Source organism: Mytilus galloprovincialis, chromosome 7 (assembly GCF_965363235.1).
Source record: "Mytilus galloprovincialis chromosome 7, xbMytGall1.hap1.1, whole genome shotgun sequence".
Lineage (NCBI taxonomy): Eukaryota > Metazoa > Mollusca > Bivalvia > Mytilida > Mytilidae > Mytilus > Mytilus galloprovincialis.
Genome location: NC_134844.1, coordinates 77,756,027 through 77,828,115, shown reverse-complemented (window position 1 = coordinate 77,828,115; position 72,089 = coordinate 77,756,027). Strand labels below are relative to the sequence as shown.

The 72,089-nt window shown below is 32.3% G+C and overlaps 1 protein-coding gene, 2 long non-coding RNA genes and 1 pseudogene across 3 annotated transcripts; 2 read left to right on the top strand and 2 right to left on the bottom strand.

Moving 5' to 3' along the window:
- The first annotated feature begins 5,507 nt into the window (after positions 1 to 5,507).
- LOC143084277 (uncharacterized) lies at positions 5,508 to 18,513 on the top strand. Its single transcript, XM_076260686.1, has 6 exons — positions 5,508 to 5,580; positions 9,673 to 9,899; positions 10,578 to 10,889; positions 11,147 to 11,446; positions 12,415 to 12,635; positions 18,352 to 18,513. Exons 2-6 carry the CDS (start codon positions 9,698 to 9,700, stop codon positions 18,511 to 18,513), a joined length of 1,197 nt encoding a protein of 398 aa, XP_076116801.1. The 5' UTR covers positions 5,508 to 5,580; positions 9,673 to 9,697.
- A 17,322-nt stretch (positions 18,514 to 35,835) lies between these two features.
- Positions 35,836 to 57,507, bottom strand: LOC143083718 (uncharacterized). The gene is made up of 3 exons (XR_012980854.1): positions 57,405 to 57,507; positions 39,004 to 39,136; positions 35,836 to 36,144 (listed from the first exon to the last, which is right to left on the bottom strand). It is a non-coding gene; the product is annotated as an uncharacterized LOC143083718 (long non-coding RNA).
- A 4,629-nt stretch (positions 57,508 to 62,136) lies between these two features.
- On the top strand, positions 62,137 to 63,556 carry LOC143084276 (uncharacterized; annotated as a pseudogene).
- Positions 63,557 to 67,032: 3,476 nt separating this feature from the next.
- On the bottom strand, positions 67,033 to 71,096 carry LOC143081976 (uncharacterized). Its single transcript, XR_012980189.1, has 3 exons — positions 70,853 to 71,096; positions 68,528 to 68,732; positions 67,033 to 67,118 (listed from the first exon to the last, which is right to left on the bottom strand). It is a non-coding gene; the product is annotated as an uncharacterized LOC143081976 (long non-coding RNA).
- Positions 71,097 to 72,089: the final 993 nt, after the last annotated feature.

Sequence of the window (72,089 nt, the reverse complement as noted above, 5' to 3'; positions counted from 1 at the left end):
GGATCCAGCCATTTTAAAAAGAGGGGAGGGGGTCCCAACCCAGGACAAAGGAAGGGGGGTTCCAACTATATGTCCCCATTCAAATGCATTGATGGGCCAAAAGAAAAGGGGGTCCAATCTCCGGACCCCCCCCCCTGGATCCGCCACTGTCATCTTGTACTCACACCTGAAATCGTGTTCACCACAATGGTGTATTTTTTGTTGTTGTATACGACTAACAGCCTCAAAACTATTGCATAACTCTAGTGAAATTATAAGAATTGAAGTTGCTATGATATCCTGAAATTTGCATGTTTTTCTATTACTCTTTGTATATAAAAAATTTCTTTTGTAACTTGTAAATCATGTAATAATGCTTAAAAATATTTTGTCTGAAACGAATATATCTTTATATTAAGATCCATTTTGTTACATCTTGTGATCAATTTTATTTGGCAATCGGCAATGGCAGTCAGCAGGGTTAAAGAACATCAGTTTTTCGACCTGCTAGTCAAATGCGTTTTGTTTAAATATACTTCTTTCTTTTTTCGGCCCTTTTGAAAATGTTGTTTGTGCTGTATTTAGACTATCTTCAACGAAATTTGTTTTACATGCACACGTATAAAAATTGAGGTTTTTATCCAACGCAGTCATAGGTTTGAACGTGGTTTTCAATTTAGACTCGTTTATATTTTTTCGTTTGGGCTTGTACAAAATGTAACATATTTTCCCTCCGGTTTATATGATCCGTTCATCTTATATTGACTTTATATTAAAATTCAAAAGTCTATCTAAAAATGAGGGTACATTTTATTTGGCCTTCCAAATAGCGTTTCAATCCCTAACATCACTGAAGAGACTTTTATTGTCGAAATCCGGATCTGGTGTACAAAAAAATATTAACACCTTATGTTTGTGGCATAACATCGTGGCCACAAGTTAATTGTTTTCTGTTTAGTATTAAATTCATATTAAGATCCATTTTGTTACATCTTGTGATCAATTTTATTTGGCAATCGCCAATGGCAGTCAGCAGGGTTAAAGAACATCAATTGTTCTACCTGTTAGTCAAATATATATATATATACTTTTTCACTTTTTTGGTCTTTATGAAAATGTTGTTTGTCCTGTATTTAGACCCTTCTACAACGAAATTTGTTTTACATGCACACGCATAAAAATTGCGGTTTTTATCCAACGCAATCATAGGTTTGCACATAGTTTTCAATTTAGACTTGTAAATTTAATATATATATACAACTCGTCTAAACATCAATCCAACAATGTTAGATCTGTAAATTTGGTTTCGTAAATTTTTTTGTTCCCTCGCCGGGATTCGAACCCATGCTACTGAGATATTGTGACACATAATCGCATGGACTGTAGCCGACTGCACACGACCACCTGGTTTTCATAAAAATAAAGGTTTCGGTGGCCTGGTGTTACCTTTCCACGTCAGTTTTAATCTAGCGTCGTACTACAGTACATAATAACAAAGGCAGGTAGATGATACATATATGTGTTTGTCAATTACTGATTTTCTTGTTTGTAATTGATATGCCCTAATGGACTTTTAATTAGGAAAACGATTAATTTCATTTGATTGCATTTAAAAAAAGAAGAATTCCAATTGGAGATGACAGTGTGTTCCTTGGAGGACTTCAATTTGAACAGGTGCGTTGTTGAACTTGCATTAACAAAAATGTGGACGCACTTTACTACTGGACAGATTTAAATGTTACATATTCAATTAAACTAAACATATAGACAAGGACTAAATTTAGTATATACGCCAGACGCGCGTTTTGTCTACAAAAGACTCATCAGTGACGCTCGAATCCAAAAAAGTTATGAAGGCCAAATAAAGTACGAAGTTGAAGAGCATTGAGAACCAAAATTCCTAAATGTTTGGCCAAATACAGCTAAGGTGATATATGCCTCAGGTCGATAAGCCTTAGTATTTCAAAAAATTTAAAAATAAACAGTAAATTTATAACCATATCAATGACAATTCATGTCAGCACAAAAAGTGCTGACTACTGGGCTTGTGATACACTCGGGGAAATAAATCTCTACCAGCAGTGGCATCAGTGGTTGTAAATAAACTCATCATAGATACCAGGATTAAATTTAGTATATACGCCAGACGCGCGTTTCGTCTACAAAAGACTCATCAGTGACGCTCGAATCCCCAAAAAATTAAAATAGGTTACAGAAAGTACGAAGTTGAAGAGCATTGAGAACCAAATTCCTAAAAGTTTTGCAAAATACAGCTAAGATGATCTATGCCTGACGTAGAAAAGCCTTAGTATTTCAAAAAATTTAAAAATTTGTAAACTGTAAATTTATAAATATAACCATATCAATGACAATTCATGTCAGCACAAAAAGTGCTGACTACTAGGCTAAATGAAGCTCAAATACATTTTATGCTTTTGTTTTTTTTTTTCTATCTGCTTTAGGGAGAGCAGGGGTTTCAAATATGATTGTTATAAGTAAGGTTACCTGTAATAGTGTTCCTCGGTTACAGATGAATCCAATATACACTGATAAAGATTGAAGTAAGAAAGGTGTTAAAGGTTGTATTGAAGAGGTAGATTGACTTTCAGGAACCGAGGGCCCATTAGTGAATATTATTGTCAACATTTAATGTGGTAAGCCAATTTATACGAAAAAGTTTGAAAATGGCATGACTCATAATTTTAAAAATACTGTGACAATAGCTATAACAATTGAAATGAAGCTCTTTCATAAAAAAGGACTGAGCTATACAAACAACATTTTCCAAATCAATACGCCAAAAAGTAATATTATGAAATTTGAAATTTTACTTTTAACCATTATGGTCCAATATCCTCAATCTCAGAATCAAATGAACTAAATGTTTAATGAAATAAACCATAGTTTTTTTTTTTGGACCTCGATGAGGAACAACTTCAACTTATGAAAAAACGTAATTATATGTAACTAGACTTATCTCTAAACTACTGGTATAGTAAAATTTAACGACAGGTTAAGATATCCTTCATGTTACACTCTCGTTAGATAACGCTACTGTTAAACAAGGTTGAACAACATCATTTTAACCTTACATAAATAACGTCAAGTTATTTTTTTTAACCACACATTAAGAATATCGCAACTGATAAGTTAACGACACATGGTTAGTTTCTTATAATTTCAAAATAGGCAAACAATTTTTTGAAAATTTTTCGATAAATCATGTCAGTACCGATATACTGATTACTTAGCTAATGATGCCCTCTGGAACTGAATATCATATTAGTGCTGTTAAACATTTAATACGTCCGAAGTAGTTTTTCTGGATTTATCTTCATTAGGAGTGATAGAAGCTTACTTTTATGAAAGCAAAGGATGTATTATAACAAAACCACTTGAGAAAATATGTGACAAAAAAGGGCATAACGATATTGTCGAATTTTGTAAGGTAATTTTTTCCTTAGGGAGTGAAAACCTTAGTTTTTTATCATTTTTATTTTTTAAACGGACTTTATTTTGAAATGTTTGTTATAAATCATGTCATTACCAAATAAGAGCTCTCAGACAGTAAAAAAAAACCAAAAACTAATATGTATAGATGTCATATAATAGACAATAGATAATTAAAACAGGGACTGTTTTATACAGACAACAAACTGAACTAATAGCCTATGAAGACCAGTAGATCTTCAAGACATTAAAAAAATACCGCGCACGGATCTGGTTTTAGCTGACCCCAAACAATGTATCAATTTCTTAGCATCTGTTTCTCTCTTTTGCAATTGTTTTTTTTTTTTTTTTGTATACCTGTGGGTTTTTTAAACTTTGTATTTAATTTTGTTTAATCATAAATGTTTATTCTCTTATATATTTAAAAGAAGTTGATTATTAACCTTATTATCAAAACATTATGACATACTTTTAATGAGCAAAATGGGTTATGTTATCACCAAGGTCATACTTCGTTTAGGTTTTCTTAAACAGAACCAAAAAAAAATTTCCAACTAGTATGTTTTACATCTTGAACCTATTGTGTAAATCTTATCATTCCCTCGACAGTGTTTATATGAATTTCTTTTCAATGTTCATAGGTTGATATCATTCAATACTTATGATTCACTTATTAATAGACATGTTACGAAAAGGTATATTTTCGACGTTGAGGTTGACAAATTATATTTTAAATGTGGGGACTGTGTCAAAACATTGATTATCGAGTAAAACAGGTAACATTCAATTTGAGTGATGTTAACCAGGTATCCTACGCACTTCTTGTTGACAAGAAAATACAGAATAATCATTTTCTGATTATAGGATTGGAAAGGTGAACGGGGAAAGCGGATGATGTTTTTTACAGTATGCAATTCTGAACAAAATCAAATAATAAAACAGTTTGATTTTTACTTTTTTAATTACGATATCAATCTGTGAATCCACTACTGACCCTCGTCCTGAAATTGCATGAAATATTTGTCACTGGGCGTAATACAATCAACATTCAATCAATCTCTGCATATCCGCACAAAGTTCTACAGTCTGGTTAATTATTTTTGAATGTCTCCATAGGCTTACACTGACTTAAGCGTCTTATAGCGTGTTACACGACCGAATTGCAAGTTTATTGTTTACATTATATTCTTTCTGCTCTTGTCCTTTACACGTAGCTCCAATTTCATGACATAAATAGAGGATAATGAACGGGGAACAAAACGCGATATTTTTCTTGGATTTTATATCCTTTCTGCTATACCCTCTGATCTTGTTACTGTTCCAAAATATGAAAACGCTGAAATATTAGGAGCAATCATTTAACTACTTTTTACTTCAAATATGCATTAAGATATTTTCCACTTGACGTTAAGCATCCAACAATCAATTAATGAATGAAAAAGAAAGGGGGGGGCGGTTCCGAGTCAGAAAGTCTTAATTTAGTTTTCGACGCTAATCAAATTATTTTCCAAAATTTAACACTATAAGGTGTATTACTTCTAGAAAATTTTGGAAAAGCATATACCCACTTTAATTTTGAAGTTCAACTGTCGTTCCTTTAATAGGTTATATCATTTTCATTTTTCACGAAATCATTGAACAAATTCTTGTTCCATAAGATGTATTCATAATGAGATTATATAAGATAAAGTTTTCAAAGGGACGTTTGTAAGAAGAAATAAATATACGCGGACATCATTAACTGTGCTTTTAACTGTGCTTTTAAACACGAGATGTAAATGTGAATTTGGCAGGTTATTTAATGTGTTTTGATACGATACCCACATTGAAAGTCTAATTTGTCAACCTCAGCGTCGAGTATATACCTTTTCGTAGCATGTCTATTATTCAACAAACGGACATTTAATATTATATGTTAGATTTGTCTTTCAATGAATTATTTAGATTTTTTTCCCTTTTAAATCACCGTGATAACAAAAAGATTTGTGACCTTGTGGTTTCCGTTTTTTTAACTAAATTTATATACGTGTATACACAGGAATTTAAATCAAATACGTGTGTAGTGTGTACTTATCATGCTTATCACGAATACTTCGTTTAGCAGGTTATTTACTGTTTACATGTACACTAGGCTGGTTAACAGAAAAACAGGTTAGCTTAATGTATCGTTGTAACTACTCAGTATTTTAATACTTTATATAAAATGTTTTAACTAATTTTTGTGAAATGATTTTCAAACTAAAATAGCCATTTAAATCTTTTGCACTTATCGACACATGCTAAACCAGATATAACTGTTCTTGTGTTCAGTCTTTTATACTGAACCACAGGGACTCGGTTAGCAGATTAAAATTTTGTAAATCAATGTTTTTAATTTATTTTTTATTATTTCCTGTCTATTTGCATTACTATATTAACGTATTTAACGTTGCCATCACTATTTCTTTGTTTTCTGGCAATGTGCAGTTTACTATCCATATCCATATACTGAAAAAACCTAAAGGGATCTAAGTCGCCATCTTGAATTGCCTTCCCTACTTTAGATAAAAAATAATTAAAAATATTAATAAATTACTATATACCTTAAAACAGCCCTCATTTTCTTCCGAAATTATTCTTCTATCACATGCATATTTTGATTTGTGGATTAACAGAACCCTTACGCAGTTTCAGTTGCATTCGTGTCAGAATATTCAAATTTCCCGGCGAAAGCAACGTATCATTCGGAAACTTCCAGGTTGATGGGTTTACTACAACGATAAATCCTTAAAAACAGACGAGTGCTGTCCCCTGATTTATTATTACATATCGAGCGCAAAATTATTAACCATGTTAACGAATAGAACCTTTCTTCAAACGGGGTAACATAAATCATTGACTTTTTCATAGACACATCAATAAAATGAAGAAGTTACTTAAAATATTGACACGTTCAATGGGATTTATAAGATTTACTATAAACAGTACCAGGATATAAAAAAAAGGGGGAGGGCCGGTTGGTAGGTCAACTTGGAGTAATACTTTGAAAAAGTATATTAACTTATCATACATGCATGTATGAAGTTCAATCAGTATGCCCCTTTTCCATATACATACATACTCCTCTGATTATATAAATGTTGTACTGCATAAATCCATGATTTGAAAAATATCAGGACGATGTCAGAAGATCTCAGAAATACAACCCGATAGTTTGGGACAATCATTTGATATTTTCAATGGGCGGAAGGATAGGAGGATAATCTGATATTGAAACAATACATGCACTAACTGTTCAAAGACATTTTTGTTTGATATTTAATTTATATGAAGGATATCTTGGTGTGGCGTAGGTATGAAGTTAGGGGACAGCACTCGTCTGTTTATAAGGATTTATCGTTGTAGTAAACGCATCAACCCGGAAGTTTCCGAATGATACGTTGCTTTCGCCGGGAAATTTGAATATTCTGACACGAATGCAACTGAAACTGCGTAAGGGTTCTGTTAATCCACAAATCAAAATATGCATGTGATAGAAGAATAATTTCGGAAGAAAATGAGGGCTGTTTTAAGGTATATAGTAATTTATCAATATCTTTAATTATTTTTTATCTAAAGTAGGGAAGGCAATTCAAGATGGCGACTTAGATCCCTTTAGGTTTTTTCAGTATATGGATATGGATAGTAAACTGCACATTGCCAGAAAACAAAGAAATAGTGATGGCAACGTTAAATACGTTAATATAGTAATGCAAATAGACAGGAAATAATAAAAAATAAATTAAAAACATTGATTTACAAAATTTTAATCTGCTAACCGAGTCCCTGTGTACTGAACATATTTGTTTATAGTAGAGTGGACAACAGGTTGTTGCAACTTATAAAAATCCCTTTCCACTCTGCGCGTGCGTGTGCTTATTTGTAGCGGCATTAGCCAGCTTTTTTACAAAATCTACAGGGTGTCTTTTACGTGCAAGAGATATAGCTCTCTCTTAACACGGGTCATTCATTTATCGTCCCCTTCCGACGGACTGTCATCGTTTCTCCAGAGCATACTCGCAAAATGTGTCAAGGGAGAGTCAAACATTCAGTTCCTGAAATTTTCTCTCACTAGAACCTTTGTGTTAGTAGTCCGATGCGCTAATCACTACACCATGTGTTCAGTCTTTTGATGTAATATATAATATTATTATCATACTCATAAAATTAATGTTGTAATCCCAATTAGGCCTGGAATTTCCTCTTCCGGTCACTTGCAAAGTAATCTGCATACACACATTTTTTATCTGGTATCTTAGACACATAACGAATGAGGTTGGGTTTAGCATGTTTGTGAATGCCGATATTTAAAAAGCCTTGAGAACGATTTAAAATAATATACGACACTAAAAATGCTTTATAGCCATACTAGTCAAATTTTTTTTATTTATTTTTGTAATTTTGGGTCCTCAATGCTCTTCAACTTTGTATTTGTTTGGCTTTTTTAACTATTTTGATCTGAGCGTCACTGATGAGTCTTATGTAGACGAAACGCGCGTCTGGCGTATAAAATTATAATCCTGGTATTTTTGATAACTATTTACACCACTGGGTCGATGCCACTGCTGGTGGACGTTTCGTCCCCGAGGGTATCACCAGCCCAGTAGTCAGCACTTCGGTGTTGACATGAATATCAATTTTGTGGTCATTTTTATAAATTTTCTGTATACAAAACTTTGAATTTTTCGAAAAACTAAGGATTTTCTTACCCCAGGAGTAGATTACCTTAGCCGTATTTGGCACAACTTTTTGTAATTTTGGGTCCTCAATGCTCTTCAACTTTGTATTTGTTTGGCTTTTTTAACTATTTTGATCTGAGCGTCACTGATGAGTCTTATGTAGACGAAACGCGCGTCTGGCGTATAAAATTATAATCCTGGTATTTTTGATAACTATTTACACCACTGGGTCGATGCCACTGCTGGTGGACGTTTCGTCCCCGAGGGTATCACCAGCCCAGTAGTCAGCACTTCGGTGTTGACATGAATATCAATTTTGTGGTCATTTTTATAAATTTTCTGTATACAAAACTTTGAATTTTTCGAAAAACTAAGGATTTTCTTACCCCAGGAGTAGATTACCTTAGCCGTATTTGGCACAACTTTTTGTAATTTTGGGTCCTCAATGCTCTTCAACTTTGTATTTGTTTGGCTTTTTTAACTATTTTGATCTGAGCGTCACTGATGAGTCTTATGTAGACGAAACGCGCGTCTGGCGTATAAAATTATAATCCTGGTATTTTTGATAACTATTTGCTATAAATTTGAGACACCGGGACAAGAAATCAATTATATCCATCATATATTGATGTTCTATCAAAACAGCGTAGAAAGGCAGCAGTAGTATACCGCTCTTATAAATCGATTGGGAGAAAACAAATCCGTGTTACAAACTAAAACAAAGAGAAACACATTAACTATAAGAGGTAAACAACGAAATAACAGAACACAGAAATGCAACAAAAAAATAAACTACAATGCTACAAACTAAAATCAAGGGAAACACATCAACTATATGAGCAAAACTATAAAATAGTGTAAATAAAATAAAACGTATAAAAAGAGAGGTGTGATATACCAAGAAAACAGATCCACGAAACCATGAAAACAAAAAAACGACCAAGAGCTTGGGACGATACGTGAAATTTTCCAAAATTATACAAAAAAAAATAAATAAAAAAAATTCTAAACTCATCGAACAATTCAAAACGTAAAATCTCTCATTAAAAAGGCAAACTCTCAAGCAAAAACACATCATACGATTGGATAACAACATTATTGTCATGTTCCTGAATTGAAAGAGTTTATTAAGTAATGGTGAGTTTCGAAAATAATTCAATAGTTTGAAAAATTGCGTGAAAGTTTGAGAATTTACAAATTTTAAGATACTTATGACGGTCATATGTTGTTATACAACAACCGGATAATGCAGTTTGTTTGCACAGTTTGTAAATGAATGCAAATTAAAGCTCATAGTTTGTTAAATAGTTTAAAATTTTCTAAAAACCTTTGCAAATAACAAAAAAATGTTGATAAAATAATGCTAAAGTTCTCGAAGTTAATAAAAAAATAATAACAAGTGCATGTTTTCCTACCATGTTTCCATGTAATCGATTGATTTTCAATATTAATGATTTCTCGCGATATAGTAATCTGTATCATTTTCAAACATTGTTGCTAGTTTCAGGATTAAAATTTTACAATATAATTGGTTTGTTTTTTGCAGAAAATTAGTTTTATATGTTACAAGTATGGCTTTCAGAAAAGATAAAAAACAAAGACAACACTACTTGAACATTGTATATATTTTGTTTCAAAAAGTCCCGCAAGTTCTCGAGAAATATATCAAGAAAAAATATAACATCGAACTTCTTGAAGCTATTGAGAAAACGGAGGACGACCTAAAGAAAGTTTTAACAGTAGACGAATGGAGTCACATTTTTCATATTAGAAGTAAGATTGCCAATGTCATTTTAAAGATGTATACCTTGTTGAATGGAAAAAACAAACAATTCAAAACAGCAGTGCATTTTAAAAATAAAGTTTTGTAAGAGCTTTTTTTCTTTTGAAATATGGTTTAGTTATTTTGAGTTTTTAAAACTTGAAATGTAGTAATAAAAGGTCCTTACACTTTCAAATGAATTTGCCTTTCCTAAATTATTACCGTAATTTCTTTCACAGCATCACTTTACAAACAATACTTTTTCATTAGATAATGGTAACACGAATGAAAATATCAAAATTTACATAAAAAGTATGAACATTGGAGTTCTATTGGTGACCTTCTGCTGTTGTCTGTTCTATGGTCGGGTTGTCTCTTTGACAAATTCCCCATTTCCTTTCTTAATTTTATTTACAATTTGAGCCTAACTGCCTAATATATAAATAGTCAATTCATACTTGTGTGAGCAAATTCCGAATCATTTGTTTCTATCAATTAAGATAAAGGAAAAACCAAAACAAGGTGTAATTGAAAGCACTGATTTTAACATAGTTATCATTAAAACTTTACGGAATTATAACGTACCATGGATAGTTGTTTCATTGGCTTTTATACAACAAAATCTTTCTTGTATATAACATTTTGTATAGTGTGCTAGTTTGTCATTGTAACGCTAATTGTCTTTTCAGGACTTAGCAAGCATCAGTTATATCCTTATTATGACATTATTTTGTCAAACACAAAACTTGATACAGGTGTCGTAGATTATTTAATAACACAGGGTGTATTGACCCCAGAAGACAGTGATGAAGTATCCAAATGCGCAAATCAGACAAAGAAGAACAAATTTATATTAGATAGAATAATGCACCAATCAGAAAATGCATGCGACCATTTTCTGAAGGCTGTACAAAGAGAACATGAACATTTTGCTGAGATTTTCAAGACAACCAACACACAGGAAGTTTATCTTGTCAAACGGGAGGAAAGCAAAGAAATTGGTAAGGACTTAATTATCTAAGTTGTGTTTTTTAATCTTTTTCTCATATTAATTGATTAATATAAAAATAAAAATAGAACTATACGACTATGATGTGTTGACGTAGCTTCTGGAGCAACTACTTCCATTTTACCATATCAATAAATTCAACTGTCATTGTTTGCCTAAAAGATCTTGACAAACACGTTTCAATATTTCATTATAATAGTGTGCTACATATATTGTGTTATTATGGTGATAATTAATGTATATTCATAGGTTACAACATGATTCGTATAAAGAAGAACTATAAGATGTTAGTACGGGAAATGTCCAATGTTCCTAGTATTATTGACCATTTAATAACGGTGGAGGTTTTAAATACAGATGATATGGAAGAAATCTCGTCTATAGCTGTACAATCTGATAGGAATAGGAAGTTAGTATCCAAGATTAGAACTGCTAAAGGATATTCCGAGTTTATCGTCGCTTTGCATGCCGACTCTGTGGGTACACATCTGGCTGATATCATAGAGAGCACACCTATTACAGAAGCGGATATTGCACTTTTTAAACCATGTAAGGACATTCTACTAGTATATGGTATAAAAAGAATTGCACAGAAATAGCTAAAGTGTTGTAAAGGACTGATTCAGGGTTGATTATGGTTAAATACTTCGATATAACATTTTACGTTCTTTGATTTGGTGTTTGAATTATACTTGATATACATATAACAGAACATACCTAATTGCGTTTCTAGATAGTTTCAAATAGTTATCAAAGCTACCAGACTTATAATTTAATACAAACAGTAAAATCACAAAAAAATACTGAACTCAGAAGAAAATCTACTCGGAAAGACCATAATAACATGGCAAAATCAAATGACAAAACACATCAAAAACGAATGGACAAGAACTGTCATATTCCTGACTTGGTCCAGGCATTTTTAAAAGGAAATAAATAGTGGCTTAAACCTGGTTTTATAGCGCTAAACCTCTCACTTTGATTAAAGTCTCATCATATGCTATTAAATTTACAATGATGAGTGAACTAAACAGACATAATAAATAGAATAGTCAAAATATGGGTACAACAGTCATCAGACGCCAGACGCACGTTTCGTCCACATTAGACTGATCAGTGACGCTCAGATCAAAATAGTTATAAAACCAAACAAGTAGAACGTTAAACAGAAAAGGTTTTGCCAAATACGGTTAAGGTATCAATATTTACCAATATTCAACCATTGAAAATATAAAAGTACTAAATGAGTGTTCAAATAAAAATGAACAAAAAAAATCGACTAACGTTAGGGTAAGGGTTAAAATTTATTGTTTAGTTTGATGGTTAAGGTGTATGATTAAGGTAAATTGTAAAGGTTTATGGTTAATGTTATAGTTAGGGCTAGGGTAAGGTAACGTGTTTTTACATGTATTTGTTGATCTTTCAGATCCTCTTTATTTCCTGTTTTTTTTTTAATAAGAAACACGTGTTGTTGTTTACAATTATTTAAAATGATATAGCTTTACTTCTTCGGATAGCTCCACATAATCAGAGACTTGGAACCAATTTAGGATTGTCCATCATGACATCAGTTTGTGCCGCTATTGATCAGGTGAAAATACCAAAATCTGAGCCAATCAAAGAAGATAAGAGAATTCAGGCAGACCTGAAACGTTTGACCGTTTATATGAACATTGTCATCGAGGAAGAAGAAATCAACGAGACAGAGTACAACAAGCTGGCTAGTGAATTGAATAACGTAAGTATAGTAACATATAAGATGATCGATTGTTTTTCGTTTAGAGCACTTCATTTGTTTTGGTGAACATGATCATAAATTGATGATTGACAAATGAAAAGCTCAAATATCAGGTAAAATATACAGTTGTGGCATTTTAAACATTTTTGAGATATAAAATAATTATGTAAGAAAAACAATCAAAAAGAATAACTTAAAAAAGTAGGAGAAAACATCACCTGCTAAAAATGCATCATCCTTGATAGTTCCCTGGGTACGAATTGTGTGCCTCTTCTTGCCGACATCTTCTTATTTTCATATGCGTCGGATTTCCTTCAGACACTTGTTAAAAAAAGCCCAAATGATTTAATGTAATACATGTATTCAGATATATTCATGATATAATTTCCATTAACATTCCAAACTTTTCAGATTGGATATAATTTATTTGTTCCACAGATCAAAACAATTTGAAAAAAAGAACAACATACACGGTTTCCTCTTCCTCATTTTCAGATTTATAATATGACATATGCAGTCATTTGAGAACCAGAATCTATTACAAACGAGACGATTTTAATTTTGAAATTATCAATTTCCTCCTCCTTAGTAGCAATATAACAAGTTCACCTGCATATGGGATATATATTTCTCTAATTTTTGTGCTATTTTCACATTTCCTGACCGGTGTGAGAAAAATGTTTCTCCTCATTAGTGAAAAATCTGTTCTCGGCAATTATTGGTCGAAATTTGATTATGACGTCTAAATGTTTTGTTTTCTTCTGAATTTTCCTATTGTGACGTCATGAAAAAAGGCGACAATGCCTGATGATATCGCATATAAAGAACACAAATTTCTAAAAATCTTTGAAAAAGAAGGATAAAAATTATTAGAGAAACAGATTCCGACACTATAACTCGTGTATTACGATATTTCTCCACTCTCGACAGTTAAATTTTAGTTATTTAAAGAGCTCGGCAAGCCTCGCGGTTTAAATAATAAAATTTAACTGTCTCGAGTGGAGAAATATCGTATTACACTTGTTGCAGTGTAGAAATCTATATTTTCCAACTTAGTCGGTATTCAAGAGCTTGCAGTTGCTACTCATATTTTGAAAAACATCATCAGTGTCTGCGTAAAAAGTTGATAAACCAAGGGTATGTCAAAGAACGTCTCGTAAATTTTTTCTCTAAAAAAACGTTCATCGGAAGGCACGAAGACCTGGTTGATAATTATTCCGTATCAAATTCACAATTAATACACGATGGTCTTCAAGAATAGATTCTGGGTACAGACTTTGTTTATCACTTAATAATGTGTTATAGTATTCTTTTATTTATTGTTACTGATTAGTCTGCTTTTGCTGATATCTATTTGAAGTGGCTCTGTACTTTACATTGTGTTAATGTTCTATGATAATACAAAATGTATTATTGACTAATACATGTAATTTTGCTAGAGTGCTTTGTATATATGCATTTTTGTGTTGTTGTTTTTTTTTTTTTCAATTGACGTGGCTCTGTACTTATACATCCTGGTAAATTTTTGTATTAATGTATTTATTTTTTGCTTATGTGCTTTGTCAAAATGCCTCTTTGTGTTTGTTTGTTATATATTTGTCTCTTTTTATAATGATGAAGATTATAACAAAATGCCGACTGCGGTTCTCTATGTTTGACCTATTATGTCATGGTTTTTATCACACAACTTTGTCATTATAACGGAATTATATACGACTGTAATTGAAGTGAGAGGTTTAGCTACCTTTAAAACTAGGTTTAATCTACCATTTCTATATATATATATATAAGAAAATGCATGTACCATGCCAGGACTATGACAGTTATTATCCAGTCTTTTGATGTGTTTGAGCTTTTGATTTTATCATTTGATTTAGGACTTTCCGTTTTGAACTTTCCATGGAGTTCTGTATTTTTGTAATTTTACTTTTAATAATATCATATTCAGCATGTTCGATATGTTTGTTAATGGAATCAGTTTTGTTATTCGTGAAGTTTTAAACACTGAATTTGTATCTACGATTCCCGAATTTAGTTTTTTGAGAAAGTATCGTCTTCTGAGTGCGGAGAAATTAGTGTCTCAAAAGTTTTTATTTTACTGCAAAATTGTACTGTTTGTGATTGAAAATGTTGGCATTGGTTAAAGGATTGTTTTTTAGAATCCACATCTGGTAGAATATACATCATTACAAAATGACTATAGGCCATCCCTTGTTGTTAACATATTTGAAGTATACATGTGTGCCTAGTTTTTGAAGACACGATCAAAATTTATATACTGACTGTATTTGTATGATAACGATGCAAAAACCAATTGTTAGATTTGGATGCATGTAGAGAGAGAGACACTAAGGTTGTGAATTCGAACCCCGCTCGTTCGGGTGTACCCGATTCCAGTCTTAATTGACTAGGATTGTCAGTTTTCCTATCGAAAGTCGTAGGTTTTTTCCGGGTACTCTGGCTTCCTCCACCAATAAAAACTTGCCGCCACGAAATATCCTAAATGCCATGCTTAAAAGTGGCGTTAAAACACCAAAAATCATTCATCCCAGTAGTCAAATTGTGTAATATAATCTTGCTCAGATGCTTCATAATTTTGGTGTAAACATATAAATGACAGGTGTAGTTTTATTTCATTATGAGTAATTAGTAGTAGGTCTATGTATTTATTGTTGCTGAATAATATTGTTTGTATTGATAACATCTTAACTCTTTTGTAAAGAATTGTACTTAAATACTACGTTTTTCGCCAATCTTTCTTTATACGCTTGACATTGACTGTTTTCGTTTCAAATACAAGTGTTTGATTGCTCCTTTTGTTTTGTTTCCTCCTGTTTTATTTTCTTCAAAGTTCTTTGCAAAGATCTAAAATACGATGATGAAGATTCTAAAATGTGTTGTACGAGTTTTGAAGGTAAAATTTGTATTCTTAATAGTAAATAAATTATGAAAAAACGGTATATATTAACAGCTTACGGACAAAGCTTGCAAGAATCTCAGAAAAAAAGCAATGTGTATTATGATCTGTGAAAATATGATTTATTTAATAAAAAATGTTGCTATTGATCTAAAATTAGGTCTGGGTAACTGTACGTTGCTAAGAGTACTCTAAAGTCGGAATTTATTAATTTTCTATACTTATGTGCTTCTTTCGGATCTAGTTTAGACAGATCTTTCCCACACATTTGTATGGTGCATTCATCTATTATTGAGTAACTTTCGGACATGTTTGTTGCTTTTCTTTTTTGCTCATTGAATAATGATGAATTATTCAGTTTGATATTACGATTAAATAAGTAATTTTTCTCCAGATTATCAGGTCGGAGCATTGTATAGCTAACTAAAAGGGTAGATAATTCTCAAAATTCATTCTTTATGTTTCTTTATTTCATGTTTTATCATCAAATGTTTGAAAATGAGAAAAAAAAAGCTGCTTAATGTCAATGCATGACAAGTCTTTATTTCGATCCAAATAATGTACCAATGTCTGTTTTGTCTATTTATGGGTTTTTTTCCTTCACTTATAACTATTTTATAAATGATGACATGCTCAATACAGTCCTTAAGAATGTTAATTCGGAAACAAAACATTTAAGGTAGAATAACATGAATAACGAACAGAACTTGTAGAAAAGATGAAAACGTGCCAACTGGTCTTTACTAAGATCAAAACTGATTTATCTTGTATTTTCTCAACCATTCAGGAAAGGACCACGTATTGTTGACATCTTATCACTCAAACAAAGATATTTTTTTTTTATTTGAGTATTAATAACAGGTATTATGGCATATATTGAATTGATGACGTAGGTATTTCGTCTTGTCACAATTGAATGTATGGATGTCAGTTAAAATTTCACGCAAGTAGGAGTCAAGGTGAATAAAGAATACACCCTCCTCATATCACGCTTAAAAGGGAAAATAATAGAACTTGTCTTCAAAACAATTCCCTAGGAACACGACGAGTCTCCCCACTTTCCTCTTAATTTCTATCTTATGCTAAAATGGATACCTGATACTAAATATTTAGTTGTACAATGGAACATATGGGAATGCAACCCAAGTTTCAATCCAAATAACCGAAAATTATACCATAGATATCTATAGTAAAGTTTTCACAATTATACCGTTGTTCTGTTGTATATGGTCTTCGAAAACAAAGAAAGTTAGGGAAACCTTGCCGTGGACTCTTGAATTTCTTGACACAGAAACAATAAAGTCAGTGCGGGGCCACTAAGCTAAACTGCCCGCTTTGCACCAGCCGATAGAAATGAATGCAGAGGGTGTGTGGGAATCTAACCTATGAACACGCAAGTAGGAGTCAAGGTGAATAAAGAATACACCATCCTCATAACACCATAACTCTATTGTCCTATATTTTTGAATGAACAAAAATTCGCTATCAACATGATCAAAAACAGACAAACGAATTAAGTTTAAAAACATATAAATTTGATCAGATTATATTTATATTACATATTATATTAAATATACTAGAAAACATTTGTTCATTTTAAGTCATTGAAATATATACTTTTATTGTATCCTCGTAGATTGTATTAATGGTACAGCTGCATGTAAAGGTTTCACTTTGCTAAGGCGTTTTTTGTTTGTTTTTTTTCGTGGAGGGGGAGGGGGGTGGAACAAGGTTTTAATGTACTTTGTGTATTGTAAAATCGTTCAACTTTTTAAAGTATTACTCAAAAAGTTGACTTGTTGAATCCCCCATTCAAAATCCGGGAATTGCACAAGAACACTGCTGACACCTAGACTTAACGAGGTTGCTTAAGTTATAGCTATAATGTTGAACCGTTAAAACTGGATAGGCTAGCTTCTGGTTACTCTGAATAAAGCTAAACTTTTTGTATAAACTCCCTATTGTCAACATGTGATTATATAAGAGATCTTTTTTTGAAATCCCTTTTAACTAATGTACGACTTATGGTACATCCAGAATGTGGAATGATTAATCCAAATTCTCAAAAATTTCCTCGTTATTAGAAATTGATATTCTAAAACATTAACATTTTTGACGTTTAGATACTATTTTAAAAAAAATACCCTAAATATGGGCATCCAGAAAACTTCCAAATATCAGAAAATCTTTGGACTATCTTGCGTCCATGTCCAGGAAATCTAATTCCTGTAACATGTTTTCGTTTGTAACGTTAACCGCCACTAATGTAAATGTGCATCCATCATGTTTAACTGATACTTGCGATTTCAGAACCCCGTGCTGATTCTAGAAAGTAGGCGGAGCTTTTTAGTAAGGCCCGAAAAGGGTTATTTAACTAATTCTTATTAACATTATTGTTAAAGTTAACACACAAAAATATCTGAAATATATAATTTCAAACAGAAAAAGATGCAATAGGTTAGGGCAGATATTTTATATCTTTCGGATACTTTTGCGGTGTTTCGTAAATTGCACGATAATTTTTTGTTGAAACCCCTCAACAACCTCTCTCAACTTCGTTTCGTGAGTTTATTGCCTTGGGTTTCAACAAAGCTATGGTAGAATTGACGAAACACCGCAAAACTATCCAATACAGATGAAATATCTATAACTTAACTTCCCATTTAGTGTGGCTGATGATCAAGATTTAAAATACATTGAATTTGCATGAATTGTATTCCGATTATTTAATATTTAGCAAGTTTTTAACTTTCCTTATGCTTTCATTGTATGGTATCATTTGTTTTTTTTTTACTTTAGATTATTCAAAGACTTGGTGGTGATGACATCACTCATAGTTGCGACGAATATTTAATGTCATTATCCAACGGACATGAGATGGACCGTTTATTGTCAAAATTAAAAGATCAAAAGCGTGAGTATAAGTTAATTTATTTCAGACAGCATTTGTATTTCAAGTAAGGATCACAACGTCGGAAGTCCGAGTGCTCGAGTACAACTTTAGCATTTGGATACTCGTTTACCTTTTACATGTTTTATAAATCTATATATATTTCTCCCCACTTTTTTCCTCACCTAATTTCCCTTTGAAATATCCCTCGCAATACTAATAAAAAAAAATGTCTACACAACGTTCATATATTCATCATGAGACTAGTATGGTTATAACCGAGTTTCTCTTATTCTTCGTCAATTTATCCCTTTCTGCACCCATTGTATAAAAAAATTTAATCAACGTTTGATATCAGCACTTCACTGGTTAAAATCCGATTATGACGTCGAATTTTCTTGCTTTCTTCTGAAATTCCCATTGTGACGGCATCAAAAAATGCGACCATGTCTGATGACGTCACATAGAAAGAACACATCTTTTTGCAGATCATTCGAAAAGAAGGAATAAGTTTGCCTGCATAATGATATAAAATAATAAGAGAAAGAGATTCTACCACTGCATCGAGTGTAATACGATATTTATCCAAGTCTCGCGTTTTAAATTTGAAATTTAACTGTCTCGAGTGGATAAATTTCGTATTACACTCGATGCAGTGGTAGAATCTATATTTATCTATAATTGCAAAAAGTGTTTTAGCAGTGCCAGCATATCTCGTCCCTCCCCAGGGATTTTCATTGCAAAAATTGCTTCAACAAAACATAGAAACATACTTGCATCTGAAGTAGTGTCAGGTAATACTTTTCAACAAGAAAAAAATCAAAGTCATAATATAGAAACATACTAGCATCATAGGAACAGATGATACAGATTTTGTATCAAGTTTGGCTTATTGATAATATTAATGGTTTTATTGGCATGTGTCTTACTTCATTCATGCACACACAAACAATAATTGCTATTATGAATGGGTATCTTTATTGTAACGATGGTTTGTTATTCATTCTTCTATTTACAAAAAGATGGAAAAGCGATAAACATAACCAAGGATCAAAGAATATTTTGTAGTCATACAGTTTGAGTTATGTCTTTCGTTAAGATGTCACGCGATGTCATCATATTATGATTAAGTTTATAAGTACAATATCAAATATACCACATCCTAACAAAAATCATTTCTTTTACCATACGTTCAAGGTTTTCCCGAGTACTCGAGTACTTGCGAGATTCAATACCGAGTACTCGAGTATTGAATTTCAGATCTTTTCAGATCCTTAATTTTAAGGCGTTTAGCCACTGCAATAGTTATTTGTAAAGCAATAATATTTTACTGTTAGCTTATGTTTTCTCTATATGTCTATTTTACATTTATTTAACGATATAGTGGTTATCAGTGATCAATCTAATTAAAAACCGGTCTCTCATCGCTCCCGTTACCTAATATGTCGCGTGGGAGATCTAACGAAATCCGCTTTCAGGTCATATGTGAGCGACCTCGTAGGTGTGTCTTTTTTTGACGAATGAAAATGCGTCTTCGACGATCTTGAAAGTTTGACGTGAGGTAAAAGGGTGTAACTCATTTGATTTACGAAGAAATCGTCAGTCAAAATAATTCATAAACTTTTTTGATTGGCTTATTAAAAGGTCGTCGACTCATTTGCATATCATTATAAATTCATAACTTCAAGTTCACTCACATGTGACCTCAAAGTGGATTGTGTTAGATCTCCCACGCGACATATCAGAAAACGGGAGCGATAAGAGATCGATTTTTAATTAGATTGATCAATGATAAGCATTTCTATGATTGGTTAAACAATAAATAACTTTCTTATATTGCAAAATGTAGATGATTCATCAGTAAACGGACCAATGACATAATAGTTATCAATTGTACCAGGATTATAATTTAACCGTTGTACCTTTTACGTGACAAACTTACCAGTAATTCAAAATCTGTGTATCCTATTTCCTATGTCTTCTTTGGTAAACTTTGTAACTTCTACTTACTACTTTTATAAACATTCAAAAAGACAGTGAATGAATATTTGTGAATGCAATAGTATAACATAAAACAAAACGCTAACGAGTTCGTTTGCCAGGCATGTCGCTTTTTGAGTGGCGTTCGAGCTTAAACAGTCGAAGGCATCATCAATAAGGAAGTTGTTGAGAATTGAAAACCATGAAGGTTGTGTGAAATGCTGCTACGGCCACGCATACAATATTTACTAAAAAGACATATCAGTGATGATTCATGATATTAGTAGAGGCGTACACGTTTGCAGACATTTAAATGTGTATTTTTAAAAGTAACAATTTACAATAGAGTTTTTACTATTTTTACAATTCTAATGTTGCAATCAAAAGAATTGTGTTATATGATGTCGTCAATCGATCCAATTTTATTAAAATCAGAATGTTCCCTTAATAGTTATCAAAGGTACCGGGACTATAATTTAGTACGCAAGACGCGCGTTTCGTCTACATAAGACTCATTAGTGACGCTCATGTTAAAATATTAATGAAGCCAAACAAGTACATAGTTGAAGAGCATGGTGGATCCAAAATTCTAAAAAGCTGTGCCAAATACGACTAAGGTAATCTATGCCTGGGATGAGAAAATCCTTAGTTTTTCGTAAAATTCAAAGTTTTTTAAACAGGAAATTCATACAAACGACCACATTATTGATATTCATGTCAACACCGAAGTGTTGACTACTGAGCTGGTGATACCCTCGTGGACGAAACGTTCAACAGCAGTGGCATCGACCAAGTGGTGTAAATAGTTATCAAAGGTACCAGGACTACAAGTTAGTACGCCAGACGCGCGTTTCGTCTACATAAGACTCATCAGTGACGCTCATATCAAAATATTAATGAAGCCAAACAAGTACAAAGTTGAAGAGCATTGTGGATCTAAAATTCCAAAAAGTTGTGCCAAAAACGGCTAAGGTAATCTATGCCTGGGATGAGAAAATACTTAGTTTTTCGTAAAATTCAAAGTTTTGTAAACAGGAAATTCATACAAATGACCACATTATTGATATTCATGTCAGCACCGAAGTGTTGACTACTGGGCTGGTGATACCCTCGGGGACGAAACGTCCACCAGCAGTGGCATCGACCCAGTGGTGTAAATAGTTATCAAAGGTACCAGGACTACAATTTAGTACTCTAGACACGCGTTTTGTCTACATAAGACTCACCAGTGACGCTCATATCAAAATATTAATGAAGCCAAACAAGAACAAAGTTGAAGAGCATTGTGGATCCAAAATTCCAAAAAGTTATGCCAAATACGGCTAAGGTAATCTATGCCTGGGATGAGAAAATCCTTGATTTTCGTAAAATTCAAAATTTTGTAAACAGGAAATTTATACAAATGACCACATTATTGATATTCATGTCAACACCGAAGTGTTGACTACTGGGCTGGTGATACCCTCGGGGACGAAACGTCTACCGGCAGTAGCATAAAGTGCATTATTTAAATAGATAAAAATGAAAAAAAATATATTATTAAGAAGCGTGTGTACAAACTGTCTTACATACTTTTTATCACATCATTACGGATGTACTTAGGTGAGGGTTTATGAAATTTAAAAAATTAAGAATTTAAAATTGATACTTTAAGTCAGAAGAGCATTAGTTAAGGAACAAAATAAGCTAAAAATATTGGTAGGTCATGGAGCTCCTTTTCGAGATATATAATGTTTTAGTTCAGTTTGAGTTTGTTACCCCAATTTATTTTTTGTCCACAGATTTATGAGTTTTGAACGGCGGTATACTATTGTTGCCTTTATTTAAAATATGGCGGGAAAAAGCTGACTCGGACTTTTACCATACATTTTTGCATTGGGTTTTTTTTTTTTTGGGGTGGTCTCAAATCAAAAGAAAAAAAATCAAAAATCTACTTACATTTTGGCAAATGACGCATTATGAGCTATTTAGTCTTATATTAAAAGATAAATGGGTGTTATGGGGTAAAATATTTTTGAACATGACACAAATTCTAAAACCTAATCTAAGTACATCCTTAAGTAAGATAATTGAGTTTTCTAATGTATATTTTTTGTGTCACAGTGAAATAGTTTAATAGTCCTTTTTAATGAGATAATATCCGAATTTATAGCGTACAAGTAACGATTTAATATTTAGCTTGAAAGTTTTCACTCGTATGACACATAATTAAATTTTAATTTTATACTTGCTTCATTGCATTAGTTCCTTCTTGTTACATATGCATTACAAAAGAAATAACTATAATGTATTTTTTTTTTTAAATTCAAATTGAAAATCCAGGAATCCGTGCATGCATGTGTATCGCGCATGAATAATCCACAATGAAGGTTACGAAAGTAATTTCGGAAACATAATTAATCGAAATGTAAACGAAGGGAAAATTATAACTTTTCAATCCGCTTCAAGTATTTATAGTTATACAAATCATAGAATAATTATTTTTCGTTAAAGAATCTATTTTAGATTACATTTTTATTTCAGGAAAAGAAAGCATTACAAGACAAATAAGAAGAGTATTCGAGGAAAAAATTCCAAAAAATGTCAAAGGTATGATAAAAGCAGATTAGTTGTTCTAACAAATCGAAAAGGAGGCGAAATGACACTATCGTTCCAATAAAAAGTGTATTTATATGGTATGATTGAAATATTGTAAGTTTCGTCAATTTCTTATATGCATGGTCTTTCTAAATAAAAGCTTGTTTAACTAGGTCACATTATGTAATGTTTCTCTCAATGTCTAATCTAGAGCATAAAATCAGTGATTGAATGTCAATTTTCTATTGGCTTGATGATTGATGATGATGATGATGATGATGATGATGATGATGATGATGATGATGATGATGATGATGATGATGATGATGATGATGATGATGATGATGATGATGATGATGATGATGATGATGATGATGATGATGATGATGATGATGATGATGACGATGACGACGATGACGACGATACAATAATTATTTAGAATTATTATTATATATATTTCAGAACGCCATAATGCATTGATAAATGAGTGGAAACAAAACAATGAAGTGTTTTATGTTACTCATTCAACTAAAAAAATCATGAAAATTGTTAAAGAAAAGAGCAAAACAACAATTGTCGGTAGTCCAGGGTCAGGAAAAACTTCCATTTCACGACATGTTGCACTGGAACTCAAACAGAAAGAGGGATACACTATCATTCCTGTAGACAATATCAAGGAGATTCTAGCGTATGGAGACGTTAACTCGAGGCAAGTATTTGTTCATGACGATATTTTAGGTGTATATGGTGTTGATGTGATCAAGGAAAACAAATTAGACTCGCGATATCAAGCTATTAACAACCTTTTGAAGACAAGCGGCTCAAAATTTATCATGACATGCAGGAAAACTGTTTTTAATTCCGTAAAACATACAGCGTCGCTAGTTACAGAAAATGTGTTCGATGTAGATGGAGAAGAGAACAAATTGACAAGGGAAGATAAAAAGGGAATTCTTAAAACTCATTGCAGCAAAAACAATGTAATCCGTGACAAGTACGATTCGTTATCTCTTGAATCAGCTTGTTTCTTGTTTCCATTATTATGCGAGTTGTTTGCTAACCAGAAAAAATATCAACAGATTGGCTCTCGATTCTTCACTCATCCATATGAGTGTTTAAAAGACCAATTAAAGAAACTTCAAGAAAGAAGCAGACGACAGAAGGGCCAAACTGAGGGATATTACTATGCAGCGTTGGTTATGTGCATGACAAATGGTGGTAAACTTTCAGAGGACAATTTCCCTGACCCTGTCATTAAGGAAGACGTTTTTGAACATTGTGAAGTAGATAAGGGAACCTCAAAGTTGTCCATTCTGAATGCATTAGAACAATTGGAAGGCACATACACTGTAAAATTGGGGAAACAATTATCGTTCATTCACGATACGTTATTCGAAGTAATTGCTTATCATCATGGGACGAAGCATCCAAATCAAATATTAAAATATTTGTCAACCAGTTATATATCAAATATGGTCAGCGTACAAGAAGCCCATGATGGTCTTTGTATTGTGCTACAAGAGCCTGATTATCATTTACTAGCAGAGAGAATATACCAAGACATACAGAGCATGGAACTAAATCATGTTTTTAGAAATGCAGCTTTAAAGCACACTGCATTTTTCGAAGTTTTCAAACAAATGTTACAAAACAAACCATATTATGAAATAAAAAATCTCTTTTTCCACAATCAAGACGAACGAAATTGTAAATATATTATTGACCATTGCGAAAATCTGCTCATAGAATCAAACATAAAAGACGAGTTTTTAACTACGTCGTTGACAAGAAGCCAAGATATTCTAATGAACAAATTGATTAAAAAAGACAATTCGGTCACATATCATATCAGGGTACTTAGTTGGGTTGTATTTTATGGACACAAACTTCTGTTACGGTACTTATTAGAACTTGCTTCGAAACATAGTGACTCGCCTTGCAAATTATTCGGTGAAACCACAATTGAACAAACTAGACTGCTGACTTTAGGATGTTGCAGTGGGGACTTAGACACATTAGAGATGGTACTGAAATTTGTAAAACCTGAATGCCTCAATGCCACAATGTTGCACACAAATGAGGATAGTGAAACGAAAGAAAAAAATAAACATCGATGCAAAACACCCCTCACTGCCGCTTGCTTGCATGTGGGTATATCACCTATATGCATTTCGAAGCTCGTAGAGATGAAGTCTGATTTGCATAAAACGGATGAGTCGGGACATGTACCCATATTCAATGCTGCATTTTCGGATAATAGAGATGTTTTAAAGATTTTACTAGATGCGAAAGCTGACATCAATTATGGTAATAAAGGGAACTCATCTCCATTGTTCACTGCAACATCTTTGAACCACCTCAATGCAGTTCAAATTCTAATCGAATTCGGTGCCTCTGTGAATATAGGTAAAATTGACAATACAACGCCTCTTTTTAGAGCGACAGAGAGAGGCAATATAGAAATTGCAAGATTTCTCATTGAAAAAGGAGCAATTGTGAACCTATGTGATAACTTTCAAAGGTCACCATTACATGGAGCTTCAACGCAAGGATTTCGCAATATTGACTATAAAGTCATACAAGAACAGCAATGCCAAGTTGTAAAATTACTCTTGAACAATGGCGCTAGAGTGAACGCAACCGACAGATTCAATCGATCGCCATTATTCCTTGCTTGCCAGAAAGGTTACTATGAGCTCGCACACGTTCTTTTACAGCATTCAGCTGACCCTAATATTGTCGATTCATCTAATAGATCTCCTCACTTTGTTGCATCACAAAATGAACACACAAATATCGTTGATTTGTTGTTGAATAATGGCGCTAATAGAAATATAATACCCACATGGAGATACCAACTCCAGAGAAATCACCTTGCACGCAGTTCATGTATTTCCATCATTATCATAGCCGTATTAGTTCTTGCGTATGCCATTTTTCGTTAACGTTACATATATACTTATTAGTTGATGCTACTTTTACATTCAATATAGGTTAGTTCTTTATGTTTCAAAAACATACAAAGGCTTTCATATTATTTATTTTGTCTATTGGGGAAAAAACACAAAAAGAATAAAGACAAATAGACCACAAAAATAAAGAAGAATGCGGAGCTTAGGAATAAAGAATAGAGAATGATGGGCAAAATGGGTTAAGAAAAACTAAATAATGTAGAATTGAAATATCCTCATCCAAATCCTCCTCCATGACATCTTATCAGCGAACATGGGTATTTACAGAATGTAAGCTCGAAGTACTTTATTTACTTGAACAGAAATACATAATTAGAGGAACATGACGGTTACATAAATTAAGAAGGCGAGGTTTGATTACATGTGTACCAATGAGACAATTGTCCACCAGAGACATTGGCACTCTCCAAAATTATAATTAATGGAACTGATATGCCAATGTGTAAAACAATTTTAAAAAAAGAAAAAAATAGGAAAGTCACAAAAATACTGAACTCCGAGGAAAATTATATCGGAAAGTCCATATTCATATGGCAAAATCAAATGGAAAAACACATCAACAACGAATTGACAACAACTATCATATTCCTGACTTGGAACAGGCATTTTCAAATGTATAAAATTGTGGATTGAACCTGGTTTTATAGCACCAAACCTCTCAGTTGTATGACAAACACATCAAATTGTGTTATTTTTACAACGATACGTGAACAAAACAGACATAATCGATAAAATAGTCAAAATATAGTTACAGCAGTCATCACTGTGTTACAATCTCAAGACAAACAAACATATACAAAAAACACAAAAAGCAAAAGCAGTTTTAAATGATCGTTTTGGCATTTTTTTTTTCTCATAAAGATATACATTAAATTTCTTTCTCTTTGACTCTATTACCAATTCGAATTCACGAAATAGACCATTCGACGAGTTTTTTAAAAAATCGTGTAAATTTTTGTTAATTTTCTTATAGTATATACCATCTAATATAGATCGCATGCATGAACCAACTGAACGAGATACCACAATGTTAGCGGTTACTTACATATACGATTTTTCATTTAGGTCAGTAGGAGTATGAGAATTGATTCATCTGCAATAATATCAAATCTTTATATTTTTTTTAGTAAGAAAATCTTTCATATATTTCTTTTAGCGGTACTTCTATGAGTCATTTATTTTCACATTAAAACATATGTGATTCAATGTATGTAAGGTTAGCGGCCGGTTCGTTATTCGTTTTTCGATACTCTGTATCCCACCAGCTGCTAGGAGACGATGCATTATCAGTATTTTTTAGTTGAAAGTAATAGAAATTTATACATTCCAAAACGTTAAAAGCATGACAGTTAAATGGAAATAAAAAGGGATGTAGGATCATGGTGTCAATCTGATTAGTATAAAGCATATAGATAGATACTAAATAAATACAAATGACTTCCAGAGGAATTTGAGAATACTTCTAATCTGTTATGCCTACATAGGGCTCAAAGTACCAGTTTGATATTGAAAATATGTAGTCAAAATATACCCAAGACTGTTCAAATGACAATACGAGCCCCATAAGTTTTTCATTGTGCATAACTAGAAATAATCTTTTAGATTATTTATATATTCAGATTGCATTATACTAATTTTCCAAAATATTGTCATCTTCAGATCAAAACGCACAATGCGATGTATAGATCTTCCTTTTCACTCAATCTTTATTCTACTTTGCACATAGTAAGTGAATATAGAGAAACGAATGACTTGTTGATGCAGTGTGTTTAAAGTAAAATTACATCCCTTTACATATCGTGTAAGCATAGTACACCTGTCAATCAAACATGTTGACGTCACAGTCATATTGATTTTTTTTTCAAAAAAAAAAAAAAAAACGCAGAATATATTTTTTTTAGTTATATTTTAGGATATCTTCTCTGCTTTTTACATAATATTTTCGAATATTCTAGCGGCCAGTTTGATATTGAATATCGAATAACAAATAACGAACAAGCCACCAACTTCACACCCATGTGAATAAATGCTTATTTTTCGCTGATTGTATGAAAGTTGAATTTTGCTATCTTTTAATTGGACATCATCATTATGATCAAAAGTATTCATATTAGATAACAGTTTAAAATTTGCATAATTGAAAAACACCTAATTTTGTACTAACATAATTTTCTAAAGCCAAAAGGGCCCTGAGTGTCCCTCATTATTTGTCAAATCGTAACATGAATCACTGTAGATGAATACGGGTTACAGTTGTGATGAAGGTACTGATAGACGCTATTTTTCCTTCTTTTGGATTGTATTCAATTAGATTGAGTTTATTCAGTTTCCTGTGGAACAGCTGTTGTGTGTATCTTAGTAGATTTAAGAAGATATGGTATGAGTGAAAATGAGACAACTCTCCATCTAAGTGGTCACAATTTTTTATATATATTTATAACCATGTTACTTTAGCAATGTGTAGATGGGTTGTATGTGTGGTAAACATGTCAATATACATATATGTATCAGTTTTGTACCTTGTTTCAATAGTTTGGCTAAAGAAGTATAGATTATTTCTGTTCAAATTGTTTGCACTTTTTATCAATTTTATGCTTATTTTATAGACTTAAATCATTAAGTTTTTACAAATGCGTAAACCATTGATTTTTTTATTGACACAAATTATTCATATTGATTTAGAAAAAAAAAAGATGACGTGTGTATTGGTTAATGTTTCATTTTGTGATAAAACATATACTGAATGTAATTATAGTTTTAAAATACAATTGTATTTGATAGTAAAAACATCGGTAGTTTCTTGCTTTTTTATATATCAGAAATAAAGGCAACAGTAGTATACAGCTGTTCAAAAGTCATGAGCCTGAATCGCTCACCTGTAATTTTTTGCTTCAATCTTTCATCAATGAATATTTTTGCTTTTCAATATATATTAATGAGTGGCTTAAAATGACATTTAAATGTTCTTTGTATCTGTTATATATACTTCAAAAGCAAATAAATGCATTTTACCCATATATTTCATTTTAGCCATAGTGGCTTCATTACTTGACGTACAAGGAAAGAAAAACTAAATTTAAACTACTAGATTCAATTGAGAAGATTTTCTAAAGTTAGAAAACATAAACAAATTGTGTAAAATTGTCCTTGAAGGGCAATAACTCCTTATGGGGTCATTTGAACATTTTGGTCAATTTGGTTTATTTGTAGATCTTACTTTGCTGAACATTTTGCTGTTTATCTTTATCTATTATAATATTCAAGATAATAACCAAAAAACTGCAAAATTTCCTTTAAATTACCAATTTAGGGGCAGCAATCCAACAACGGGTTGCCTGATGCGTCTGATAATTTCAAAGCAGATACTTGTAGATCTTGACCTTATGAACATTTTTACCGCGGTCAGATTTGCTCTAAATGCTTTAGTTTTTGAGATATAATCCAAGAACTGCATTTGACCCCTATGTTCTATTTTTGGTCATGGCTGCCATGTTTGTTGATGGATAAAAAATGTGGATACTATTCATAAACTACATTCCTAAAAAACATTTATTTAAAGTTTAGAATTTTAGGAACAGTAGTGTCAGAGGAGAAGAGCAAACATAAAGAACAAATTGTGTAAAACTGTCTTTAAAGGGCAATAACTCCTTAAGGGATCGATTGACAATTTTGGTCCTATAACTTTTTTGTAGATCTTTATTTGCTGAACATTGTTGCTTGTTACAGTTTATCTCTATCTATTATAATATTCTAATATCCAAGATAATATAAAAAAAACTGCAAAATTTCCTTAAAATTACTAATTTAGTGGCAGCATCCCAACAATGGGTTTTTCAATTCGTCTGAACATTTGAGGGCCGAATCTGGTTTAATGGCTTACCAACTTTCCTGCTTAAAAAGACAATTTTAACGTACATGTACATATTGATTGATCCATTTTGTTCCTGTATATTTAATTATCGTCGTAGTACTGCATAATATTTTCATAAGTTAAATAAAAGAGCATGGTAAGATGGGTTTTTTTTTACAACAATGTGCGGTCAAGTTTCTGCCTAGTACTCGGAAGTTTGAGAATTTTTCTGTGTCAAATAATATTTTTTTTAAATAATGTCTTATTTTGCAGTTGTTGCGTCTTTTTTATCTTATTTTTGGAGTTATAACTTCTCTTTTGCATGCTAACTCAAGTTTGCGTGTTTGGAAAGTTTTTGTATCGGAATTATTTGCAGTACTCATAAAAGTAAAACCTAAAATAATACTGAGTTGATATCAATGAGATGAAGAAGAACGATCCAGAGTTGTTTGTGTTTTCTTAACTATATATGTTGAAATAATTTCTTTGATCACAAAGTGATATAGAAGTGTGTCTCTTTGCTTGATGTTATTGTAATTCACAGATACCAAGATTAAGATACTACATGCTGTCTGTATACTACATGTATACTTAGACATGTAGTGGTTCCATCCTCTGTAATGCATTAATAACCTTTATCACTTATACCAAAAAAAAAAAAAACAATCATTCAAATTAAATATACATTTTGTTACACCAACTTGTATTGTCATTTTCATGACTAGAATATACATTTTAACTTTGTGGCATTACTTTGGCTACAGAGTATTCTATAATATTTTGTTGAGTCGCCAGGATGACTACCGATTACCTATACACAATGGATATAAGCTGACCTTTGTTGACATAGTATAAAAAAACCTACAATGGGGAGTGACCAGGGAAAACACTCATTTTACCAATAATCCGTTTATAAGTGCCCCACCTGTTTGCAGGTGTAGACCTCCCCTCTAAAAGATGAGTTAGAGGAGGTCCCAGAGTTACCCATCTGTAGACCCTACCGTTACCACTAACCACATTTAGTGAATAATCAAGAAATTTTGAGATGGTAAAAAATTCCTTTTAGCATGCAGTAGGGAGTCCAAATTGTTTAACAGCAACCATGTTCACCAATTCAAAATGTTGTGACTCCTTTGGGCTCCAGTCCAAGGTTGATCCTACCATATTGCTTTGGCTCTACATTGGCCCAGTGATCAAGGTAACTTCCAACAATCCATAAATTCTTGGGAAGTGTGAAAACTTGTTTGTTGTTAGCATTTTTGCAACTAGAAAGATTGCAACCTAAGATAGCGAGAATAAGTAGTATGCGATTTCCATCTGTCTCATTCCATAATTACCTCCTTTGATACCCCCTGCCTGGCCAGTTCAGTGGCACCCCCATATTTAAAAGTAAGTAACCTAATATGATCTTTACTAATATGAAGAAAATTTATAGCTTTTTCCAATGTACTGCTCAATTGGTATCTAGTTAAAAATGCAAAAGGCATACCGTTATAATATGTAAAACAAATCTTTATTGCAACACCTGGTCGTACCCATTTTACTTGTTGGTGAATGGAGAAGGTCCGGTAAGGACCGATTTTGGCCTCAAATTTCAGGTTCATCTGACGAATGACTTTGACCACTTTTTAAACACTTAAGTGTCTATTTTATTTGAATTAATTAGTTTTTGTGAAAGATTTTAACTGATTTAATCATAAAAAACGCACCGATTCAAGCTGAAATATGAAAAATCTACCAAATATGCCAAAAAATGTCACTTTTCAGATGTTTTTTGTCAAAAATGAAAGTGGCCGCATCCGTGTTCATCCTCAATCTTTATATATGTTATGTATTATCATAAAATACAACTTACATTTTAATATTAAGGATGAACACGAATGCGGCCACTTTAGTTTTACACGAAAACCGTCTAAAATTCAACTAAAATGCTAGAATTGTGTAGATTTCAGTAATTTAGCATGACTTTGTGGTGCTAGTACTCGATATATTTTCATTGTATTGTCAAAAACAGCCCATATTTTTGTAGCAGAAGCATTCTTCTGTCGAATAAATTACTAAAAGTTTACATTTGAACAATTTTATAAAACTGCTATATTTTGGGGCCAAAAAGGGGTCTTGCTGGTCCTACTCCTTTAACGAACAGTAGTTTGTTTCTGTTCCCAGTTATCAATAAAGTAACGAACTTTCCTTTCACCTAACTCTGAGCTCAAGGACTTTTTTCATAACTAAAATATCAACAATTGTTAAGTTGGAGACATTAATTTTTATAACAGGCTTATTTTCTGAAGTAGTGATTTCCTCTACCCTACGCAAACCAAAGTAGACAACTGAAAAAAAATGCTGAAAATATAACAGCTTCCTATTTATTCTTACATACTTCATCTTAGCAACTTAGCATATCGATAACAATTGCACTGTAATTGGTGCTCTACAGTCGTTGCGTTTTCCTCCTCGATTTCTATTTATCCCGTTTAATGCCTTGCCAATTATAAATAATTTTGTAGTGTCCTGTATGCCTTGTATTTTATGATAATATGAAACTCCTGATATATAAGATGACATGATACCCCCTTAAAGACCTTGTACTGACAAAAAAAATTAGCAAATCAATGACAGACTCTGCCGATAGCTGTTTCAATGTGTAAGGTGGTGTAAACATACAAGTTTTGACAGAGCCAAATTGCATACTTTTTTGTGTATTTTTTGTACACACCTTGGTTGACAGCTTAATCCGCCACCTGACTTGAATGTTTTAGATCTGTGTTGGTACACAAGAAACAGATAAGGTTGCCTCATATTTTTTTGTAAATATAGAGTAGACCGTTGGTTTTCCCGTTTAAATAGTTACGCTTTGGGGCCCTTTATAGCTTAAGGTTCGATGCTAGTCAAGGCTCCGTGTTGAAATTCGTACTTTGACCTAAGGTTTAATTTTACAAATAATGACTTGGATGAAGAGTTGTCTCATTGGCACCCATGCCACATCTTCTTATATATCTATGTACATCTAGAAATTGACAAGAATTATCGATTGAATACAAATTTTTACAACAAAAGAGATGATTTTAGCTTCACAAATGTGAACTTCCCATTTATATGTAACGAAGTTCCAGCAGCACTTGCATACGGATGATATATCTCCAAGTCGATACAATTTTCCCAAGCTTGTATTTTCTATTATGATTTCATTGAAAGAGAATAGCTACTCACAATGTAGCTATTCAACTAACAGTTCCGAGTGGTGAAGTTGAGATCGGCCCCTCATCAATTTTACGGAAGCCATCACGAGTTGGTTGACCGTTATGGAATATTCGTTTCGCGGAAGACAAATAATATGTTCAAATTGTAGTAACTACAATTCCGTCCCCTTATCCCAAAACATGACCTACTAAATTAGACTTATCACTTGGATTGTACTTATATGAGCAACATGACGGGTGCTACATGTGGAGCTGGTATCCTTCGCCTCTCTTTTACTAATTATGTATCATCACTTTCACCAGAAAACAGAAAAACTTGAAAATAAAACAAGATGTGGTATGATTGCCAATGAGATATATCTTCACAAGGGACCAAATGACACAGAACATAACAACTATAGGTCACCGCACGGCCTTCAACAATGTGCAAAGCCCATACCACATAGTCAGCTACAGTGTTTACAAGGCCCTGAAATGACAAATGTTAAACTTTTCAAACGAGAAAACTAACGGCCTAATTTTTGTACAAAATAATGAACGAAAAAAAAAGTAAAACAGCAACAGACGATAACCACTGAATGACAGGATTCTGACTTGAGACAGGCACATACATAAGAGGCAGAGTTAAACTAGATTTAAGGTGCACCCATCCCCTCTCTAACCTGAGACAGTGCTGTAACAGAATAATATAAAAACAAACTATAAAAATCAGTTGAAAAAAACTTAACTCATCAGCCTGTATGTCTGATGTTTTATGTTAAATGTTTTAAATGGGTCGTGATTGTACTGGACTTTATCTTAATTTACTGGAAATTACCTCATTCTTAACCATTGTTAACCATACGCGACTGTTCTGATTTGTACTCGAATACCCAGTAACAGAAACTTGATATGTGTGTCAGTAATCACTGCTAAATAATATGCTGCATACGTAATCTTCAATTTGTCTTGTCTCATGACAATTTAAATGAAAGCTGGTAAAGGCCTTGATTGCCCATTTTTAGATGTCTTGTGTAAATGCTGGCTTTCATTTATATCGTAATGTCAGAGCAATTAAGCTTAACTAAAACGTGTGAAAACGGCTGTGTTATAGCTAAAACTTTAACATTCTTTTTCCATTAATTCATAGAAATATTTTGTAGAAGTAGCAGTACATGCGCAATTATAAAATTCCAATTTGATGTACATGTTAATTCTTTCATCTACTTTCCATTTCCTCTTTCTGTATATTTAAACAAACGAACTTTGGACAAGAATCCGGAAATATTGCTTGACTGTTTTATGAGATTTGTCCTTAAAATAAATTCTCACGTACGAATTTAATCATAAATTCAAAAATGCTTTGAATACCAAGACCTAAAAATAGGTTTTAAATTATGGAAATTTTTATTTTGATCAAATTAAAAAAAAAAAAAAAAGGAGCGGGTATATGTATTTACTTTTATAATTTCAAAGAATAGCAGGCACATAAATCTAAAGAGATGCCAATTGCGATGCCAATTACTTTTTCGCAACAAAAGATTAATTAACTCTAAGAACAACCAATCAGTAGTTAAATTAATTTATTGTCGAAGACCGTACGGTTGCCTATAATTCCATACTTCCACTTCATTTGAACTTTGGTGGATAGTTGTTTCATTTGCAATCAAATATTTCAAAAAGGCATTTTCTTCACAAACGTCAACAGTGCATTGTCATTAAAATAACATCAGTATATTTGACGTCTAAAATAATAAAAAAAAAACATACATAAAAATGTTATAGCGGTAGACATATTTAAGGGATGGCATCAATTTTATTCAAAGAAACAATACAACAAAGACAAACAAACAGCTATCAATTAAATAAAAATAAATAGCTATATAGTTAAGAAATTATAAAAGTCTATTTAATGAATAAAATGATATTTTACGAAGACTAAAATAGCACTTTTACAATTTGAAAGTTTGTGTAATGGTTCCAGAAATAACCGCTCTCTTTGTGATAAATTAGTTCAAAGTCACATGCAAGATTGACAGCAATACAAGGCTTAAACGAAGTTTTTTGTCTTTTTCCTACGAAAAATGTAATGTATAAAAAAAAATGTGCAAACTTTGCAATCTACTAAACATTGATGTACTTTTCTTAATTCTATTTTCCCAAAACAACCATTGAATTTGAATCTCTAGTTGCTGACAATGTAGTACTATAAATTCAGAACCTACCGTTTATATTCGAATTACGTCCTATACGGGTGTCACAAGTAAAACTGGAAATTCCTACCCTTTAAGTAGTGTGGACAGAAACTGTTGTCTGTACTTTGCATTGTGTGTTAAATGTGTTGAACAAAACATGTAAATAGAGAAAATGATGACTCAGTGGTTAAGGAATTTGACTTGATTCAACTACATGTGTATATCCATTTTTTAGTTTGTTAACACCTAGAGTCGGTAATTTTCAATCAAGACGACTCGCAACCGATATGACGGTATGTTGTTTAGTTGTGTTGCTTTGTTTATTTATATAAATTTACCCTGTGCTTATTTCCGGTTACATAGACACAAACAAAGACAGAGCAAAATACAACACCAAACACAAACACCAGACTACTTCGAGAAGATATACGTATAAAAAAGACAAAATACAGCGAGCAAAAATACAGATAATGTGACTTGGTACAGGCACACAGTATGGTGGGGTTTAACCGGGATAGTAAATAAAAATAACAATTACGATATATGGTGCTTCTGAAGCGCTGTTCTTGGTTTGTCTTTATCAGAAACGATGAAACCCAAAATTTTGAAAGCCAAGGATATATATAAAAGCTGGAATATGTTTGAGGTTACTGTACAAGTTTATTACTGAATCAGGATTTAATAGTACCACTTTGTCAAAAAGATTTGAAGCCTTAGTTTTCAATACATCAACTCAGGTAGTGGTACCCTCAGGGACTCCACCAGCAGCTGTATTCACCAAGTGCCATTGTTCTATTAAAAAAACCTACGCAATGTTATGGACCGCCAGGTTCGAAAAACAGCCTCGGTTTGCCTACGTCTCCATCACATTCTCGTAGATCTTCATGATGACACCAGAACGCTAAAGCTTCTTCTTTATTAATGGTGAGCGAATGTTTATCCTTGAATTCTAAAATACAAGTATTCAATAACACATAGACATTATATGAGCACATGCAAATATGCAAAATTTCCCTTTTTGTAGGTTTCATTGTGTAACTTTTCGTCTGTCTTTAGTCACTACCTTTGTCTTCCATATGTTCTGATTTATTTCTGATATTTTGATTGATAAATATATAGTTGTTTTCGTAACGTATGAAGTGTAGGGGGCCTCGGTGGCTGAGTGGTCTAAGTGGTCGAACTATTGTATCACTAGCCAGTCAACACTGAGGTTGTGAGTTCGAATACCGCACGGAGCAGGTGCACTCGACTCCAATCTTAATTGACTAGGATTCCTACCAAAGGTCGGTGGTTCTCTCCGGGCACTTCGGATTCCTCCATTAACAAAAAAAAAAAAAAACTGACCGCCACAATTGTGTTGAAAGTGGCGTTAAACACCAATCAATCAGTCAATCAATATGAAATACGGAAGCTTTACATGTTTGAAATTGTCCCATTACAGTTATTATGATCTTGTGTTTAAGGAAGCTGGCTTGTCATGTTTTGTATTTTTGTGTCAGGTTTTCGGAATCCTCTGGTTTTATCCATTTGAATGCATTGAAAAACTTTGCCCGGTGACCCCCATTTTTCTTTTTGTTAACCTTTTACATGTATAATGATAAGCCATCTGTAAAAGTCTTATAAAATTTTAATTATTTTTTAATAGTTTTTCAGAACTTAAACTTGTCAATGATAAAGCTATGAAAAGGCAAGAGAGAATATTTTCCCGCCAAAATTTTAATGGCTTATATCTCGAAAACAAGCACGGTGACCGATTTATTTTATATTTTTGCTTTTTGGATTCTTTTAATAATCCCCTATCAATATAAACTAGTGTTTTGAAAAGTTAATTACTTTGAAACTGACAAACGAACTCCCTTGACTGTATATGTTTGTAGTAAACGTACATTTAATTGGATGAACGCAATCGCGAGGCATTTCAATATCAAAAAAGTAAATTAATAAAATAACAAAAATACCGAACTCCGAGGAAAATTCTAAACGGAAAGTCCCTAAGCAAATGGCAAAATCAAAAGCTGAAACACATCAAACGAACGGGTAGTAACTGTCATATTCCTGACTTGGTACAGACATTTTCTAATGTAGAAAATTGTGGAATAAACCTGGTTTTATAGCTAGCTAGACCTTTTACTTGATTGACATTTGGATTTGGATTTCCGTTGTGAATTTTCCTTAGAGTTCAGTATTTTTGTGATTAACTTTTTACATACAATGTTAGTATAAAACCATTATTTTTGTTTTCAAGAAAATAGCACAATATCTAACTACAAAAATATTTACAATAATAGTACTATGGCACACTAAAAAAATACATAATAATAGAAGAAAATATAGCAATTCCTTTGAAACTTGCATTCAAAATTATAACTGGGAAGTACTTTGTAATGCGTTTCCGTAGCAACTGTTATTGATATTTATTCTAAATAATACTAGTTGTGTATCAAAACTATTCCTCATCAGTATGGTTTACAAAGTTAAATAATTCAATTTTGGATGTAACGCGTCTTCTGATTGGCTGACGTTATTTTGCTATGAGCCCATAGACATAATTTAGACATGTGACCGTGACGTCATCAAATTTTTTTCATGGTTTTCTACGGTTTAAAATAGAATTTAGAATTAAATTATAAGAAATGTCTGTAATATTTTTTCTGTCTATTTGAAATAACATTAAAAAAAATGTGGTGCACACTCAGTCTGTTAAATAACCCGCTACGCGCGTTATTCAGTGTGCACAAAAATGTTTGTGTTATTTCTTCATACTAGACAGAAAAAATATTACAGTCATTCCTTAAATAATAAAACTTTAGAAACAAAATAATGCCGTGACCCTTCAGCCCCTAATTACTGATATACCTTATACCTCATTCGAATGCTTATCAATGGAGGAACAAAAGGTATTTAGTCAATATGTTCTGCATTTTCACTTATCCCTTGCAGCAAGTTCTTCAAGTTTTGTTTCGAAAACATATACCGAAGATAGTGACAATTTCCCCCTTCCTGCATTAATCACCTTGCCTGGCCGTTTTCAAAACCTAGTTCCTGGTGTATTAGAAAATTTTAAAGAACTAGTTTACTAAAGAAAACCACCTAGAGGTTCTAAAGAGCCCGTGTCGCTATCATAGGTCTATGTGCATCTTCAACAATATATACTCTCCATCTTTGAGGACTAGAATAGAATCCATGACAAAATCTCTTCTTCGTTGATCTATTCTTGCTGATCATTTTTGTTTATTTAAGTTTCTATTTATCTTATGTAGTTTTTCAGATTATACGCAACAACGTAAAATAAATGATAAAAATCGTTATTAAAGAGAACAACTCCAATAAGGGTCCATCAGACGATTTAAACCATGCTGACTTGTTTGTAAATTCCTGTCTTGCTGATCATTTTTGCTTATTTAAGTTTCTATCTATCCATTATAGCTTTTCAGTTATTATGCAGAAATGCAAAAAATGGGTAAAACTGTCATTAATGGGCAATAACTCCAATAAGGGGTTGTCAGCCGATTTCAACTGTTTGACTTGGTTGGCTAGCAGGGTCATCAGACACATTTTTAAACAAGTAATATACCCTAATGATGATTGTGGCAAAGTTTGGTTAAATATGGATCAGTAGTTTCAGAGAAAACTTTTTTATAATAGTTAACGACGTCGATAAGCGATTCAACAGACGATGACGACGGCGGACGATAACGACATCGGACTACGAAGACGGGCCAGGTGAGCTAAACAAAATTGAAATAATTTGGCGTATTAAATTGTTAACTTATCTTAAATATATTTGCATGCAATACTATGTACTTACCTTGCATTTCGCTAAAACAAGTATGAAGAAAGAATACCATGTAAAATATTGAGAAAATCTTTATTCCGCTCATATCTTTATACTTTATAATGCTTTCTTTCATGAATTCCCTTTTCTGGTCTTTTTAAAGTGTCTGAAAAATTGTAACGGTTGCGTATGCGTGACAAAAGATTAAGATTGTCAAATACTATTTTACACACTAAACACTTTTTTCCCCTGAAAATGCTAAATAAAAATATGTTATATGTTAATTTTAAAACTGTGTTTACTGTTGCTAGTTTGCAAACCTAGTTACCACTGTGTAGCATCACAACCGGATATAGATACTCCGAAGGAAAGAAGCAATGATGTCAAAATGTATCTATTCTATTCCCCGTAGAGTAAAAAACTATTTTCAGTACAATTTATCCGCTTTATTTACAAACAATTCTCTGTGAATACAATAACTTATTTTGAAATACAGCCGGTGATGTTCAAGCTTGAATATGATATAACATTGTTCTACGGAAACGTTTTAAAAATGGATAGTTAAAGGATACATTTGTTTTAACAACTTTGAACTCGTCCCGATGGTTCTATGAATAGCTACCACTCGCTCCGATTCTGGCGATTTGAAGAGAGAAAAAGCCAATTAAATCATAATCAGACCTAAATAGCAGCTACATTATTTAAGAATTGAATGCTGCTTTTTGTAAATTTATTGGGGTGTAAAAGCGTTGACCGAAGTACATTTTGTATGAAGCGCGGAAGCGCTTCATACTAAAAATGTGCGCACGGTCAACGCTTTTACAACCCTATAAAGTTACAAAAAGAAGCATTCAAAACTTATAAATACATTTTTTTTCAATAAATCGTTGTCAAAGCCTATCCCAGCACCCAAACTCCATAGATCATAAGGTGTTTCGAACATCTATTTAGACCAATTAGAATTAACTAATTGACCATGGCCATGTCCATCGTCAGGAGCCCAAGCCATTGCATAGTGACACTTATTATAACAAGAGGCTCTCAAGAGCCTGAATCGCTCACCTGGTAAACAATGCCTTCGGCCATGTTTTTTGACGAAATAGAAAATAAAACACAAACTTTATTTTATACACCCTACTGATCATTCAAATGAAGTTTGGTTGAATTTGGTTGAGTAGTTTTAGAGGAGAAGATTTTTTAAAGTTAGCAAATATGATGAACAAATTGAGAAAAAATTGTCATTAAAGGACAATAACCCCTTAAGGGGTCAATTGACAATTTTGGTCATATTTAACTTATTTGTAGATCTTACTTTGCTGATCATTTTTGCTGTTTACAGTTTATCTTTATTTATAATGATATTCACGATAATGACCAAAAACTGCAAAATTTCCTTAAAATTACCAATTAATTGGCAGCAACCCAACAATGGTTTGTTTGATTCGTCTGAAAATTTCAGGGCTGATAGATTTTGACCTAATAAACATTTTTATCCCATGTCAGATTTGCTCTAAATGCTTTCGTTTTTGAGATATAAGCCAAAAACTGCATTTGACCCCTATGTTCTATTTAAAGTAAGGGCGGCCATGTTTTTTGACGGATCAAAAATCGAAGCACACACTTTGTGCAGGATAATCTAAGAAACTATCATGCTAAGTTTCATCCAAATCCATTCAGTAGTTTCAGAGGAGAAGATTTTTTTAAAGTTAGCAAATATGATGAACAAATTGTGAAAAATTGTCATTAAAGGATATTTTCCCCTTAAGGGGTCAATTGACAATTTTGTCATATTAACCTATTTGTAGATCTTACTTTGCTGATCATTTTTGCTGTTTACAGTTTATCTTTATCTATAATGATATTCAAGATAATGACCAAAAACTGCAAAATTTCCTTAAAATTACCAATTAAGTGGCAGCAACCAAACAATGGTTTGTTTGATTCGTCTGGAAATTTCAGGGCTGATAGATCTTGACCTAATGAACATTTTTATCCAATGTCAGATTTGCTCTAAATGCTTTCGTTTTTGAGATATAAGCCAAAAACTGCATTTGACCCCTATGTTCTATTTAAAGTAAGGGCGGCCATGTTTTTTGACGGATCAAAAATCGAAGCACACACTTTGTGCAGGATAATCTAAGGAACTATCATGCTAAGTTTCATCCAAATCCATTCAGTAGTTTCAGAGGAGAAGATTTTTTAAAGTTAGCAAATATGATGAACAAATTGTGAAAAATTGTCATTAAAGGACATTTACCCCATTAAGGGGTCAATTGACAATTTTGGTCATATTAACCTATTTGTAGGTCTTACTTTGCTGATCATTTTTGCTGTTTACAGTTTATCTTCATCTATAATAATATTCAAGATAATGACCAAAAACTGCAAAATTTCCTTTAAATTACCAATTAAGTGGCAGCAACCCAACAATGGCTTGATAGATTCATCTGAAAATTTCTGGGCTGATAGATCTAATGAACATTTTTACCCCATGTCAGATTTGCTCTAAATGCTTCCGTTTTTGAGATATAAGCCAAAAACTGCATTTGACCCCTATGTTCTATTTTAAGTAACGGCGGCCATGTTTTTTGACGGATCAAAAATCGAAGCACACACTTTGTGCAGGATAATCTAAGGAACAATCATTTTAAGTTTCATTCAAATCCATTCAGTAGTTTCAGAGGAGAAGATGTTTGAAAAATTGTTAACGACGACGACGACGGACGCCAAGTGATGAGAAAAGCTCACATGGCCTTTTAGGCCAGGTGAGCTAAAAATACTGTAATTTTTATTAGGGGCTCGACACCTCATGATCTGTCTGACTTATATTTTTCTATACTCTTATCTACTTAACCTTGTTTATCAATTTAACGAACAAAGTTTAGAATCTATTTTCATAATCTGCAACATATCAATTACCCAGAGTTACTGATGTTACTGTGTCTTTCAAGTTTTTATGCATTCGGAAAGCAAATAGAGGTCTTTTATCAAATAAAATAAAAGTTTTGCCTCTTCGTCATCTTTTAATGTATCCCAGTGATTTAAGAAATTGTTCTTAATGTGTGATTTCTGTCTCGAAAACACTGTGGAGAATACCAAGGGAGGCGACTGTAATACAGATTTGGCCTTTACCATTAATGTGTCTTTTCTTTGTTTTGCAGTTACTTCCTTTTTGTTTTTTTTCGCTCTCTTAAAGTGTCTGTTAGCCATGCTTACAGATCGGAGGAAATCGCCAGAAGGCAGTGTGCAATTCATTTCTTGATGTAATATTGATTCTCTATCAAGCCTGTATGAACTCACCAACTAATCAGATATCAGTTACTCATTAGGAAACTACATAAGGGGAAGAGGAGAACATCCCTCCTAGACATTGCAACCAATCACCATTCATTGCTTTATAAACTGACACGTATACCAGATGCATTTTGACAATTTGACTTTTTGATTTATCAGACAATCAAAAACCATACATTTTTGTTTTGAAAATCTCAGCACTTTCTTTTCAACTAATTCCTCTCACTAAAGAATCTCTGACGTATTGGTTTTTACATTTGCTTTCCTTGTATCATGTGTATTATGTATGTATTACAACTTCAACATAAATTGACATAATTAATCAACCCTTAAACCTTTCGGTAAAGATATTTTTCAAATTTAATATCTATTTTGACAGAAATACAAAACACATTATCAATGCACAATTGCTATTGCCGATAATAACCGTTGCCTTTAATTATAATTATTAATTATGACTACTTATCGTCAACAAATATCAAAAATTATCTTTGATGGTTTTATTTCTCAACTTTAAATAAAGATATATTTGTAAACATTTGTTTATCACTGGAGGAAATATCTATCATCAGCAATGCTACAAAAATTGGGTTTTACCCTCATCGTCTTAAATTACAAGCTGACACTGTAAGGGCAGTCCCACCAGTGATCTGTTATGATTTAATATTTTATACAGTTTTATAAACAAACTTGTATTACATAAATGCAACTAGCGATGGATATGATTTAACTGAACTGTGTAACATCAGATAAGTCATTTGAAGATGATAAAACATTTAACGTGTGCCTATACACTTCGTTAGTAAAGTTTTTTGACAAACATCTGTAAAGTGTGTAAATAAAAGTGTAATATCTTATTGGTTCTTAAGTAACGCTTAATTTATAGATAATTGATAGAGCAGAACAAAGAAGGTTAGTTTATCAATGAACCCAGTGTAATTATGATGATAAACAAATGTTTACAAATAAATCTTTATTTAAAGTTGAGAAATAAAACCATCAAAGATAATTTTTGATATTTGTTGACGATAAGTAGTCATAATTAATACATTATAATTAAATGCAACGGTTATTATCGGCAATAGCAATAGTGCATTGATAATGTGTTTTGTATTTCTGTCAAAATAGATATTAAATTTGAAAAATATCTTTACCGAAAGGTTTAAGGGTTGGTTAATTATGTCAATTTATGTTAAAGTTGTAATACATACATAATACAAGGAAAGTAAATGTAAAAACCAATACGTCAGAGATTCTTTAGTGAGAGGAATTAGTTGAAAAGAAAGTGCTGAGATTTTCAAAACAAAAATGTATGGTTTTTGATTGTCTGATAAATTAAAAAGTCAAATTGTCAAAATGCATCTGGTATACGTGTCAGTTTATAAAGCAATGAATGGTGATTAGTTGCAATGTCTAGGAGGGATGTTCTCCTCTTCCCCTTATGTAGTTTCCTAATGAGTAACTGATATCTGATTAGTTGGTGAGTTCATACAGGCTTGATAGAGAATCAATATTACATCAAGAAATGAATTGCACACTGCCTTCTGGCGATTTCCTCCGATCTGTAAACATGGCTAACAGACACTTACAGAGAGCGAAAAAAACAAAAAGGCTATCATGAAAAAGGCCTTCTATCAGAAAAATAAAAAGATATAGATTCGCTCTCTCAAGAGGAAAACAATCAATTGAAAAAGCACGTGAATATGTTAAAATATTCACCACTGAAAAAATAAAAGACGATGAGACTTTGTTACTCATATCTACCGTCTCCCTCGACCAAATTTGCAAAATCTAGTATTGCATTAGATTTCAATGAATTTGCAAGAAAACTAAGATGTAAATATCTTTTTGACAAGGGTGATATTTTTAAACGTCATCCCTTTTTAACAAAATCTGGATATGAACCGGTTATGCAGGAAGTAACTGCAAAACAAAGAAAAGACACATTAATGGTAAAGGCCAAATCTGTATTACAGTCGCCTCCCTTGGTATTCTCCACAGTGTTTTCGAGACAGAAATCACACATTAAGAACAATTTCTTAAATCACTGGGATACATTAAAAGATGACGAAGAGGCAAAACTTTTATTTTATTTGATAAAAGACCTCTATTTGCTTTCCGAATGCATAAAAACTTGAAAGACACAGTAACATCAGTAACTCTGGGTAATTGATATGTTGCAGATTATGAAAATAGATTCTAAACTTTGTTCGTTAAATTGATAAACAAGGTTAAGTAGATACAGACCTTCTAAAATTCAAACTGACCACACGCACGATACACGCACGGTGAATGCACGATACACGCACGGTACACGCACGATACACGATACACGCACGATGAGCGATGAGCGTTACACGGAGGATTAACGCAAAATGAATGATGAATGATGAACGCACGATACACGCACGATGCACGATGGATGATAAATACACGATACACGCACGATACACGCACGCACGATACACGCAAGTTGAATGATTCATTGACGACTGAACAACGAACGCTTTTTACACGATTCTCAAAGCTATTTTATTTAGAATAGTATTTAAAATTGATATGCATTTTCATTAAAGGCAATACTTGTAGCTGTTTTGCCGATACCACCATGATAGATAATATGCTATTTTGCCAGCTCAGATTCAAATAACTTAATTAAAGTCGGCTATTTTATAGGCACCGGAAATATTTGTGAACTTGGACAGAAGCTCATAACAATCAAAATATAGTGTCTTGATTTTGTTCAGCCTCACCCTGAGAGTTCAAGTTTACGGCAAACGAAGGCGAGACATTGTGTTCCGCGAAACTCTAACTAATTTTATTTCATACAGTTAAAAATCGAGATTTTTTTTTTTATGCATACAATGTCCGACGCATTATATCTACAGAGAGTGACTGGTTCTAGAAATTATTTTAACTGCTATGTTTGATATAATTGATTGTAATAAATGAATGATCTATATATTTTTACATGTTATATATTTTTTCACTTTGACGGATACATTTTATAAACGATTATATACATGTATGTATATATCTAAAAAATATTGTAAGCTGTTTTCGTTTTCACTATACAAGCATAGCAGAAATTATTTGATTCTTTTATGTTAACATTCGCTGCAAATTTTTGTAGTTCTGTACATATATACTTATCAACAGGACATATTAGGTTATAATTTCACCAATAAATGAGTAGTTGAACAATCTTTAGAACGTGTCGGTTTTTCCTTGATATTGCCGAAAATCAGTGATCCGACTGACACAAGCGAACTGACATAACACCTGATTAAACAATCATAATTTCTTTTTTTAAGTTACAAAGTTCCTTATATTATCCATTGTTATCAGAATCGTATGTGTTAATTGAGAGCAAAAGATATAATTTTGTCAGAAAAATTTGATTCGTACAAATTAATTAGAACTACCTAAGAAAATGACATTTACTAAATAATTAGAAAATTAACATTTGTAATACCAAATACTTCATTATATACTTCTGAAACGACTTTTCGTCCTGAATATGCATGAAATGTTTGCCACTGGACGTTTAAACAACCACTGAATAATCAAAAGGAGATTTGAAAAATCTATCTCAATGGTAGTTGAAATTATTCAGTGCAATCATTTTGTGTCCGTCGTTGTCTTTCATACATATCAATAAATTGGTGTATCCACTGTTTGCTGTTCGTAATCTGTTGTTTATGGCAGTCAGGCCTCGCGATTGATTCCAAAATTTAAGCTCCCACTTAGGTAAATTAATGATCATTTATAGGGGAGGGGCTATTTTTATTGATGCAAACATTATTTTCCTTCCTGAAAAAAAAATCAGCTTAACAATTTTCTATATGTTTTCATTAAATCATTAACCGATGCAGATTAAATGATTTTTTAAAAATTAAGAACATATTTTTATGGTAAATCTATCTAAATGTCTGGGTAATTTTCCTCTCTAAATAATATTTTTTTTTTCTCATTTTTTAAGGTACAGAATAGTGTTATCAGTTATGTAATTTGACACGTGTCTTATAGTTCAGTGATTTTCGGAAAAATTAACGAAAACCGGCACAGGCATTGTTCAATTATTATCAGTGATCTTTTATTGATTAAATTTGGATATATGCATTAAATATCAATCTCAATCTAGATAAGAAATTTGTTTACACTGCAAATCACTCTTTTAGTCCTTAGTAGCATATTATAACATATTAGTGCACTTATGAGTCCTTAGCCGTGTTAAGACGCACCATTTTCTGCTCTTTGGTTGGATTGTTGTCTCTTTGACACATTCTCCATTTCAATCCTCCATTTTATTCAATTAGTTGTGATTCTCTTTATCTCTCTGTTTTATGTTTTTGCAGACAAAAACAATTCGCAGAATTAATCTAAAATAGCAGACATTAAACTCTTTCTTTTAAAAACTTTTAGCATTTTAACATTTTTTCGAGATTTAACCATTAGCTTAAGAGCATATTTCCCTTCTTTTTAGAAATTTGGCTTGATATCGTATGGAGATTTTTGTTCCAACTATTATGAAGAAATTAACGACTTTTTTAACTAGATAAATATTCAACAAAAATACCGTTTTTTCTTAAATCAATTTCTTTTAACAAAAATAGAATTGTTACACAAATGTAGGAAGAACCCAATTTTGTAACGAAGATATTCCTTATCTGCATATCTTTATATTTTGAAACATAAAATGTTAAGGGTGTCTGTTCAAAGGACAGAAATGTCCAAGAAACCGAAATATTAGGGAAATGTCGAATAATTCAAACCCATTTGTCTTTTAAATTTAGCACATGAAGATATAATTTTTAGCACATATACACATGTACAAATTGAATTTGAAAAAAAATCACTGTCGGTCTAAAACTGTATCGCATGCCCATAAATGTCCTAAAGCTTTAAATGTCAGATCATGAGGGTCTGAATGGGGATTCAGTATTTCTGTATTCTATATTTTTAGGCAATTTGTTTAATAATTCGTTTTACCTTTTGCCGATCATTCTTTATTCCATATATTCTAGTACAGCATCATTTTCTTTTCTATTTTTTGTATTCTTTATTTTTTTGTCTATAATTTCCTTCTATAAACCCCCATTCACACCCTCGTGTATAATGGAAGACGATAAACATTTTAGTATACATACCACCCGTTGTCACTTTCACCTGACATACAAATCACATTTTGTTATTACGGCCCGTTATTTCCACCTTGACACAGGACTTATATAATATATATATTACGTAATGATAACGGATATAGTAAATTCAGTAGAATATAACATGTATCAACGCACTGACTTCTTAAATGTATTTTGAACTGACAATTGTAAATAGTATTTTTAGTTATTTTAAAACTAAGAATGAAAATCGGGAATGTGTCAAAGAGACAACAACCCGAAAAGAACAATTGACAGCCGAAGGCCACCAGTTATATTTGCTGATGTTTTTGTTTCGAATAAGGCAAAAGCCATTGTATTTTAGAAAATCTCTAAACGGGTAATGAGAGTTTAGCGACCTTGACTTGCTAACAGCCCTAGCACTGTCTCTAAACATTGTCGAATTTAAGAGCCTATATCAAGTAAGGGATATGCTACCTAGCTTTTAGAGTTTACAAAAATATACATTTCAGAACCAAATTTTGGCTTCTTTATATTTATACCAAAATTGAGTTTCAGTATTTTGTCGAACAGAATATTACCCAAAGTGCAACATGCGAGAAGAAGTTTCATTTCCCTTATTGTTTTTAGTGATGTGACTAATCTTTCGAGGTTACGTCACGGAAATATATCTTAAATGAAAAGGTGCAACTATTATTTATTTATTTCATAAATTATCTCATACAATATGATAAACAGACAATTTGTTAAAAAAAAATGAGGAAATAAATCTATAAAATATTCCTGTTGATACTATCTTCTGATTGAAAAAAGCTTCTGTCCAAGTTTGATAAAACCCAGGACAGTTTATCAATCTAATAAGTGTTTTAAAACTTCTTGATACTATCTTATGATTATTAACAAGCTTCTGTCCAAGTTTAATAGAAATCCAGGATAGTTTAAGAAACGGTCATTAAAATTTCAAAGACGCCGACGGAATGTAGGATCGCTTAGTCTCGCTTTTTCGACTAAAGTCGAAGACTCGACAAAAAACATACAAATCAGATTTCTTTCTGACATACGGGCGCACTACGCATTTTGACGGGACGTTTTATGGTATACAAATGTCCGGCGTCCGTCCGTCCGCATGTCGCACTTGACTTGAGAACCGCTTATCCATTTCATGAAACTTAACATAGTTGTTTCTTATGATGGTTTTCGGAATTTACTCATATTTTTAGTGAAACCATTTGTATTTACACGCATCTTTGTCGGAATTAAAATAAAAACAAAACACTTATAAATATATATATTCCTTTTGTCTCTGTATATCTTACATAAACATTTTAACAAGCTGACCACACTCTTATTTATAAGTTGGCGCACATCAAAGTCGTGCTCCTATGGCAAGCAATTTTGTTGCAAAAGAAATTAAACAACAGCAAAATTATTTGTCCTTTTCATCATTTTAAATAAGAACAACACATTAATTAAATATTTGAAGCATAAATCTTTTCGATACAATTGTTTTAAATCACTTAAAATAAAAAAGATCATCATTGTTTAATCAGTTTCTATAGATATATATGTTATTTGGCACATGTCAAAGGGTTCATTGATTTTCGGCATATCAAAGAAAAACCGGCACGTGTCTAAATAATGTTGAATATCTCGTTTATTTATGATTATTTTTCTGTAAAATTTGAAATTTATGCATTAAATATCAATCTCTAACATGATAGATAAAAATAATACATATAACAGCACTCCTTCTATTCCTTAGTGGCATTGTATAGTCAAAGCCTTAGTGCACTAAGGATTCCTTAGCAGTGTTAAGACGTACCGAAAAAAACCAACATCCGTCATTCTTTAATAATCATAGAAGGTTAACAACTAGTTTGTTTCCCGGCCGTTATTGAAATTCTTGACAATGCCTTAATATTTGTATGTTCCGAAGGCATACTGAATGTTTTGCGGAGGGGACCAACCTAGTCAGTAACAACGTACTATTGTGAATTATTTTTCGGATAATAATCTTTTAGACATACATTATAAAACGGTGTCATTGATAGGCAACCATGAACACAATGAAAAATGAATCCGTGAAAGTGTTCCATGCTTATTCCATTCAAGTAAAGACATGTTATGATAATACCATATATTTAACTAATTTATAAAAAACAAAAAAAAACACAAAAAAAACCAAGATTATATCTAAAACTTGTAAATCCAAGTTCCTCAATTTAAAATAATACATGATATATTTGCGTGATCTTATATTTGTTTAATTAAAATAATGCCTTCAAATACATGTAATGTTTATTTTTATTCAATTTTTCACAAAACATTTTAGCTTAGTTTAAATGAAATTCAGAACAGAGAATTCAAACACTGTTGAAGAGAATATACATATTCGTGTTAATTCGCCTCAGTATAATTTGTTAATTCATGTTTGACATTTAACATTTTAATCCGCAATCCACATTTACCCGACAATCTTGTATATTGTATTTTCTCAATGAAATAACATAACGTGCATGTGACCATCAGAAACTAAGACAAAAATGATATTTAAAATGGTATTTATCAAAACTTAAATATTTCGAAATATCTTAGTAGCATAGGAATTTGCCAAATAAGCGAAGAATTATAATCTACCTAGGATTTACAACCAAGGATTTGTATAGTTTCTTTTCAATAAAATAGTGTTGGTGTTTTTGGCGACTATAGCAGCAACATTGCCGTTATTAAATAAAAATATTAAATTTTCGCTATCTGATAATTATAGCCGCGGGTTAAAATGTTCATTAAAATGTATAATATTATACTATAATGGGCATTTTAGAATGGCATGAAGTTCATCTTCAATAGTAGAGCTACAACACATGTCATCTCGTGGACTTCTTTTCTTTCATACTTTCCAGTTTCTATTTTTTTAGTGGAGCTACCCCACATTTAAATTTTGCAAAAACACATTTGTTTTTAATTGACAGAATATGTTTAACAAATACCAGTTGGCCAACAGTATATTTTTAAGTCCATTTTTGCTCAGTTGAATAGAAATTCCAATTTTAACTCTTCTGTCGTAGAAATGTCAATATCATGTTATTGTTTGTACGTACAACATGTATCATTATATCAAAATGTGTCAGTCCCAGCCAAGATTCACCGAATAACCACAAAATCTTTACAGACGATAAAATATTTACACAAAAAGTCATGAATCTGTATGAACGTTATGTACGATGAAGTTAATTAAGAGTCTACAAGAAAGTAAGTATGACTGTAAATTTTATTTAAAGTCGGAACATACATATATATTATATATATATATACATATACTTTAACCGCTCTATAACCGACTATCATATAAAAACCGCAATGTATGAACGTTACACAATTAGAGATAAACGTTTCACAAATGCACGTTATCTGATCTACACAATTATACACGATTGACGAACGCACGATACACGGTTAAAAATGAATGATTGATGAACGCACGATACACGGTTAAGAATGAATGTTTGATGAGCGCACGATACACGCACGATACACGCACGATACACGATTAAGAATACACGATGCACGCACGTTACACGGAAAATACACGGAACGATGAATGATGAACGCACGATTGGTACACGCACGATACACGCACGATGCACGCACGCAACACGCACGATACACGATGAACGCACGGAATAATGGTCAGTTTGAATTTTAGAAGGTCTGTAAGAGTATAGAAAAATATAAGTCAGACAGATCATGAGGTGTCGAGCCCCTAATAAAAATTACAGTATTTTTATAATAAGTGTCACTATGCAATGGCTTGGGCTCCTGACGATGGACATGGCCATGGTCAATTAGTTAATTCTAATTGGTCTAAATAGATGTTCGAAACACCTTATGATTTATGGAGTTGGGGTGCTGGGATAGGCTTTGACAACGATTTATTGAAATGAATGAGGACAGTAATTATGATCTTGTTCAATATCTACTTAGGATAAGAAATCATGAACAAGAAGAAGACTACAATTCAGATGAACCAGAGGAATAGATGTTAATCAATAAACGATGTAAAATAGAGGGGTAATTAGGAGATGTCAAATAGATGTTTTGTACCTAAATTAAATGTAACGCAATATTTACAATCATCTTAGCTTCGTCGGCGTCTTGAGATTACAAATACAGACAAACAGTGTTATAGTTTCCTATCTTTGGTATTTTGAGTTGCATTGTATTGAACAAATATCTTTTATAATGATAAATATGTACGTTTTTGTAGGTTATTAGATTTTAGCATGTCATGATAGGTTGTTACAATTTTATCTAAACATTCATATTGTCTCATCTTAATTCGTACAACAGCAGTAATATCAAACAAGGTATACTTGTATTAAAGAGATTGTTTCAGACATTGTTTGGTTTGGATGCAGTTTGATCATTGAAAAAAATATAATTGAAGAGGTTTCGAAGCTTCGTTTTCTAAATGTTGTATATAGCTTTTTTAACTGAATCCATGATTATGAAATAGATTTATTCAATGATACAAGTGGGGTAATTTTTTGGTTTGATCATTTTGTATGAAATACATAGAATAAAAAAAGTAACAATAATTCAAATTCGATGACCAATTGGTTGTTGTTTGATTAAATAACAAAAAAAAAAGAAGATGTGGCACGAAGTGCGAATGAGACAAATTGCCATTCAAGTCACACTGTGTTTAAAGTGAACAATTATAGGTAAAAGTTCGGCCTTCAACACGGAACATTGACTCACACCGAATTCCAATTGCAATCTATTATAAATATTCAGGAGAGAAACTATATACAATACAGAGTAGGCACGTTTTGCATGGCATGTCGACTGAATTTGGACTGGCATAATAAAAAAATAAAATAGCAGCATATTAATACATATTTTCTCTTTTTAACATGTTTCCGGGATAAGGGTATCGACACATAATGTAAAATGTTTGCATTTCTATCTAAATTTAATCTTTTTAAAAAAATATAGAATTGTATGATTTTTATTTAGATATAAGCATACACATCGTCGCTTTATGTATATGACTTGAAAGTGAAATGATTTTTATATTAAAGTTATACTGTCCGCGAAATTAAGCCCGTAATTTTATATTTTATGTCGGTACTCTTATCCCGGAAACATGTTACAATAACATTAAAGCATTGCTGTTACTAGACACTTTTCCCTGCATTTCATATTTTCCCTTCATGTTCATATTTCCGGGATAAGAGTACCAACATATGATATAAAATTACAGACTTAATTTTTGAGACTGATATGGAAAATGATGAAATTAAAAAAAAGAATAGCACTCAGTCTGTTTCGTCGCTATTTCGTTTTAATTTTCGAAATTGGTATTCTGACCATGGGTATGAATACCAATTGAGACAGCCATCTTCTAAAGTTCAAATTAGGTGGTCATATTTGCAGATTGGCTATTCATTGTAATCTATCACAAGCATTAGCCTTTCAAAAAGGGCTAGTCGACTCTTAGCTGATGAAAATGGAAAGTGCTCTCGCTTTGTAGATTAAGTCATTTACTAGAATAGCCACGTGCATCAATCAACAAATTTTACCACACACGTGAGGTCACACGTTATGCAGTAGTATATATCGTTTAACGTTGTTGTTTACAAAACTCCAGAAGATTCGACTATTTATAGATAAAAGTTACTTGTGTACCAATATCATGAATATGCATGATTATTGACCAGGCAAAATCTAATTGCTATATATATATATATATAAAATAGAGAGGACAAATCCGATACTCTACGGGATTGAATGACATTAACAAGGTTTGGATTGTCCTAACCAATCAATAAACTTTGATTATTCACGTCTCGTAATATCTTCCAATCAGGTAGCAAGACAAATTCACGCACTAACTGTGCATCGTTTAATTCTTAATATCGACTCCTAGGAGTCGATAATAAAGTTATGCAGGCTTACATTTGTTGGCCGAAAAAAAAATCCACTTTTGACCACAACTGTTTCCTGCACTATGCTTGTTTTGGCCAGGCAAGGGTATATTTTTCTAAATCTTTTTGCACCCACGTCCCCCCCCCCCCCAAAAAAAAAGAAGAACTCAAATGATTGTCTCATTATAGATGAAAATGACAAAAAAAATTACTTCGACTTTTAAGCTATAAGTCTATTGAGAAAATAAAATTACTTTTGATTTGACTGTTCATTTATCTCTATTAATTTTTAGTTGATTAAATATTGGAAATTCCGTCCTGTGCTAACAATAAGTCAATAATATAACATTACATTTTCTGGATAAGAGTAACATGGCCAACTATTGTCCTCAGTGTAAGCCAGTACGAGTTATCGCGCATGATTTTGATTTCTTATCCGTCTCATCAGTCTTTTCTGTGTGTGATATCTTATCAAGACAACATGCTGAGTTTGTAAAGACAATGTTGACACTCGTAAATAATTTGACTACCCTAAGTAAACAATATTATAAATATATGACACTGTAGCATGCTAGGTTCCGCGGCATGAATACGAGTTGTATAAAGATTATAAACTGACTTTATTTCCCGAAAGATATACAATTCGATTTTACCGAATATCAAACCATGCATACAAAATAAAAAGTCGAAAAAGGACAAATATGAGATCATGATTACCAAACATATATATATATATATATATATCTTTCGACGTAAACCCGAATATGAGACAGCGTAGAATTTGAATATACATACACAAACACAAACTCATTGCAACATTTTGCTTTTTTATTAAAAGAATAAATTCGGTCTCTAATTTTACTCTTATTTTCAGTTACCTCCCAGAATTGTTTGTTTATCAATATTTGCTCTAACTTTTCAGCCATGATTTCTGAGAGAAAAATTGGCCTTCAACACTAAATGCTTAATAGTACGTTTGTCCGCGACGATGCAGATTAATAGTACTTTTGCCCGCGACGATGCAATTTGTTTATAAATCACAATGGAAAACACGCTACAGTACATCAACGTATTGTTCTTTAAATAGCTTTAATTTTGCTATGTGAAAGAAAGACAAATGTCGTATTAATAATGAATACGTATAAATGTACAGCTAAATTTTCAAATTTCTTTAAAAATGTCTTCAGTTAAGACAAACTGTTTAACGATTTGAAAAGCAGCGTCTTCTATGTAAAATAACATTGCAGATTTTGGCACTTCTATCACATTCACTGGCTACCTATAAAACAATAGACAATTTTTCAAATTGGATTGTTTTTGAAAAGTTTGGATGTTCCGAAGTGACAAAGTTTTTCTATAAAAGATCAGTTTGCAGGTGATCTTAGAATGGACACTATATCAATACATATTTCTCAGTTTCAACAATATTTATACACGCTTCACATGTTCGTTGATGGATGGAAAGGTCTCTCACTTACAATAATGAGATAGTCTTAGATTACTTTTTTTTATATAGATATAAGCCAATCGAAGCACATACTAATGAATTTATATACTGATATTCTCAAATTTTCCTAAAACCGTAAAGAAAGTCCCACAGAAAAAGTGTTTACAATAATGTTCCGAGTATAATATATAAAAAAAAAGGGGGGATACCCTACCCGGAAAATAATATTACTGATATGTATAGGAAATTTTAAACCACGGATTTGACTGAACTTGACAGTGTTATCTGAAATTCACAACAGGTGATCAAATGAATGATGAAATTTGTGAACTTCACAAGGATATCTTTAGAAAACATGCCAATCGAAACAACAGGGGTCGCAGGCATCTGTTTGCATGTATAATATTAAATTTTAACGATTCCAACTATCTCATTCATTCGATCATGGAAGTATTAAATTGACATATATAATACTTCCATGATTCGATAAATAAAAAAATAAAAAATTCTGCAAATACATGTACAATATAAATGCAAGAAGATTTCCGGGGATGAGTTGGTATGAGTTCCAAATTGAATGAGACAGCTTTCCGTAAACTTTACATTAACAGAACAATAATTAAAATAAGTTTCCTTTTTAATACAAATTTTACATAAATGTTCAAGTATAAAATTAAATATATTTCCCGATAGAAACTTCTGAAAGGAGAGAGACAAATTAAAATTAATTTTATTTTGTCCTATGCGATTTATTTTTCTCAGTAACAGTTAAAATGATAAAAGGAAAATGTACATCAAACAAGCAATAGACTAGTATACATCACATGTACATGTAAAATAGTACAGCGATTCATATTGCCAATCAAAAGCAGTGAAAAGGTATAAAATTGATGAAAGAAAATTTGACGTATAAGATTTCATTCCAAATCCATCTACTACAAAAGATCTTCTGAAAGTGTTACTGCATCTGAAAAATTTAAGATAATGATACTTTTCCTGTTTCATCAAAACTAATTGGTCTTTTTAGAACATGAAAATAATATATATAAAATATGTATCTATTACTTCTATGTAAATCAGATGAGCATGTTTAAGTATCAAAATTGTTTAGTTACGGCCGCCTAATTATTTAAAAAAAAAACTTTTAAAAAGATATGTAAGAAAATTGCCAAAAAAAAAATCATTTTAGATGGGATTTCAATTTTTTTAAAACGCTTCACGAAAAACATCCGAAAGTCTGAGTTAATGTAGTAGCGAAAGATTTTATATTATCAAAAATAAAGAAAACTGACGGCTGGACAAAAAAATTCTTTTATTTTAAAAGTTACACTTGTTTTACTTTATTTACTGAATTTTTAAATTCCTGATATAAAACATTGTATTAAATGTATAAATATTTTATGTGCAAATAGATTAAACTTTGTTTTGTGACTTGTGATCGAGCGATTTACTTGGTCGGACCATGGAAGTACTATATCAATATAAATCTTCCATGGACTTAGAATTTTTCTCGCAATCTTCAAACAATGACAATAACTCCAGTTTTGGATAAAAAAGGCCCCGATTCATTAAATTTTCTAAAATATCAAATATATATCATTGGAAAGATTATAAAGCAAAGAATATATATTTATGCCAATGAATTTATTTCTAAAAATAGTGAAAGATGTAATTATATATGAAAACTCCTTTGCAAACGTTTTTGATTTTGAATTGTATGAAGTAATAGGGAATGAACCACTTTTTTAAAAATGAAAATGGCCGTAACTTCTGCTATCCCGATTCAATTATAAAATATGTCATTAGAAAGCTAAGAAAATGTATTTTCTAATGTGATGCCAATGAAAAAGATATTTATTTTTGTTTACTGTCAGCTAACCAAAATTCAATATTTCCTTTAATAATCTATAGTAAATTTATCGATATCGATTGCGATCAAATTTAGCGCATGCGCACTGCGGGTGCTGATAATAGTTGCGTATGACGCGTTTCCGTTTAAGAGTAATAAGTTGCAGTTGTCTCCCATTCCATGAAATTAAATTTTTAATATATTCTCCCTTTGCAAAGAAGAATTACTTAAATATTAGTGCATTATTCAAAATAATCGAAATACTCTATACCAATAAATACTTATTAATTAACTGTAAATCTAATTAAAAAGAAATACTTAACAAATTTTGCTTTGTTCAAAAAATATCACAGAATATGTTTCTTCCCTGGTTAAGGGTAGTTGGATAAAGGTAAATTTCCGGGTTAAGAGTAATTCCTGGATAAGTGTATGACACACGTGTTGTGCAGTTAGCCAATCAGAATAACGTATTATAATGAAACATACATCAAATGTAATTATTAGAAATTAGTATCACAAAAGCTGTACTTGTCAGCAAAACGTAGAATATAATGAATATAAGAACTTGACATATACCTGACTTCACATTTGGTTTTTTCCCTACCGCTTTGCGGGTACCTACATCCGGTGGGGATGTTACAGTGTGGTAACAAACATGTATATAATAATCAATTAAACAGACGGAAAAAAAACCTTATTTTTTTAAATACTTTGAAGAAAAAAATAACAATTTATGAAATAGATCACTTTTAATGGAGAAAATGAATTATTCATTGTTAAAAGATACATACTTTTATATTCTGATCTTCCTCATGAAACAGCTCATCGTGTAATGCACTGTTTATACAATCAATCGATAAGTGTTCTACAAATAGCATTCTTCATATATCTATTGATTTGTTGTATCAATAGAGAGACTGATTTCCTTGTTTATTTATTGAAAATTGCTGAAAACATGTCTGACATATTGCATTTGTTTAGTGTCATGTTACTTTTAGATTATCATACACCAAAATTACAAAGGATATATAGGGAAAATCGTGAAATTCGGCAGGAATTGTTACATTTCCAAGATTTTCTATTATATTAGACAATCGATTTTTTTTTTAATTTATTAGACGATTCTAAAATGTTTGAGGAATCGATTGGTGCAAAGAAAGTCCTTAGCAACCGTGCTACTTTTCAAGCTATACCCTGTTAAAGTTGAATCTTGAGTGTAAAAAAAAACAAAAAACAACGACAACTTTATTGACGTCGCCGCAACAGTTACGACGCTTCATATAGTCCTATACTTGAATGAAATATATACGTTTTGTTGGAGTTCGTGTTGCTCGGTCTTTATTTCTTTACGTTACGTTTTGTGTACTATTGTATTGTATTTGTCTCATATGATTATAATCGGATGCGTGCGGAGATCGCCAAGCTAGAAAACGGTTGACACTTTCTTCATTATAAACTAGAACTATTTTCGACCTTGGTGCCTTATTTTTTGTTAAAATCTAAACACTGCGACGTGTTTTCAAAATCTTTGTTCCCATAAAACTTCATTTCATCAAGGTTTCTTCTCAGAATATCAGCCATCTGTCTGGCACAGGATAACAAATCAATATTTAAGTAAAATTTAAGTTGTGTGGTAAAAACATTTGGGTAAATTAATCCTATCTTTGTGCCGCATAAGCATCTCTATAATTCAACACATCCCTGACCCACGACATTATATATTTTATGCATTGCATGCGCTTCTTTTTATTAAAATCCAGACCGGCTAGTAACCGTTGTATAACTTTACACGTCTGAAGACGAATATTTGCGTGAAAAATTTTTTGTATGATTTTATTTCTGGAAATCAATCTGAAATCTACCACAGTCCATTTCCGAAAGTCGGGCTGGACCTTTACTTTTATATGCATTCGAGATTTACACTAATTGTAACCCGAATAATTCAGTCGTATTATTCAGCTGATGTACGAATGCTACATTTCTCGTGTGGGAGAAAATCGGACATGGAAAGGGCTTAAATTATTCGAGTTATTCAAATTGAAACTCGGGAATATATTTCTAGCTGTTCGGAATTCCCGGAAACAAATAATTGTTTTTCGGCATTACAGTATTGAATCAATAGAGATACCAATTATTTCTTTTAACAAATTCGAATACCAGTCAGTTTATAGGACTTCAGTTTGAAATAGAGGCGGCAGTCCATTCATTTTATCCAATCAATTGGAAGGGGGGGGCTAACATTGATAGTCAAAAAGCCTTGAAATATTCGATAAAAAAACGATGAATGTAAATTATATGAACTCCAAAGTCTCATATTATATTCCTAGTAAACCACAGGCTTCTCAATTCTTGTATGATCATGAACTAGGTGAAAACCTAGAGCTGACCGAGCGCGAGATCCTCATGGATAATCATCGAGGACGTTAAACACCCCTTGCAGTAAACTTTGGTTAAATTTAAAAAAAAAATCGAAATGAAATAGTCTGAACACATTTCACCTCTCATTCCACTAAATATTAAATTGCAGTTACAAGTATCACAAAACTTCCCTGACCTCTTTTCTTTAACCATAATAGAGGGAGGAGGGAAGGAGGGATCCAGATCCCGAAATCCCGGGCTTAAAAACAACGAAATCCGGCGAGGTCCCGAATTAAAAAAAAAATTAAATCCCGACTACCCGAATCGGGAATAGAATTTCCGGATCCCGAAAGGGTCAATCCCGAAATCCCGAATTTAAAAACACCCGATCCCGGAGTTCCGATAAAGGTCCTACCCCCTCCCCCGTAATTCTATATTCTATTCATTCATAATCTTGAATTGAGACTTGATACTTCAAAATTACATTCTCTAATTTTGAATGATGCAGACAGGCACAATAAAAGAAAACAGATTTCGCTATATCTCTTCGAAATTGAAATTTGTGAAAGAAGAAATGACATGTTATATTTTATCTTGCATGTGTACTTTCAATTTCAATATGGTTCTAAATTTAGATTTAGTTTTCCAATAAATTGCGGACGGAATAGAAGAAACATTTTTATTTTCTGCACATGTAGAAAAAGTTGAAAACTGGGAGTTGAATGACATAATTTTTACTTATTTTAAGATAAATGTTAGAGTGAGACAATTTTTAAGTTACTGAGTAATTTTTGGGGCATAATTAGGTCTTTCCACTTTTCTGTGGAAAGACCTATTGTTTTTCTTCTGATTATTTTTTTTTTTTCTTCCGCCAAATTTTGTTCTTGCGATAAACATTTGTTTCGCAATATGGCGCTTAGATATTTGGTATATGATATCGAACAGTTTATGCGCTTTTGAAATTTACCCTGCGTAACCGAATACTTTTCTTTGTAGGAGTTATCTCCCCAAACACTGTTTTCCTTGTGATCACAACTCCTTCGCAACCGTAAAAGATTACGACAAATTTATTTTATAAAATTGCTCTTTATATCCTTCGCATGATTTGTCCAATTTCGACCGAAGCAATATGAACGCTCCATATGAGAGTTATTTCCCTTTTTGTATTTGAAATTTTGAATCGATTTTAAACTGGAACACCATGAGTGATAGAGACCTAGGATCTTTTGATTTGAGGTCCTTGGTCCAAAAAAATGAAAATTAGGTCAAGGTCAAAGGTCAAGGTCATATTCTAATTTTTGAATTTGTCTTATTTTCACTCATTTTCATTAACCTTATAAGATATCGACAAATTATGTTACTAAATTGTTAGTTGCGACATGTCGTAACATAATAATTTTGGTTGAAAGGGTGCGTAGACAATAAATGGGAGTTTTAGCCCTATCATATCTAAAATTATGCGTTAAGTGATATAACTTATTTACCATACATATTAGAGACCTAGGGTCTTTTGATTTGAGATCCTCAGTTTGTGACCTTGAAATTGAGGTCAAGGTCATATTCTAAATTTTTTGATTTTGGCTTATTTTCACTCATTTTCATTAACCTTATAAGATATCGACAAATTATTTTTTAATAAATTGTTAGTTGCGACATATATACATAATAATTTTGGTTGAAAGGGTGCGTAGACAATAAATGGGAGTTTTAGCCCCTATCATATCTAAAATTATGCGTAAAGTGATATAACTTATTTACCATACAAATTAAAGACCTAGGGTCTTTTGATTTGAGATCCTCAGTTTGTGACCTTGAAATTGAGGTTAAGGTCAAAGGTCAAGGTCATATTCTAAATTTTTGGTTTTGGCTTATTTTCACTCATTTTCATTAACCTTATAAGATATCGACAAATTATTTTTACTAAATTGTTAGTTGCGACATGTCGTAACTTAATAATTTTGGTTGAAAGGGTGCGTAGTCAATAAACGGGAGTTTTAGCCCCTACCATATCTAAAATTATGCGTAAAGTGATATAACTTATTTACCATACATATTAGAGACCTAGGGTCTTCTGATTTGAAATCCTCAGTTTGTGACCTTGAAATTGAGGTCAAGGTCATAGATAAATTTGACGTTCTAGATTATGACCTTTGCTTAAAATTCATATCTATACATCATAAAGCCATAGGAATTGACATTTTAGACTGATTTTTAATATTTTAATATCAAAATAGATATTTACTGGTGGAAAGACCTTCAATTGTTCTCTGAACAATTGGTTTTTAATTTGTTTATTTTTTGTTTGTTTTCCGTCTTTGTTCTTCTAACCTGTAAGTTTTGCACTAGTCAGTGTGTGTCAAATTATTATCTTGGTATCGTCTGATTTCTTATATGAATATAAATCACGTCCTTAAATTTTTCAATTGCACAAAATACGAACATTTCAACGTCTTTTTAATTAAACAATTAAATTCACACGTATTTCATCAATTATTTGTAACCTATTATAAAACTTTACGTTGAATACTGTGTTTTTCGTTCAAGACTACGGCTTTTTAAAACGATATTGTTGAGTCAATTCAGGTTTCATTTTAATTAATTTCATATCAATAGAAAAAAAAATTGTTACATGTTTATTTGTTTATAATTTTGTTGTGAGGCGTTTTTTCTTTCTGATGATATCATAAACACGAAATGCCTTCTCCTACGCGTCTAAAACAAAAAAAAACAAAAACAATGTTTTTAAGTCAGGCTGCACACAGAACAACGTACATAATGCTGTGATTTCTAATTGGAGTTATTTAGATAATTTCTATGAGGTTTAAGACAGCAAAGGTGTGCTTGTTGGATTCATTATAGACCGCAGAAAGTAGTTTCTCTTTCATGTGTCCTTTCTTGGAGTAAGGGAGATAACTTGCGTAACTAACGCTAAACGTTTGTAATCCTGTATTCCGCTAGAGGCGTACAATTACGTACACTTCGCCTTAACGACAAACGTTCAATATCATAGTTGAAATATGCCGTTTCAGAATCTAAAGGACTATGGGTAATTTTATATTTCGTACCCCAAATCGAAAATAACATCAAGTCCTTGGTTGAATTTCAATTGTTAATGATGTTTTTAACCAATCACGACGCTTTGGTGTACCTTTGAAAATAATACTTGTATCAACACGTAACGTCATTTTCAAATTGGCGGCGCAGGTCAAAAGGTCGTAGGGGAAAACGTCCGAGTTCCGTATCCAGTGTAAACAATATGGCCGCCGTCATAACGTCGAAGAAAGATGTGAAGTTCTGAACTTATTTTGATACAGTTTTACACGATTTTATTATACATTACCTTTTATATATTTGACCTTTGATACAATTGTACCTTTTATAATGGATACTACTGATCAAAACACTTCTTTAGATGATTTTTTAACCTGGAAAGTGAGTGCTTTGCGCGACTACCTGACCAAGAGAGGTATGACGAAAGACGGTACAAAAAGTGAATTGGCAGCTCTTTGCTATTCGGCCTCCGTTTTAAAAATTGAAGTCGTTCCATCTTCTTTTGAAATTATAAAAAACAACAAACTAGATTATCAGAACTTGCTAAAAAGAAACGGTCAAATTTTACCAGATCCACTTCAGATCCATGATAACTGGTTAGATGAGAAAAATGGCATGAAGAAATTCCCACCAGTCTATATATCTGACATTATCAAGTGGTACTTGAGTGAAAAAAATACATCTGGTAAAATGAAAGAGATTCTCCAAGACTATAAAATTGGCATGCTTATGAATATTTTAAGAATGGATTCTTGCAAGAAATATTCTATCATGACATTGATGCAAGATCCAAGTACTGTTTTCTTAGAGCCAAATGTGTGCCTTCACAAAAAATAAAAGATGAAGAACATGATGTCTGGGTGTGTGTTGAGAAAGCAAGAGGAGAAATTGGATCCTCATACTGCACATGCACAGCAGGGTAAGACTTGGCATACTCATGTTAATCACTATATAATGCACAGTCAAGTTCCTTGAATTAAATGCATAGAAAACGGTGTGGAAGGGTTTAACATATTAGTACAAAATATAAAGGAGAAAATTCATTACAAAAAAAAATATAACGCTTACAAAAAAATAAAGTCCAAAAAACAGTTATCAAGTAACACATGTAATAAATGTAATAATACAGAATAACCATTATTTATAAATTAAAGATGAAGACAAAAGGGTTGGGAAAATATTTAAAAAAATATTACTAAATTCAACCTGTATCTTTCTTTTTTTTTATAAATTTAAAACTAATTACTGTTTTGTCAATAACAGTTATCTTGTTGATTGACATGATTGACTTGCATAATTTGCTATAGTATACTGGGTATTGAACAAGATCATTTATTAGTGGTTTTTTTTCAGTTTGGGTGGAACATGTAATCATGTGGCTGGACTCCTTTTCCGAGTTGAGGCTGCAAACAAACTAGGCGCATCTGCATGTACTTCCCTTCCCTGCACATGGAAAGTACCATCAACAAGAATGTGTCCACAGTACACGGATGCCCCACTCGCACTATTATTTTCTATGTTTAGTGGACCGTGAAATTGGAATAAATTCTCTAATTTGGCATTAAAATTAGAATGATCTTATCAAAGGGAACATGTATACTAAGTTTCAAGTTGATTGGACTTCTACTTTATCAAAAACTACCTTGACCAAAAACTTTAACCTGAAATTTGCACTATCATTTTCTATGTTCAGTCAAGGACGTATAACTAACATATAATATACGTCCCTGGTTCAGTGAACAGTAAAATTGGGGTCAAAACTCTAATTTGGCATTTAAATTAAAAAAATCATATCATAGGGAACATGTATACTAAGTTTCAAGTTGATTGGACTTCAACTTCATCAAAAACTACCTTAACCAAAACCTTTAACCTGAAGCGGGACAGACGGACGAACGAACGGACGGACGAACGAACAGACGGACGGACGAACGGACGCACAGACCAGAAAACATAATGCTCTACTATCGTAGGTGGGGCATAGAAATAAAGGGAGTGAAGCCAACCAAAATTAAAGACTTAAGAATTATCAAGTCAAGACATGGACAATCAGGTATGTTTTTTTATTACCAAGCATGAGAAAAGTGCTATATAATTTGGCTACAGTTTCTGTAATAACTACTATACATGTACATCTGATCAAGTATTTTAAAGGTTGTGTACATTTTATATGACTTTAAATAGAATTTAGTATAAAAAAGTCATTAAATATCATTTATAATTTTTAATATTTTATTAGCCACACTATGTTTTTATTTCCATACTGCTATACCAATCCTTTTCTTATGTCATTGATTTTACCATGGAAACTATCTTCAAACTAATAAGGCATGTAACGAGATTTATTATAAAAATAAGATAAGGTAAGATTGGCAATCAGACAACTCAACAAGAAACCAAATGACACAAACATTAACATGTAAATTAATAAGTCAATCACATAATTGATAACTGCAACATGTATTAGCCAATATATGTCATGTGTTTTACTTTGTGTTTTGATACATGTATACACTCTTTTATCCATATTTCAGTATTGAAAACAACATCAGCATATGATTGAAAATATTCTTAATTCATGTCTATTGATCAAAGGGAGATAAGTAATTAATTGTTTTGGTTTTATTTCAGATAGTAAAAGACCTTTTATAATTAGTTTCCCAGTCCAAGTCACAGTACCAGCCCATACCTGAAAGTAAAGACAACTTGGACATTTTTTCTGCAGTACTCAAGAAGTCTATTCCAAATGCTTGTATTTTTAAAGGTACATTTACAATGTAATAATAAAATAAACTTCCTGAAGAATCTCAATACTGTTTTAAGTATTAATTTTCTTTCAAGTCTTTCTGTTTGATTTTTTTTAATTTGTTTGTTCTTTTGTTGTATGCATGCAGGTTTCAATAAATCTAAATTTACAAGAATAAGACAAAAAAAAAAATTGAACGATTTTTAGTTCATTAGTACAATGAAAAATTCGGGAAATTTTCCCGATTTTTTTTTTTTTATTGAATTTTCTACTGTAATAGGGGACTTCGTCCCCATAATATGAGGCAGGCATTACCTGTGAATGGGGACGAAGTTTGTTTAAATTATTTTTTGTTGTATTTAAATATTTGTTAAAAAAAAGATACGGAAATACCGTAAAGTTTCCGATTTTGGTTCTGTTGTTAGGGATTTTACTTGTGACGTTATTTAAGTTATGACGTCATGTTCAATGTTAACAAAGAAACGCAATGCATCAGGTAGGCCAATCTCCGGCGCAGAGCTCACATCCGTTCCGTACTTACTTCGTATCACTACACTAAAGGTAGCACTCCACAGTTAGGTGTTTAGTTTCGCATTTTGGCCCCTGTGGATTTTTCAAATATGAGAGCTAGTGTGCAATAAAATTCATTTTTGGATAGCTGAGTATTAAAATAGCCTTTGTATTGGGTTTATATGAACATCAAGATTATGTAATGTATGTAATATAGGCTGTTTTCTGTATGACAGTCCGTATTTGCATGTCCCTACCATACATTGGTCCGGCAATTATTGTAATGTTTTTTTTACAACTTTTTATCCACGAACTTTGTGATTGGATTTTACGAAAAAATGAGGCAAAGGACATTCATTTTTTATTTGATCATTAGGAAGATTTATGAAAACAGTTTCTAAAAAGGTATCACTCAAAGGCATTGAAATTCAAGTTTGATCCAAATTTTGGGGGGATATGTGACATGTCCACCCCCCTTTTTGCAATATTTTATGGTAAATAAATGCAGAATGTTGCCATGGATACACATAAAAAGAATTAATTTTCACTCTTTTAACTTTTGAAAATCAAATCTTTGGAATATACTGATTACATACCATATGCACATATACAACACAGACAGTTAGGTTAATGTATTAGAAATCCAGGAATAGGAGATGATAAAACATTTTGTGGCTCATTTTTAATTTTATTTTCTAACTGTGGAGTGCTACCAAAGACCCCTCACCTATTGATTATTGAAAGCTTTATCGATTTTTTTTGGCGTGACCGTAGTATTATGATGCATGTTGAACATTCATCATCGGACTAACGCCCTTGGGTGTATATTTAATGCTTAAAAACGGTAAAGTGTATGTTAAAGTAAGTTTACAACACTGGACACTTTAAATTTGCAAAACACTCATTTGCAAATCCGCCGCCGCCTCAAACAAGAGCTACAATGTCATGAATATAACCAAATTGTGCGGAATTACATGGGATTCAATAATTTCATTGGTTTTCTACTGTTACTATTATATTTATTTTGCTATTTAATTTATAAAAACATGGGATTTTCAATATCCCATGGGACAGGGCAAAATCCCATGGGATTGACCATTATCCCATGGGATTCCCATGGGATTTTTTTTTTGTCCCATGGGATAATTGTAGTCCCATGGGATATTTGTTGTCCCATGGGACAAAAAAAATCCCATGGGACTGTATTTATCCCATGGGATTTTTAATATCCCATGGGACAAATTAAAATCCTATGGGATTCAAGTTTTAAATATATAGATATAAATATACAGTAATGTGTATGTTACAATGTATTCTATTTGGTGGTAAATTGTTATAAGATGAATCTTTTTAATTGAATATCTTTTTTTCTTTGGAAATGTTAATTCAACTTATTGCTCTATAACTGTTCAAAACTAAACTTTTAAACAACAAAGCAGATAATGTAAGTATCAATATATGTTTATTCATGAATTATAGAATACTTTCTTGAAACACAATTATTTACCATTTGAAATCAATGAAAAGCTCTATTTTTAGGGTTAACATACTAATAGCTATTTAAGTAAGTCTATTTTTTTCACAATATCCCTCCACACAAAACATTAATAGTTTCTTATCATCCAGCATTGTTTGATGGTATCTATATAGTCCACTTTTTGGTCATTCAGCACAGAACTTTGACATTGTTGTGGTTTCAATATCTTTTGGTATTTAAAAGGACTTCAAATCCTTGACTGAGTGATGAAAATACTAACTGATCCAACTTTTGTCTTTGAATTTATTCTGGTCTTGTATCTATGTTTTCTCCATTTATTCTAGGTGATGAATTTCAATCCTTCTGAAAAAGAGAAGTTATGTATTATACAAAATTGTTTGGATACATGTAGCAATAATATGATTTTCAGTAAAAATAGCTATGCGGTATGGATTTAACTGAATGTTAAAGGTTGTCCAGTGTCATCAGTTGCTAACCTCCTACATCCTTTGGTTTCTGATGGAGAGTTGTCAAATTAGCAATATACCACATCTTCCTATTCTTATATTATACAACAATCAATTAATTTATTCTTCTTTATAACATTTGGGTATTTTCCCAAGTTGTATATATAATATATATATAAAGATCAATGTTAAAACTTTAGTCAACTATAATAACATTCCATTATTCACAAGAATTTGTAATATATTATACAAAATGCAGACAACAGAAACAATATTTCTTTACGCTTTTAAAGTTCTGACAGATTTCAACTTGTGTTTTATTTCAATCAAAAAATACCTTTGGATATATTGGAAATTATAACATTGATACAAAAAATTATATTGTTTTATCCTTATTTTATGTGTTGTTGGCTTGCCGTCTCATTTTAATATACATTTATACATACATTAATAATCTTCTTTTTTATCAAATGTAAAAATGGGATATTTTTTATTTTGATAATATCAAAACATTATAGTTCTATCGAATAACTTATTATCAAGTTAAAAAAAACCAATGTGTTTGATATTAATTTTAAGACATGTATAAATGTTCCAGATCATATCAGTTTTTGGACCATACGTTTATGGCCCAGAACATAAAAGTATACACTTACAGTCCCACCATATGCATACAGTCAGACCATTTGAGTATACTTGTAGTATAAAAAAGAAGATGTGGTATGATTGCCAATGAGACAACTATCCACAAAAGACCAAAATGACATAGACATTAACAACTATAGGTCACTGTACGGCCTTCAACAATGAGCAAAGCCCATACCGCATAGTCAGCTATAATAGGCCCCGATAAGACAATGGAAAAAAATTCAAACGAGAAAACTAAAGGCCTTATTTATGTAAAAAAAAGTGTCTAGTACCAGCTCAACCAAACATGTGTTTTTATTTCAACTGCAAACTTTTTGTATTAATCTATTAAAGATTTCAGTTATGTTGATCTGTACTGTACATTTGTTTCTAATAAACTTGACCAACTTCTTAAAATTGGGCAGACTGTATGCGTACAGTCCAAATACTCATATGTTCTGGAACATAAACATGATTAACAAGCATTTTCGAGGATGTCATGCTAAAATCTCATTAATATTAGTACTAAATTTTGAGTATAAACATGTAAATCCACAAGTTACTTACTGAAATTCATCGTGAACACTCACCAAAAACTTAAAGAGGATACAATTTAGAGGAAAGACTGGACAGATGAATGCACTAACACTATTTAATAAACAGGAGCATAAAACTTACCGAAAACAAGATGTTTTACATTTATCCTTCAGGAGCAGGATAATTGAAAAGTTTTTTTTTCTTTCTCTGCCATCCATCATATAAACTTTAAATTCATTCATGCAAAATATGAAAATCTGCAAAGGTATGACCTTTCAAGAACCTCAGCTTATCCACATTTTGAATTTTGAACTGTAATATTTGTCCTTTTCATCTTGCTGACAACCTAAACATAAAAAAATGATAAAAACATAATTCTAGATTAACTTTGTGTTTTTATTTTTGTTGGTACAAACAATTATCCCAACTTAAAAACAAAAACATCATCACAAAAAAGGAGGTCATAATAACCTCCGAAATATTTAAACAAACCGAAATTATTGCTTGATTAAGATCTTGTCATAAATTAATAGCATTGATACTCTTATTTTTGAAGACCATATATGTCTTTTGCATACTTATATTCCTTTGTACAAGAGTATGCATATTAAGATTGATTCCAAGGACTTTAATGTTAAATAAGCATGATTAGTTTTACAGTTTCTCAGCTCTATGTGTACATTTTGAGAGAATCTTGCAATACTGTTAATTCTGATATTCAGAACTTATTGTGAGGTTTTTATTACTGCAACTGAGAGCTGTATCTCAGTCTCATTTGGGATACATATATTAATGAGCTGAAGACCAGTGCCGAGATTTTCTCATTGCATTGAAGACCCATAGGTGACCTTTGGCCGTTGTCTGCTCTTTGGTTGGGTTGTTTTCTCTTTGTCAAATTCCCAGTTTCGTCTCTATAACATGTATGCAGATTTTTCTTATCATACAATTTTCAATCATGCAATTATTGAAAATAAGCAAAAAATAAATGCACAAAAAATTTAACATTGTTATTAAAGGCTTTTTTAAAATTCAAAACAGTTGCCTGCACTGTTAATTTCCTTGTTTGATTTATTTCATATTTATAAAGCCTTTATAACTAGCTAGATGGTATGCCGGGCGGATCCATCCATTATAAAAAGGGGGGTTCCCAACCCAAGACAAAGGGGATGATCCCATATTCATTTGATTTGTTTTATTGTCTCATACAAGAATATATACGGTTTAAGGGTGGAGATCAGGGATCCCGAAATTTTTTCAACTAACCACTGGGGATCTCAACCATTTAAAAGTTTTTCAAACATAGGGGGTGGGGGTGACCCCCATGGACTCTCCCTATATTTCATTTGATGTATTTTGTTCCATACAAGAATATATATATATGGAACCGTTTAGGGGTGGGGATCTTGACCGTTTACAAGTTTTCAAACTAGAGGGGGTGGGGTGACCCCCTAGGGACTTCCCTTTTATTTTATTTCATTTATTTTATTGTCCCCTACAAGAATATATATGGTTTAGGGATGGGGATCTGGATCATTCACCAGCACAAGATAATAGCACATTCTCAAATTGAACAGGGTGGGGTAACCCCCAGGGACTTCCCTTTAATTACATTTGATTAGTTTTATTGTCCCACATAAGAATATATGGTATAGGGGTGGGGTGATCCCCAGGGACCTTCCCTTTTATTTCATTTCATTAATTTTATTGTTCCCTACAGGAATATATATGGTTGAGGGGTGGGGATCTGGATCGTTTACAAGATAATATCACATTCTCAAATTGAACAGGGTGGGGTAACCCCAAGGGACCTCCCTTTCATTTCATTTCATTTGATTTATTTTATCGTCCCATTCAAGAATATATATGGTTTAGGGGTGGGGATCTGGACCGTTTACAAGATAATAGCATATTCTTAAATTGAGGGGGTTGGGATTACCTTCCATGGACTCACCCTCCCTTCTTTCTTCCCCCAAAAATACCCTTTAATAGACCCCAATGCAAAGATAATTTACATTAACTTCCCTTGATTTACACTTTAGAATATTACAGGTGTAAAGCTTTTAAGATAATACAACTGAAGACCACGCCCACCAACTGCCTTAGAGGGGCTTGTATATATTTTCCAAAAAGGGGGCCCTGAACTGACACCCCCCCTTTTTTTCCTCATTTCAATCACCCTGATATAAATTTAGTTTTTTTTCACTTACAATAGGAATGGTTTGAATTCCCCAATAATTTTAATATACCATTAATATCAACATATTTCATTTTTAAATCTGATAAATGAAGGGCAAAAGTTTTCTATGGGTAGAAATGGATAGTCACAGTACTAATTTGGGAAGCTTTCAAATTCACAACATGCCGGTGTCTGTGTTCAAAGTGCTAGGTTTTATCACCCTCGTTGTTTGTGGACTAACGATTTAGGCCTGTGGTGGATAATAGTGTGCGTGCATTATTTTTCTATACCTTCTTAATCAATATTTTCATATACTGACGGCAAGTGTTGTAATGTATCAATGTCTTATTTGAGACCAACGTGCTATTTACATGTGCGATCGAGAATGCAGGGGAAGGAAACTTGTCAATTATGACTATGTTTATCTTTAACCCAAAATAAAATAAGTTGCCGTAAAATTAACCTTGGGTAATCCTCAAATTGATTCAAAAGGGTTACGGGCTGTCTTTGTCTCAAACTAACTCGGCAGCGTCAAATAACAGTTGAGGGGTAAGGATCGTCTCGGGGGGGGGGGGGGTCTTTTTTTCTGTCTTCTTTTTTTTAGCTATATTTTTAATAACTTACACTTTTCCCCATTATTCTCTTAAAGCTTTTTTTGTCCGTTATTCTCTATTCTGTTCAGTGGTGGATCCAGAAATTTTCATTAGTGGGGGCCCGCTTCAGTCACGCTTCAGTGATTCCCTATATAAGCAACCAATTTTTTCAAAAAAAAGGGGGGCCCGGGCCCCCTCCCCCCCTAAATCCGCCTCTGCTGTTAATTCACATCCATACCCTCTTATGTGGACTTAAGGTGGTTTATTTTTTAGTTCTGGCAGAGACATAAGATACAATATATATATTCGGTATTACGCGATTAGTCTTTCTCATGCAGTTTCATGAAATAATGGTTTCATGCATATCAGCCAAGATTGTGCGTGAAATTTTAATAACCAATTCAACACTATATATAATAACAGGAAGGTCTTGTTATAATAGAAGCCACCCGGGGCAGTGGCGGATCCAGGAATTTTCATAAGTGGGGGCCCACTGACTGACCTAAGAGGGGCCCGCTCCAGTCACGCTTCAGTGATTCCCTATATAAGCAACCAAATTTTTTCCCAAAAAGGGGGGGGGCCGGGCCCCTTGGGCCCCCTTAAATCCGCCTCTGCGGGGTGATGGTCGGGGAAATTTGGACTGACATTGAAAAAAAGTTAAGGTTTTTCAGAATCCTCATTTCTATTATGATTATTATGAGTAATAGGATTATAAGAGAAATCAAGAATACTAAAAAATTTAAGGATAACTATATTTGATATGTCAGACCTTGCAAAGTCTTCATGTTTGCCAGACAGTTTTCACTTGGTTTGACCTTTTTTCAAGGATCAGTGAACAAGTTAAGCTTTTGTGGTCACAACCATATCTCAGATACCATAAACAATGTGTCTACTTTATTTACTTTTAATAATGGTATGGAATGATTGTAAGGTA

Excerpts from the sequence above, each read along its gene's own strand:
- LOC143084277 (XM_076260686.1), top strand. The coding sequence starts at position 9,698 with ATGGCTTTCAGAAAAGATAAAAAACAAAGACAACACTACTTGAACATT. Across the intron at positions 9,900-10,577 it reads TCACATTTTTCATATTAGAA|GACTTAGCAAGCATCAGTTA; the intron begins GTAAGATTGCCA and ends TTGTCTTTTCAG. Across the intron at positions 10,890-11,146 it reads GGAGGAAAGCAAAGAAATTG|GTTACAACATGATTCGTATA; the intron begins GTAAGGACTTAA and ends GTATATTCATAG.